The sequence below is a fragment of the Carica papaya genome, chromosome 1, assembly GCF_054855325.1.
Source record: "Carica papaya isolate Zhongbai chromosome 1, ASM5485532v1, whole genome shotgun sequence".
NCBI lineage: Eukaryota > Viridiplantae > Streptophyta > Magnoliopsida > Brassicales > Caricaceae > Carica > Carica papaya.
Genome location: NC_142309.1, coordinates 7,800,502 through 7,872,590, shown reverse-complemented (window position 1 = coordinate 7,872,590; position 72,089 = coordinate 7,800,502). Strand labels below are relative to the sequence as shown.

At 34.4% G+C, this 72,089-nt stretch overlaps 2 protein-coding genes across 5 annotated transcripts; one reads left to right on the top strand and one right to left on the bottom strand.

Moving 5' to 3' along the window:
• The first annotated feature begins 18,853 nt into the window (after positions 1 to 18,853).
• LOC110820300 (type I inositol polyphosphate 5-phosphatase 8-like) lies at positions 18,854 to 22,291 on the top strand. 3 transcript variants are annotated; one of them, XR_015818370.1, is made up of 7 exons: positions 18,854 to 19,620; positions 19,715 to 19,825; positions 19,918 to 20,526; positions 21,016 to 21,276; positions 21,527 to 21,588; positions 21,699 to 21,785; positions 21,917 to 22,291. XR_015818370.1 is itself a non-coding variant. In XM_022049749.2 (7 exons), exons 1-7 carry the CDS (start codon positions 19,336 to 19,338, stop codon positions 22,001 to 22,003), a joined length of 1,521 nt encoding a protein of 506 aa, XP_021905441.2. In that variant the 5' UTR covers positions 18,886 to 19,335; the 3' UTR covers positions 22,004 to 22,291. The 3 variants fall into 3 exon arrangements, 2 of the variants coding, with proteins under 2 accessions (XP_088073787.1, XP_021905441.2); XM_022049749.2 differs by having other exon boundaries at positions 18,886 to 19,435; positions 19,527 to 19,620; positions 21,527 to 21,785; XM_088217661.1 differs by having other exon boundaries at positions 18,879 to 19,620; positions 21,527 to 21,785.
• A 110-nt stretch (positions 22,292 to 22,401) lies between these two features.
• Positions 22,402 to 26,321, bottom strand: LOC110820260 (spindle assembly checkpoint component). Of its 2 annotated transcripts, none has more exons than XM_022049690.2 (9): positions 26,202 to 26,321; positions 25,720 to 25,889; positions 25,543 to 25,605; positions 25,308 to 25,327; positions 25,173 to 25,217; positions 24,599 to 24,660; positions 23,446 to 23,582; positions 23,214 to 23,302; positions 22,402 to 22,629 (listed from the first exon to the last, which is right to left on the bottom strand). In XM_022049690.2, the coding sequence occupies exons 1-9, from the start codon at positions 26,272 to 26,274 to the stop codon at positions 22,497 to 22,499; spliced, it is 792 nt and encodes a 263-aa protein (XP_021905382.2). In that variant the 5' UTR covers positions 26,275 to 26,321; the 3' UTR covers positions 22,402 to 22,496. The 2 variants fall into 2 exon arrangements, with proteins under 2 accessions (XP_021905382.2, XP_088073807.1); XM_088217681.1 differs by having other exon boundaries at positions 23,446 to 23,579.
• Between the last annotated feature and the right edge of the window lie 45,768 nt (positions 26,322 to 72,089).

Below are 72,089 nucleotides of genomic sequence, written 5' to 3'. Positions count from 1 at the left end.
AAGATATGGGAACGACCCGTTTTACCCTCATATTAGACGGGGTATTGAGGGATGACATTTTTAGCGCTTATACTGGATGGAGTATGGGGATAGCTGGTTAGTTGACAATGTTGAATAAAGGTTCACGCGTAGTGGAGACATTCCTATGGACCCCTATGGATACTAATAGGTAGGTAAAAAGAAAAAGTTGTTGTTCTGGTTAATTGAATATGAGATTATGATATTGTTTGTGTTATTACCTCTATAAGCTAGTTTTGGAAATCTCGCTATGATAAGTGTACAATAATGATTTTATTTATGATAAATAAATTTATTTAAATTAAGAGCTTCGTTAGTTGTTTTTATGATTTTTACCAACCTTCATTTCTGTATCGGTGAGTAGTGTGACATTTTTACTGGGTTAGTATAGCTCACTCTTTCATTAACAATTTCATATCAGGATGACCAAGATTCAGATCCCGATCCATAAGAGGGTTGCGAATAGGATGTCCAGTTGTTTACTTTTTATTTATTTCTTTGATTTTTCGTTTTTCTTTTAGAATGGTCATTCCCGTAACCCTATTGGGTATTCTAAATTATTGTGTAAGGAATGTAAATCCTAACTTTATTATTTCGCTTCCGCATTCAATTTATAATTTATTTCCTTTCAAGTTTTGAGCCGTTAAATTTAAATTTTGTTTTTGTAATTTCTCTATTAAGATTTTTGGAATCAAAATGAATATATATTGATGAATTTTATTGCACATGGTGATGTAAGATGTTGAAAGAGTTTAAAATCTAAAAACAAAAGGATAAAAAGTGGGCATATATGCAAGAATATTGCATATACGTAGAACTTTAATTTCATTTATTAATCACTAAATAAATCTCATGTATCTTACTTATTTTAATTGTAATAGAAAGAGTAGTTGTTATAAGCATAGAGAAGACATGGGGTATTTGTAACCTTTTACTTTATTTGTTAACTTTATTTTATTTATTTAAATTCTTTTTAAAATTTTAAAAATAAAAGATGATTAGTTTGAGTCATGATAATCATAAATCCATATAATAATTAGATATATTAATCATACTTGTTACTTTCTATTTTTGTCTTAACTTTATTTTATATTTTATGTTTTAAAAAATTTTAAAATTTAAAATATAAACACTCTTTGAGTCATAATAACTATAGATTAGTATAATTAAATTTATTTGTTGCTCCAAAAGAACAAACTCAACAATCTCAAAGAAAAATGTCATTAAGAGGATCAAGTGCAAAAAGGAGAAATGCGAGTTTGGATTATTGCATCATATTTATCCAAAAACATAAGTTTCACACTAGAATGATGGAAGATGATTTAATGAACTTTCATCAAACCATGCAAAGTTCTAACCCTTGTAAGTGGATTAATGTCATGAGTAAAGATATAAAGTACATGAAAAATAATGACATTTAGAGTCTTGTCTTATTGCTTGAAGGTGCAAAATCTATTTATTGCAAATTGATATCTAAAACCAAGAAGGATTAAAAGGGAAATATGAAAGATATAAAGCTCATCTTCTTGCAAAGCGCTTTATGTAAATGGAAAATATCGACTATAAAAAAATTTTCTCTCCAATTTTATCAAAAGATTTTTTTAAAGATGATAATAGTATTTCTGGTACATTTTGACCGTAAACAATATCTAACAAATAGTATCTTATTTAAAATTTCTGTCATTAAAAATACTATTTTATTTATAACTTAGACTTCCACAACTAAGATATACAATAACATATTTTAAGATTTCTAAAGGAACAGAGAGAGAATTTTTTTTATAGCTTTCAAGATATGTTTACTACCGATTAATGTAGTTGACATCCTACCAACTTGAGTGGAATTAGTTTTCCCATTTCCCAACATCATTAAGTTAGTTTAAATCAAAGTATTACAGTATGCATGATAAGTGCCGCATAATCAGGTTGTATTTGAGAATCAACTCCCCGTTCCTAATGAGGCACTATTATTGAATCATATTTTTATTAGTTAACTAAGTCTTATTAAAGCGACATTATTAAGCTTGAACATATAGGGAGTATATAACAAACCTGCGAACTAGTGTTGAGATTTGGAGGCGTCACTTTGCAGATAAAATTTCAAAAGCATTGAAATTACATAATTTTATACCTTTCGCAACTTATTCAACCAAATATCTCAATGACAAATTTAGAAATTCAATAGGTATAGAGAAAATGTCAGTCTTGACAAAACTACTGGTTTTATTATTAGTTTTACGCTATAATAAAAACTAAATTATATTAATAATTTAATTTTATTATAATTGTCTAAAGAATAAATTTATAAATTAAAAAGCACTTGATATTTTATTAATAGAAAAATCATAAATTTTATAACACTCATAAGATAAAATTTCATACCTCAAATTCGTTATGTATTAGCTTGTTTAAGCTAATAAATCTCATTTATTTATTTTTACCTCACGTCCCAAATGTTTTTCTTTTCCACACACTTATCTTTTCTCTTTTGCCTAAATCTATTTATATAAGTAGAAAGGTTGTCGTCTTGCCTTCACCTTCTTTATTGTTGTCATTCATTTCCTTTCTTTATTGTTACCGCTCTTTATTCTTGTCGGTTCATCTTTGCTTCTCTTTATTGTAAATTAATTGAAGTTTTAATTTTCAACATTAATTAAATCAAATTTAATTATCCAACATCCTCCCTTAAACTTAATTTAACTAATCCCAACATCTTCTTTAACTTGAAAAATATATCTACTTTAAGTGGCTTTATGAAAATATTTACAATTTAATCTTCATATGCACAGTACTCGACCACGCCCTCTTTATTTTTCATTAAGTCATGGATGTAATGATGTCGATGTGTTTACTACAACCATGAAACACTAGATTCTTAATTAAGGCAATAGCTGATTGATTATCATAATAGATTATCATTAGAACATCTTGTCTATGTTCTAACTCATTAAGCATTCTTAAACTGCTTGAACAGCGTAACTTGCAGCTACCATATACTCTATTTCTGCTGTTGAAAACACTACTACCTGTTATTTTTTAAAGGATTAAGAAAATGCATATGAACTAAGATTAAACACATAACCTGAAGTGCTTTTACTTTCTTCAGTATCACCTGCCCAATCACTGTCTGTGTACCCAATTAATTCTATCTTGTTAGTCGTTGAATAGAGAATGTCATCATCAAGCATTCCTTTAATATATCTCAATATTCTCTTTGCAGCTTACTAATGAGATTGTCTTGGTGATTTCATAAATCTGTTTACAATAGGTCTAGTTGTTGTTAAGTACCTCAAACTTCCAATACGTCTCCTAAAATTTGTTGTATCAACTAAATCACCACTTTCGTCTTTTATAAGCTTTAACCTTTCTTCCACTGGTGTTAATATTGTTTTACAAGCTTCCATATTAAGTTTCTTTAAGATATATCCTGTATATTTTTTTTGAGAAATGAATATTCTTTTATATGTTTGATTAACCTCAATACCAAGAAAGTAAGTCATTAACCCCATATCTGTCATCTCAAAGTGAAAAATCATATCCTCCCTAAATTTTGACATAAGTCTTGAATTATTGGTGGTGAAGATCAAATCATCCACATAAAGGCAAACAACAACAATATCTTCATCCTTATTTGTCTTGATATATAGAGTATATTCATAGGGACACTTTTGGAAACCGTGATCAAGAAAATAGGTGTCAATACGAGTGCAAAGTCTTTTTCAACTAATAAACTTTATCTTCTTCACATTTCTTTTCATAACTAGGTGGTTGTTCAACATGCACTTCTTCTTTGAGTACACCATTTAGAAATGCTAATTTCACATCCATTTGATATATTTTCCAATAAGTTTGGGCAGCAACTGAAATAATCATACGCACAGTATCTAATCTAGCAACAAGCGCAAACACTTCAAAGTAATCAATACTTGACTTTTGTTTATATCCTTTTGCAATTAGTCTCGCTTTAAATCGTTTTACTTCTCCGTTATGCTTGTACTTTATTTTGTAAACCCATTTGACTCCAATTGAATTCTTCCCTTTCGGCAGAGTAGTTAACTCCCATGTATTATTCTTTTCAATGACAAAACTTTCTTCATCCATGACATTAATCCACCAATCATCATTAAACGCTTCTTCAAACACTATTTGTAATGGCCCGAAACTTAAAAGGTAATAAATTATAAATTGAATGCGAAGCGAAATAATAAAGTTAGGGTTTACATTTCTTACACAATAATTTAGAATACTCAATAGGGCTACGAGAATGTCCCTTCTAAAAGAACAAACGAAAATCAAAGAAATAAACGAAAGGTAAACAACTGAGTAACATAAGATGACCTTCACTTAGCTTTTAAAAGGAGTCCACGTGGTGAATTATTCATAACCCCCTTATTGATCGAGATCGAGATCTTGGTCTTTTTAATATAAAATAGTTAATGAATGGTGAGCTACACTAGCCCAGTAAGAATATCACACTACTCACCGATACAGAAAATGAAAGTTGGTAAAAATTATAAAAACAACCAATGGAGCTCTTAATTTAAGTAAATTCATTTATCATAAGTAAAATCCTTTATTACATATTTACCGTTGCGAGATTTCAAAACCGACCTATAGAGACAATAACTCAATAACATTATAATCTCATATTCAAGTAAGTAAGAATAACAACTTTTCCTTTTTTATTTGCCTACTGGTATCCATGGGAGTCCATAGTGATGTCCCACTACGCGTGAACCAATATCCAACTTTGCCAACTAACCGGCGTTTCTATACCCCGTCTAGTATGAGCGTCAAAAATACCATCCCTCAATACCCCGTCCGGTATGAGGGTGAAACGGGGCGTCCCCATACCCCGTTTAATATGAACGCCAAAAATACCAATCATCAATACCTCATTCGATATGAGGGTGAAATGGACCATCCCTATGCCCCATCCGATATGAGCGCCAAAAATACCAATTCTCGATACCCCATCCAGAAGGGTTCCCTATGTACCTAGTCTGTCCATCATCTCCCAAGATATCCAGTAAAGTTACCATTCATTCATTTACTTAACCAATCAATTTTCTATTTACATTTAATTTTCAGTTTCACATTTTAACCGTAAATCAACACAAGACAAACAATACATGTATCAAGAAAACACAACTGAATTATTTTACCAATTCCAGTATATTATCATGCATTTAAAGCTGTAAAATCAAACAATCGGTTAAACAAGACAACAATAATAAATAATCGATTCTGCCTCCATTAGTAACCTGTAATTAATTTTTGAATCTTTCTAAATTACACAAAATATCGTATTATTGATAATTAGACTTTAATTCCATAACAGGGAATAAAGTGAGAGATTTTTATTCGAATTGGTGTCTGAAATATTGAATTTTCTACTGCGCCTACTAGCAGTTCTCCGGTTTCCTGAATTTTTCTGCGTAGGTAAAAACACGCTTCACATACCTAAAAATATCCCAAAAATTTTGAATTTTTCCCGTCATGCCCCAGCGACGACACTGCTGTCCGTTTGCCTTGAACTGACTGTTTTAAGCCAGTTTTGCCCAGTTTCAGCCAGTTTTATACCCATCCCTGCGAGCAAACACATTAAGCGGCCTTGGTTAGCCGAAAAAGCTAAAAAAATAAAAACTTACCGCGGGCAGAATTTTTCAGTGCGGCAGCTCTGTCGGCTCACTTTCGTGGTTGTGTATTTTTCTTCGGTCAACCTGTATAAAATAGAATGATGAACACAATGATGGAAAAATCGCACGAAACGGGAAACGGGAAGGGGCTCATCGAAGGCGATTTTTTATTTTTTCTTGCGGCGGCGTCGCCGAGCTTTACCTGCGATTTTTTGACTCATATGTCGTTACTTTTGCTCTGATTTGGCCATGGGGATGTTCAAAATCAAATTATGAGTGAATAGGAAATTTTTTAACTTTTTTGGTTGTCAGAGGTGGCTCCGGCGTTGCAGCGGGCAGCGGTCAGCTCCCTTATCCAACGACTCATTCTTCTTCTCCGGCAGGGGGCTGGCGGCTAAGGTTTGGGTTCGATGTGAAGTGTAATATTTATACCCATCTCCCTTAAAGCTGAGCCGTTCATCACGTTTGATCTCAATCGTCCGATCGCATTTAAAGAAGAAGTGAATCTAGACCGTTCATCATGATTTGATCTCGATCATACAATCGCATTTAGAGAGAGAACGAATCTGAACCGTTTATCACGTTTAATCGCGACTGTCCGATCGCGCCTGAGGAGGCAATAGATCCGAACTGTCTACATGCGCGGGAATGCATCCGAGCCGTCTGATTGGGGGTATGTGGATTGCCAATATGGCCTCCCATGTGGCACCGAGTCAGCGTGTCTTGTCACGCAGCGCACTCCGGTTCGTCGGGACTACTGATTGGGTGGTCCCACGTGATATATTTTTTCTTAATTGCATTTTGACCTACAGTTTCTGATTTTTTTTTTCAAAAATGCCCTCCGAACCAAAATTTTCACTCTTTTTCTCAAAATTATTTTCAATTTCATCATCAATCTATTTTTTTTCCTAAATTTGCATAAAATAAAAATTTTAAAATTTTATTTATATATATATATTTTTAATTTTAAAATTAATTCAAAGCCAAATTCTGGGTCCGGGTATTACAACTCTCCCCATCTTAGAAGAAATTTGGTCCCTCAAATTTGTCTCTCTCTCGCTCAATCAAATAGTTGGGGATACTAGACTCTGAAGTCTGGTTCTAACTCCCATGTGGCCTCTATCTATGTGTGATTATGTTATAAGATCTTAACGAATAAAATTTTTCAGTTGCAGAATACTCTGCTCTTTCGGTCCACATTACCCACTGGTGCCTCCACATAAGACAGATTCTCTTGGAGTAAAAGGGGCTCGTGGGCCAAGATGTGAGAGGGGTCCGGGTTGTACTTGCATAACATGAACACATAAAACACATTATAAACTCTGAATAGTTCTGAAGGTAGTGCTAGTTTATAGACGGCCATACCAATTTTGTTTAAAATTTCGAATGGCCCAATAAACTATGGATTTAGTTTTCCCCTCTTGCCAAACCTACTGATTCCCTTGAAATGAGTGACCTTAAAGAACACTCGATCGCCTTTATCAAATTTCAAATCCCTCTTCCGGGTGTCCGCATAACTCTTCTGCCTGCTTTGGACCGTCTGGATGTTCTTCTTGATCTTAACTATTTTGGCTGTAGTCTCCTCTATAAGATCTAGGCCAAACAATTTTCTATCACCCACCTCTTCCCAATAAATTTGTGATCTGCATGGGTGGCCATATAATGCCTCGTACGGAGCTATGCCAATACTTGCTTGGTAACTGTTATTATAGACGAACTCTATTAAGGATAAATGATCATCTCAATGGCCCCCAAAGTCAAGAACATAAGCTCTGAGCATATCCTCTAGTGTGCGAGTTGTCCTTTTTGATTGTCGGTCGGTCTGAGAGTGGAATCCAGTATTAAAAGACAGTTTCGTTTCCATGACTAGCTGAAAACTATACTAGAACCGAGAAGTGAACTTGAGGTCCCTGTCGGATACTACTGTCACTAGCACTCTATGTAACCTAAATATCTCTCGGATATACATTCTTGCTAACTTGTCCAAGGGGTCGGTCATCTTGATGGCTAAGAAGTGGGAAGACTTGGTGAGCCAGTCAACAATTACTTAAATCACATCATGTCCTGAGCGTGCCCTAGACAATCTTGTCATGAAATCCATTGTGATGTATTCCCACTTCTACTCCAGAATTGGTAATTGCTAAAATAGCCCGCCTGGGCATTGATGCTCTATCTTGACTTTCTGACAAAGCAGACACTTGCAAACAAAGTCGGTCACCTCTCTTTTCATCCCGTTCCACCAAAATCAAGTTCGCATACTTTAATAAATCTTAGTACTTCTGGGATGCGTGGCAAACTTTGCTCTGTTATGATGTCCATTTTCAGCTCACTATCACATGGAACACACACTCTGTCCTAAAATTTGAGCAACCCATCGGCAGAGACTCAAAATTCTGAATTTACTCATTGTTCTGCATCTTTCCTAAGAGCTGCTAGGGTAGAATCGGTGGATTCGACTTCCTTTATTCTCTATATCAAATCAGGTTGAACAGTTAGGTGGGCCAACATGTAACTCTCTTCAGGTCCTGAAGTCGTACCTGTTGTGCGACCCCTATTACCCTGCATTCTGAAAATATTAGGTTACCTGCATTTTTTTTACTGAGTGCGTCGGCTACCACGTTGCCCTTGTCTGGATGATATAAGATGTTGCAATCGTAGTTCTTGAAGAGTTTTATCTATCTTCTCTTACGTATGTTAAGATCCTTTTGAGTGAATATGTGTTTCAAGTTCTTATGATCGGTATAGATATAAAAAAGTCTCCTTATACAAGTACTAGCACTAAGTCTTCAAGGTGTGGATAATCGCCGCAAGTTCTAAGTCATGGGCGGTGTAGTTTTTTCTTATAACTCTTCAACTGTCTGGACCTATAGGCTATGATATTTCCATTCTGCATCAAAACACAACCCAACCCCAGGTAAGAGACATTACTCTAAACTGTATATTCTCTTGTCACGCTTGGCAAGGCCAATACAAGTGCAGTAGTCAACCATTTTTTTAGTTCTGAAAAGCTCATTTCACAGTCCTCATTCCACTTAAACTTGACGTTCTTCTTTGTGAACCAAGTCAAAGGAGCACCTAAGTTAGAAATTCTTTCCACAAACCTGCGGTAATAACCTGTCATCCCAAAAAAGCTACGAATCTCCCTAACTGATGTCAATTTCTCCCAACCAAGCACTGTCTCAACTTTTTTGATGTTCACTAACACTCCATCCCTTAATATGATGTGCTATAGGAAGGTAGTCTTCTCAAGTCAGAACCCACACTTACTCAACTTTGCATACAACTTTCTTTTTCTGAGAATCTGCAAAATCTAAGCCAGATGGTGAGCATGTTCCTCTCTACTTTTTGAATAGACCAGGACATCATCGATAAATACAATGACGAACTGATCCAGGAATTATCTGAAAATCTTGTTCATCAAATCCATAAAGATGGTTTGTGCGTTAGTTAGTCTGAATGGCATGATCAGGAATTCATAGTGTCCGTACCGAATTCAAAAAGCTGTTTTGTGAATATCTTCTACCTTAATCTTTACCTAATGGTAACCTGAGCGCAGGTCAATTCTTAAGAAGACTTGGGCACCCTGCAATTAATCAAAAAGGTCATCGATCCTGGGGTGGGGGTACTTATTCTTGATCGTGATCCTATTAAGTCCCTTGTAGTCAATACATAACCTTAACGTCCCATTCTCCTTCCTTACAAATGTGACTCCAGCACCCCAAGAGGACACACTATGTTGGATGAACCCACTATTCTGCAATTCATTGATATGTTTTCTCAACTCTTTCATCTCGACACAACTCATATAGTAAGTGGCAACCGAGATAAGCTAGGAACCTGACTGAAGATCTATGGTAAATTCAACTTCTCTATCCACTTGTAACTTGGGTAATTCATCAGAAAATACATCCGGGAAGTCTTGGACTACCAAAATCTCTAGAGTACAAATTTTTTTCTTAGGCTTGCCTATTTAGAGAAAACAATCGAGTTAAATCGCTATATAGTAAGAAAATTGCTATGAGTGAATAATATTCAAAGCTTTTTATTAACTTGTAAATGACTTATTATTAGGATGCTTAATTACAAGTTTCTTGTGGGAACAATTCACAGTGGTGTGATACGCCGCTAACCAGTTCATTCATAGGGTTATATCAAAGTCCCCTATGTCAACCTCTATCAAGTCCATCATGGGTAAAATCGAGTCCCGTGGAAGATGATTTTTACGCATAAATTATGTTTTAAAAATTTTATTTTGATTCATGGAATTTTAAATAATAAAAAAATTTAAAAAAATGAGGGAAATGCTTGTGGGAACCTATAGGATTGCCTCGCGGGCAAAAAAGCTTCACCCGCCCCATAGGCTAGCATGCTTATGCATGGGGAAATAATATCAGATAAGATTGCATAACATTCAGCCTAACACTTGGCAGTCGGGCAGAGACTGCCCACCCAGTTGGTTGGCCACAAATCCGATCAACAACTAGGAATGATTGCTTGTCATCCAATGGATCACACATGTTCCCTTTTGGCTATAAAAGGGCAATCAATTTCATCTCTCTCATTTTCTTCTTCTTCCTTCATCTTCTTCATTCAGCAGACAGAGAGAGAGTAATACAGGATGGAAATCACCAATGGGTCGTGCACTCTGTTCATTCTCACAACGCGAAATCGATCAAGTTTGATCGACAGTGAGTTTTCTTCTCTTTTTCAAGCTTCGTTCTTCCTTTCAGAGTGTTAAACCACTCACCCAAGACTTCTTCTTCTTTTCTTCCTCCGCCTCCATCATATGTAAATTTTTTCTACAAACTAAGAGCACTTCTGTAACCCATTGCTGCAGCAAGCTCTCCTCTTCGCACCACTACGTGTAGCTTTCTTTCTCTAAGCCTCAATGACTCTACACTGATGGTAAGGGACCTAATATTTCTCTACATGCTTCAGTTGATTATTTTTATAATTTTAAAACTATGAAAAAGATTGAAACATGCTTACATGTTGATGGTTTGAAATACATGATAAATTATTTGATGATTGTTTCTGTTATGATGCAAATAGAACCAGATGTTACTGGGGAAGGACCGAGTCACCCTGTGGTGGCAACTGGTTGTATTGTGGGGCACCAGATTGTACTATAGCAGTGCTAGATGATAATGTAGAGAGATAGGATTGTATCGAGATGACATTAAATCCTTTTGTTGTAGGGGTGGCTCGTATTGTGGCAGTGGTAGAGGGTCAGACAGCTCCTTCCTCCCTTCCCCGGCCTCGAAACGACCTGTCTTGGGTTGCCCTGTTCAGTAGGAGCCCTCATCTCCTCATGTCCTTGTACCTTTTTTTTTTCATAAAGAAGGGTTGGGTGATAGTTTGTATTGGATATTTTTTAAGTCTTTGTGTAAGGAATGGTTCCAAGGAACGTGACTCTGAAACCAACTGTAACGGTCCGGAACTTAAAAGAAAATAAATTATAAATTGAATGCAGAAGTGAAATAATAAAGTTTAGGGTTTACATTCCTTACATAATAATTTAGAATACCCAATAGGGTTACGAGAATGTTCCTTCTAACAGAACAAGTGAAAATTAAAGAAATAAACGAAAGGTAAACAATTGAGCATCTTAAGACGACCTTCACTAGCTTTTGAAAGGAGTTTCGAGTAGTGAACTATTAACAACTCCCTTGTTGATCGAGATCCGGATCTTGATCCTTTTGATATGAAATAGTTAATGAAGGGATGGGCTACACTAGCCCAATAAAAATATCACAGTATTTACCGATACAGAAAATGAAGGTTGGTAAAATCATAAAAACAACCAATTGAGCTCTTAATTTAAGTAAATTCATTTATCATAAGTAAAATCATTTATTGCATACTTACCGTTGCGAGATTTTTAAAACTGACTTATAGAGACAATAGCTCAACAACATCATAATCTCACATTCAAATAAGTAAGAATAATAACTTTTCCTTTTTTATTTGTCTACTGGTTTCCATGGGGGTCCATAGGGATGCCCCACTACGCGTGAACCAACATCCAACCTTGTTAACTAACCGACCGTCTCCATACCCCGTCCGGTATGAGGTGACGTTCACGATAGGTTTCCCTATGTACCCGGTTCGTCCACCATCTCCCAGAATATCCAATAAGGCTACCATTTATTTATTCACTTAACCAATCAATTTTTTGTTTATATTTAATTTTCAGTTTCACAATTTAATCGTAAATCAACGTAAGACAAACAATACATGCATCAAGAAAACACAACTGAATCATTTTACAAATTTCAGTATATTATCATGCATTTAAAGCTGTAAAATCAAACAATCGATTAAACAGAACAACAATAATAAATAACCGGTTCTGACTCCATTAGTAACCTATAATTAATTCTTGAAGCTTTCTAAATTACGCAAAAATAGCATATTATTGATAATTAGACTTCAATTCTATAACATAGAATAAAGTGAGAGATTCTTACTCGAATCGGTGTCCAAAACACTGAACTTTCTAGTGCGCCTACTGGCGGTCCTCAGATTTTCTAAATTTTCCTACGAAGGTAAAAACACGCTTCACATTCCTAAAAATACCTCAAAAACCCCAAAATCATTGTTAAAACTATTTTTTAGCTAATTTCGAAATTCCGGCACGACAACACCATCGTGCTCCGGCGACAGCACCGCATCCCGCGGCGCCAATTTGCCTCAGAATGACATTTTCAGCCAGTTTTGGCTGGTTTCGACCGGTTTTATAGCCATCATTGCGAGAAAATACGTTAGAGGGCCTCGATTGGCCGAAAAAAGTCAAAAAATAAAAACTTACCTGTAGCAGGATTTTTCTGTGCGGTGGCTCCGCCGACTCACCTTCACGGCTAGGCATTTTTCTTCGGTCAACCTGTAGAAAAAAGAATAGTAAACACAATGATAGAAAAATTGCACGAAACCAGAAACAAGAAGGGGTTCATCTTAAGCAATTTTTGGTTTTTTTCTGCGGCGATGCTGCCGAGCTTTGCCTGTGGTTTTCGGCTTATCCGTCTTTCCTTTTCCTCCTATTTTGCCATGGAGATGTTCAAAATCAAATTCTGAGCGAATAAATTTTTTTTACCTTTTTTGGCGGTCGAATGTGGTTCCAGCGCGGCAGGGGGTGGCAGTTGGCTCCATTCTCCAGCGACTGGTTCTTCTTCTTTGACGGGGGGTTGGCGGCTAGGGTTTGGATTCAGTGTGAAGTGAGATATTTATACCCGTCTCCCTTAAATCTGGATCGTTCATTGCGTTTGATCTTGATCGTCCGATCGCGTTAAAAAAATAAATCTGCACCGTTCATCGAGATTTGATCTCGACTGTATGATCATGTTTAAAGAAAAAATGAATTTGGACTATTCATTGTATTTAATCACGATCATCCAATCACGCCAGAGGAGGAAACGGATCCGTACCGTCCACACGCGTGGGAATGCATCTGAATCGTCCGATCGCGGGCACGCAGGTTGCCAGCGTGGCCTTCCGTGTAGCACCAAGTCAGCGTACCTTGCCACGTGGCGCGCTCCGGTTTGTCAGGGTTGCTGACTGGGCAGTCCTACGTGGTGTATTTTTTCTTAATTGCATTTTGACCTCCCAATTTCATATTTTTCTTTCAAAAATATCCTCCGAATCCAAATTTTTACCCCTTTTTCCCAAAATATTTTCAATTTCATCCTCAACCTATTTTTTTTCTAATTTTACATGAAATAAAAATTTATAAATTTCTAAATTATATTTTTATATATATATTTTTAATTTTAAAATTAATACCGAGTCAAATTTCAGATCCCGGTATTACACTATTGGATGACAATCTGTTAAAAAAACATAATGAACAACATCTTCATCATCACCTAGATCATTACTAACTTCATAATCCTTTAAATAAGTAGGTAGGTTATGATCTCATTGTGAATGGCTTAGTACATGAGGAGATGAAGCTTCTGGAGCAACACTAGATGATTCTTCGAAAATTGGAGGAAAAGACTGCTCACCAGTGCGATTACTTGTTTCTATTCCATTGTTTATGAATATCGGAACTTATAGTGATCTCTTTTCTTCTTCAGACCATTCCCATTCTCTATCTTCTTCAAAAGTAACATCATGGCTAATGATTACCTTTTAGGTCTTTGGGTTGTACAACTTATAGCCCTTTGTTTCCATGTTATAACCAATAAAGATGCATTTGTCCATTTTATCATCAAGTTTCTTCCTTAACTCATCTGGTACATGTGAATAAGCGATACAACCACACACCCTTATATGACTTAAATTAGGCTTTTGTCCGCTCTATACTTTTTGTGGTGTTGTAGCACGAACACTTTTAAGAGGACATCTATTTAAAATATAAACTGCACAAGTAACCGCTTCTGCCCAAAAACTCTTAGGTAACTTCTTATAATGCATCATGCTTCTCACCATATCCATAATAGTTCTATTTTTTCGTTCAGCCACTCCATTTTCTTAAGGAGTATATCAAGATGTTAACTGATGTTTAATTCCATATTTTTTTAAGAAATCATCACAAACAATATATTTCGTATCTCTATCAGTTCTTAAAGTTTTGAGAGAGTAACCACTTTGTCTCTCAATATATGCCACAAAATTTTTAATTATTCCATATGCATCCGATTTATACTTCAAAAAATATACCAATTTCTTTCTACTAAAATCATTAATGAAATTAATGAAGTATGTGTTATCTCTATTAGGAGTGTCCATGTAGCATAAGTCTTAATGCATAAGCTCAAGTGGGCTTTTGGCTCTCTATGTTTACTTTGTAGGGAATGGATCTTTGTGCTTCTTCCTTAAGACATAATGCTCACAAAATTGGTCAGGAACTTGAATAGTTGGTAAGCCTAAAATCCACTCTTTATTTGCAAGAAATTTAATGCTCCCAAAATTTCAATGCCCGAGCTGTATATGCCATAGCCAATTATCATCGACAATAACAAAATTACAATTAGAAGCATTACCATAATTGATCTACATTGGAAATAAGTGATTAGATGACATCTTTATCTTCAGGATCATTTCTTTCTTTGTGTTACTTACGGTGCACTCGTGTTTGTTGAAAGACAAATCATAACCCTTTTCTACTAGTTGTCCTACACTTAACAGGTTTTGACAAATAATAGGAGCATAGTAAACTTTAAAAATATAATCTGCAAACCCATTGTTTAATTTAATGGCAATTCTTCCTTTTCCTAAAATTGGGACTTCATGGTTGTCGTCTAGTTTCACCGAAGAACAAAATAATTCATCTAACTCAGAGAATACTTCCTTATTTTCACTCACGTGATTGCTACAACCTAAGTATAATAACCATTGACTATTGTTACTTCTATTACTATCATGAGCTACCATCAATAAAGTCTCTACACTATCATTTTGGGCTACCTTAACCTAATTTTCTCTATGTTATGATCTCTTTGCACGACACTCTCTACTATAATGACCATATCTTTTGCAATTATGACACTGAATATGTGATTTAAAATCTGATTGATAGTTACCATATTTTTTGTATTTATGACATTGAATGCAAGACTTACCTTGAGAAGATTCATTTTCTGTTGCACTTTATCTTAAAGTCATTCTAAAATTTCCTCATTCTCTACCTCTGAGATTTGAGTCTTTTTTACTATGTTGTGATCTAGATATTTTATCCTTTAGATTTAATTTAGCCTTTAAAGCTTGTTTTATTATATTTGGAGACTTTTCATTTGTCCACATCTCCCGTGACTCTAATGAAGCTTGTAAATCATTAAGGGTCGTGGTGTCCAAGTTTTTAGACTCTTCAATGGCTATCACCACATAGTCAAATAGACTTGACAACATACATAAGATCTTCTCCATGACATCTCTCTCATTTATTTGATCTCTATGAGTTTTCATCTCATTTATTAACTTCTCCATTCATAAAAAATAATCAAGAATACTTTCGTCTTTACATTGCCCCATTTGCTCGAATTGTTTTTTCAATCCTTGCAGTCGAGTTCGTTTAACTGGATCTGCACCTTCATATGTTTTGAGTAAAATATTCCAAATTTTTTTTGTTATTTTGGCATGAAATATTTTTTATAGCACCAACAATTTCACAAATTGACAAATTAAAAATAAAGCATTCTCATTTAACAAATGATCATGAACCAAGTCTTGTAAACTTGCTGCTAATGACTTTTTCTTTTATTTAAAATTTCGCCATAATCATTGATCCTCAAACACAACTCCATTAAGTGCTTCCATACCGCAAAATCATTTTTGCTATCAAACTTAAAAATTAATGATTGCACTTGTTGAGTTTAGACTCTTGACGTTGAACTAGACGCCATATTAATTAAATCTTATACTCTGATACCATATGTTGGCAATTTAATTTTTTTATAACTGTCTTAAAAATAAATTTATAAATTAAAAAACGCTCAATATTTATTAATAGAAAGAACATAAATTTTACAACACTCATAAGATAAAAATTCTTATCTCAGTTCTAAACCAATTAACACCCTAGTCTAATAAATCGTTTGCTTGAAATTTTTTTAGAAGAAAAAAGAAAATGAATGTGTATCACTAAAAGAACAAGTCACACAACGAAAATTCAATTCAATCCAATCTTGGGTTGAGATTTCCACGTTTTGGTGACCCACTGAAAACTGGCAAGACAATAGATTTTTCATCTTCTCAAAGTACCAAAAAAAAAAAAAAAAGAAAAAAAGTGGGGTTCACATAGACTTTTGCGAGCACAGGATACTAACTATAATCATCGTACTGTAGTTATTTAAGAACCAGAAATTTGAACGAATCTAGATCTAATGGTTAAACTGGTGCACATATTATTTGCTTGTAAGCACGAGCTTTTAATACTATTATTATTATTATTATTATTATTATTATTATTATTATTATCTTCTTGAACGGCACTATCAAATGATTAATTATCTTCATAAGCGAGAGGGAAATTGAGATATTCGGTGGCACAAAATTAATGCTTCATGCAAAGATTTAAACAAATTTGACACTTTGGGATGGTAGGTTTGTTCGTCGGCTTAATTGAACCATGGTCCATATAGGAGGTGGGTCTGGGTTACATATATGTATATAATTATTATTGACGTTAACATATATCTGCAACTGCAAATACCAAATCCTATATGCTTTTCCCACTTACACAGTCTCACGATCTCTACACATCATCTTTTTGTTGTGTACAGCATAAATGTTCCACCCAACATATACACATATATAGAGTAGATATATATATTCACACCTTCAATTCGTATGGCTCTGCCCTTTCCGAACATGCAAGAACATGGTTTCAGTGGCAGGTAGATAAAGACTTCGAGAGGAGTCTTGAAGTCATTAACAAAATTAAACAAAAAAAAAAAAAAAAAGAGTAATTTCGGAGTTTTGAGTAAAAGAAATTTTGAAACCGATAATTAGAGATTTGTAATAATCATGAAACTTAGAGCAGGTTTGGCTCAAAATATTGATACAACAGAATATGATTGGAAATAAAATGAAAAAATGGAATAAAATATGATATTATTATTCTTAAATAATATAATAAACTGATCATCTAAAAAATTGAAATTTATAGTAAACAATATACTTTATTGTCTATTTTTTAAAATTATATTTTAAGTTTAAATTAGACAGCCTTGGATAATACGAATAATATTTGTCATTGAAATTCAAAATATGAAATAGATATTAGTTACATTTTAATCTATATATTTATACACATAAAATAATTAATATATAGAACAATAATAATGGAAAAGAGCAAACTTAGCCATAGTCAGTAGTGTCATTAATAAGAATCATCTAAACAAATAATAAAATAAATGGGATAGAGAGAAAACTCCGAATGAAAGCAGCCAAAGAAAGTTAGACACTTTTCGGCTGACAAACTTCTAGAGCTAAAATAGAAGTCAGTCCTATGGATACACAGAAGAAAGTTAAGAGTCTTTTGCTGGGCGTTATTATTATTATTTTTTTTAAAGTAAAAATTTATTAATTCATTAATTAAATAATATATAAATATTAATAATAATATAATCTTTAAATAAAAAAAAAAGAAAAATCATAATTAGACTTGAATTCATAACATTTTACAAAAGAATAAACATAACATGTTTAATCTTTCAACTAATTAGTTAATAACATTTGCTTAATCCCATTTTAAGTAATATTTCAGGCATATTAAATTTATAAGGCAACAATCATATCCCAAGGCAAAAACAGCAAGATATCAGAAATTAAAAAAAAAAAAAAACAATAATTAATTTAAAAAAAATTTAAAAAAAAAAAAAAAAAACTCTGAGAAAATTATCTTGTCCGGCTTCTGATGTTTACATAAAGGAAAACAATTTGATACGGCCCCACAAAAACATTAATACGGGCAGTGAAATCAAGAGAGTACTAATGCTCCGATTAATAACACATGATTATTTCTTAAAACAAAACGAGGCAGAAGAATCATGATAGCTAATACTTCATCCATAAATTTGGGTCGTACAGGGTGATGAGAGCATTAAATAGTGAATCATTCAAGGAATGTCCAAATCCACGACACACAAGTAGGAGGTGTCATTAGTGACATGGGCCATATGAACTTATTTCTTGCCTCATGGGCTGACACCCAGAGTCTGGTTTCTGATAGCAACTTCTCATATTCAATTATCAATAATGATCAAACAGAAGATGTAAATTTGTTCCTAAAGTGTACACTCTACAGGGTATTTCATACCCAATATATATGGTGCAAGTTCTTAATCTAAGCCAACACAACAGTAAAATTCTGGTGCACGACATAATTATAGCACTTAGAACATATATGCATATCTATATCTAGAGCGGGTTTACGTATTTAGAAATCTCTTGTATTAAGAGAATGCTAATTTGGTTGATAGTTACACAAGTACTACAAAAAACAAAAGTGAGAGAGTTGAATTTGGACATAGTGGGTGTTCAATGATCAAGGTGAGATCAATAGGATAGCAGATGCAGATGTCCTATAGTAAAGTAAGTCGATTTCTATGGGTTGAACGTTAATTTTATGGGACCCCATAGAGGGCGTACCCTGTGGCATATGCCAAAATGGATATGTTTGACTTGGACATGTAAGGATCTTGTCACGTAAAAATCCGCGGGACATACGTGACCAGCACCACCACCAACTAACTCTAATAATCAACCAAATGATAGAACCTTGTGAGGCTGATATCTTTTTTGGCTTCCCCTCACTCAAAAGTATAAAATAATTACGCCATGATGTATGGGGAGAAGCTTCTTTATAGCCAAGCCTTGACCTTTCATTGCTCAGCCAAAACACCTCCCAACCTAAGAAATAAATAAATAAATAAGAGACTTGACTTTACGTTGTTTGTTTGCAATCCAATCCTTCTGCTTTTTGGCTCCCTCAATTGGGATTATCGTTTAAACTATACTACTATAATCTAGGTGTTCTAAGATACAAAGTGTTGTCTTTTCTTGAGTTTGGTTTATTCTTCCTACGGCGATTAACACAACGATTCTTCAATAGCAGTTTTGAGATTGATGAATCCAGTATCACTGAGATAAAACTGGAGGTAGATACGAGAAGTTGCACAAAGCGCATAAAATCCATCTTCTAACTGTGGCATGGACTGGACAAAGACTATCAGTCATGGATAAGCAGAGTCAAATATCACGGTCTAGGACATTTCGTGCATGGTTTAAGAGGAAGGTCAAGAGAGCCGATCATGCCTATTTGGGCGAATTTTCAGGTTGAACTTGTTGGATCTTATCATTTTCTCGACTGTCTTCTCTGGGTTCTGTGTTGGGCTTTGTTTCTAAGTGATGTTAGTTCTATTGCAGAAGAGGGTGAAGATGAAGGTCATGACTGTAGTATGGATGATGTTCACGTTAAGTCCATGGAGATGGAACCATGCACTTCAACTAATGAGTTAAGGTGAGGCTTCGAGCTCTTTGTTATTGGAAATGAGAAATGAGTAATCTATCATTTGCTCGTTTCTGTTTTAACTAATCTTATGAATATATATCAGAATTTTTGTGGGCACCTGGAATGTTGCAGGAAGATCTCCTGTAGGAAGCTTGGCTGTAGATTTGGATGAGTGGCTGAATCTTAAGGATGCTGCGGACTTGTATGTTCTGGGGTAGGTAACTGTTCAAGGTCATCTATTTTAAATGTGTAACAGCCAGAGATGATTTAAGATATCATTCAGAAGCAAAACTTTTCTGGTTGTAGATTTCAAGAGATCGTACCGTTGAAGACCAGAACAGTTATAGGAGCAGAGGACCCAACCGAAGCAACAAACTGGAACCTGCTAATAGGAAAAGCTCTCAATCACAAATACGGGTGCCCTTGGCTGACGCCAGTAGTGAATCCAGTCTCTAGTGACCACTACCACTGTGTTAGTATTCTCAATTCCGATAAGAGAGCAAGTTCTAGCAACTATTTAGGTACCACCACAAGAGAGTGGCTGAGAACTCAAACAGATAAACCATTTGGAGACAGTAAATTCAAGCTGATGGCAAGCAAGAAGATGGTCGGTGTGTTTATAAGCGTGTGGATGAGGAAGGAATTACTGTGGAAATACTGCATTTCAAATGTAAAAGTTTGCTCAGTGGCTTGTGGTATCATGGGGTATTTGGGAAACAAAGGTTCAGTTTCAGTTAGTTTGTCAATAGAAGGCACCAGTTTCTGCTTTATTGTTGCCCACTTGGCTTCTGGTGAGAAGAGAGGTGATGAAGGCCGAAGAAATCACCAAGTTTCAGAAATTTTCAAGCGAACTTCCTTCCCTAGATCTTCAAAGGATGATGATAATCCTCATCCTCTCACCATCTTAGGCCATGAGTAAGTACTGTTCATTTCTACTTAACAAGAGATATGCTAGTAATTCAGTCCTACCAATCTAAATTTTAGTCAACAAATTAACGGAGGGACATCAAAACAAAATGTTAATTTTGGAAGAGATATAATTAAGGTTTTGCCTCAAAAATAACAGCAATAACTCGTTATTAATAAAGAAGGCAACAATACAATTTCTTTCTAATTACTTGATGAGTCAACTACTAATCTATGGCAACAATGCAGTTCAATACCCAGAAAGTTTACCAAATTTCCCGCAAGATCTCAAGTCACACCATGTTATCAAAAATTTGGCCGAAACATTCTTTACACTTTCAATAAAAGACTTCAATGTCACATTCTATTCAAAAGAAAACCAAGTTACTGCCGGGGAAAAGTGAAGGAAAGAAACAAATGCATGTTATAAATCAAATTATGAAGTTAAAAAATCTGAATTGAATGCTAAACCCATCTTCAAATTGTGTTGTGGAACAGTCGAATATTCTGGTTTGGGGATCTGAACTATAGGCTATGCTTGGAAGATAATTTAGCCAGGCAACTGATAAATAAGCAAGACTGGAAAGCATTGCAACAGTTCGATGAGCTTCGACGAGAACAAGATGGAGGTGTATTTCAAGGATGGAAAGAAGGAAGCATTGTATTTGCACCAACATACAAGTATTCTTCATCAAATTGCAACCGGTATTCAGGGGGCCTTCCAAGCAAATCAGGAGAAAAGCAAAGAACTCCAGCATGGTATGTATAGGTAAACATGGTTGGCTACAGATTCTTGTTACAATTGTAGGAGTGATCACCATAGAGGCAAATTTATAGTAACAAAGGCTTTTTCAGATTTCTCCTCTTTCTTAGTCTCTGAATAAACCTTCCATGGTCCAGGTGGAAAGATTAGCATTAACTAAATTTTTTTCTTTTTTAGGGCTGAAGCATGAAACAAAAGTTTTTGTTACTTTTCATATAAGCCTAATAATCCATTACTTGGTGGCAGGTGCGACAGAATCCTATGGTACGGAAAAGGAGTGAAACAACTCTCTTATTTTCGAAGTGAAAGTAAGTTTTCTGATCATCGGCCAGTATCTGCTCTCTTCTCTACACAGATAGAAGTTACAAAGTCTAGCTCAAGTAATCATCGGCCAGTATCTGCTCTCTTCTCTACACAGATAGAAGTTACAAAGTCTAGCTCAAGTAATCCAAGAGTTACTACGATGCAGAACATTCTTCCCAACATAATGGCTTCCAAGGAAACAGTAAGACCTACACTCTTGATTACATTAGTGTTTCTCAGATGTTGACGTTACTGAATTGATCAACTAGATCCAGCAAAACATGGTGATTTTCTTTGTTTTGATAACAAAGAAGAATCTAATTATCATTTCAGGTGAAAAGCAACATAGCTGAAGAGGATAAAACTACATTGCTATCACTTCTCGTAAGGGATACAGAAGCATCGTCAACCAATACATAGGAACTGATCATAGTGAATTTTCTTGCTTGTCTTTATCTAGTTATGTCATTGTGGCAAGTGTCAAGGAAATAATCCTCTTCTTTTCCGTTTTAATTCCTTTGGTTTAGGAGCTAGTATGATGACTTCATGATATAAATTTGATTAACTGATAGATAGATAGTTAATAGTATATGCAAGTAAACTTTAAAAGATATATGCTGCTTCCTATGAGACAATTTATAGAAGTAAATGTATATTGCAGCTTAATATAACTGCCAAAATTATCAATGGAGAGAGTGGTGCAATCTACACATGTTCTCTCGTCTTCTAATTAACTTCCAGTCTTTCCAATTATTAAGCCTGCTTTTATGACTTGTTAGATCAATGATTGAATGTACAATGTTAACAGAAAAGCTATGAAAGTTTAACCCCTCATGTTCCCATTTTGGTGATTATTAAGTAACCTTAAGACTTTGAGATACATCAGGAAAATATAGGACACTAACAAAAAAAATCAACTTGCCTCATTTGCCTGAAAAAATCGACCCAAAGCATCGACATTTTCAAAGTGACAACTTGGACATGCACACTGCTTTTGCAGCTCGTCACCAAGGGAAGCACATGTCTGTTCCAACTCAGAAGTCTTTTTGTTTCCAGTCAAAGAAAAATATTAAGAGTAGATGTTATCATCAGTAACTAAGAAAAGATTTTGGTTGACAGTATCCGAACCAGGAAATAGCCACTGCATTCTGTATTCTCATCCTCAATTTAAAACAAAGTGAGAACAAAGCTGCAACTATGTTTGCTCTTCCTTGTTGCTGTTATAGCCAAAAAAAAAATAACTTCATATAATTGAAAACTTAAGTTGTTTCGAGCATTATGGACCTCTTTTCTCCATCTTTTACCCATTTCAATATGCACACACACAATCAAGCTCTCCAGAGGAAAACTGAGGGTTGAAAAAAGTTTCTCGTAAATGGCTTGCAAAAACAATCCATGAAGATAAGTTCTTGAAAGAAAATGTGTCTTTAAAAATTAAAATGTTGTTCTTCAATATTGACATGGATTCTTGGTTTGTATAAATAACCAAAAATCACTTGTGAACCATTCGCTTTACTTTTTTTCTTGCTTATTTTCCATCTTGTGCTTCCTTTGTTATTCCAAAAAATCTATGCACAAGTCATGAATTAACAGTTATCATTTAGTATACTGAAAAAAATTATAAGGATATCTTGTTAGATCTTGCAATTCCCTTGTTTCTTTCATTATCACTTCCATCATCGACACATTCCTTTCATACTCGGTCAACTCCAGCTGGACCTGCAGGTGGTCAGACCAATTCAACACTTTCATGATCTCTATGCAGGATCAAAACTGAAAAAGAATAGCTAAATGCAGAAGGTCTAGAAAATAGAGACTAAATATTTTCTATAGCTTTAAATTAGAAAGACCCAAGTCGTTACCTGCTTTTGAGTATCTTGTCCTACCAGATACTCTTCTTCCGCCTTAGCTATTTGAGAAAGTACTTGCGCAAGCATATCCTCAAGGTTTCTTGAAGTAATTTCAGTCTCATTTATCGTAGAAATTTTTTTCCTTTCTTCTGAAACAATGGAGATAAATTCCTCATTTATTAATAAAAGATATTATCATGGCAGATGAATTAAAAATTGAGTAAAAAGACGGGAAGAACCAAAAGAAAGTTTGGTTCGTGTGAGTTGCAACTGCATAAAAATCTTCAATGAAAATATAACTTGAGAACTAAAGGTTAGAAAGACTGAAATTCATCCAAATAATTTTCTTTCAAATTTCACCGTTTCTTTTATAACAGTGTTTTGAAATTCGTTGTCTAGTTCGAGCTTCAGTGTCTTGAAAAAAGAGCTCTACCTCTCAAAAACTACTTCAAGCACATATTATTGAATTAAAATCTATTTACAAAGGTTTGAGAAATATTTTAGTTTAAGGGCCGAGCTGGATGGATAGGTATCCATGAAGATCCAACCCAACTCCTGGCCAATCGACCCTTAATCAAAATTACCTGTAAGTACCCCAATTACCCAGTAAGGATGATTATATGGAAGTTTTCTTCAACTCAGTATAAAAGGGCGAATGTGGCGACAGTTAAGAGAGGTTACGGAAAGAGACAAAAGAGGTGTTGTCTGAGAGGGTCATAGTGGTTCTTTTTTGCTATTCTCGAGGAAGAAAGAGATCTAAGAATCTTTCTACAAATTCCCACGAACAATATTTTCTAAATTAATTGCATTTAATAGCGTGAAAGGCCTTCCTATTTAACTGATTAAGGGAATTAGTGATTCACTAAGCAAATCTAAAAGATTCATAATACTTGGAGGAGAATCTACTGCCAGGATTATCGAAAAATCTGTGCGCGGTTTCTGAGGTTATTGGTTGGGAATTCTCGAACACTCTGCATAAGGTACATTGTATGGGAAGGATTGGAGTACGAAATCAGAGACTTATATTTCAGTAGATAAGTCTTTGCGGGAAAGTTTGATAGAAGTAAAAAATAAAAGGATTTGAATTATGACCTGTAGTCGTTACAATACTGGAACAAGTAGAATTTGTATTGGGGAGGAAGGAGAGTGGAACCCTAGGCATTACCTGCTGCAGTCCCAGTGCCGTTCTCTTTCTGAAAACTACAACCTATTGTTTCTCGGAATTTCCTTCATTAACATAAGCAATTAACTGATTAGTTGTATTCTAACTACAAGTACTACAAATGTAGCATGCATATTGCAAAAGTAGTACCTCATAGCAGTCATCTAAAAATGCATAGTTTGACATAAATCAAGCAGTTTTTTGTCAATGACAAAAAGGTGATACAGAGTCCGAGATGTTGTGGAAGATTTTAAACTGGGTTAAATGTGGTGCACAATGAAGAGACTTTGCACTGGGTGCATGCAGTATTTCAGAATTCCACCGGAACAAAAAATATATATAAACCAAGATACAGACTCCAAGCACAAGGTGGAGGAAGCATAAAATACGATGAGAGTATGTAACAAAATCTCATATATGCATGAAAATCAATTAGATGATATGGCAAAGCATCCTGTTCTGCCACTACAGAAGATATCCATTATATGTTGCAAGTCTACCCCGAAAAGACTCTGCGATAACAATCACCTGATGTTACTGTATGAAAAAGTAACTGTATATAAAATTTGGTAGGTACCTTATCTTGGCATTCAATTCAAACATTTGTCCAATAAATCGATCGCTGCATAAAAGGATAAATAACACATAATATGAACGATACTAATATCTTTTGGGCTAGTAACAAAAAGGCTTGTGGGATACGGTTTTTTACCTCAATGTTTGCTCTTCATTCTTCACATTTCCATAACAAATTTTTGGTATGATATGTAGTTAGACAGAAGAGTTAATAAGAGAAGGGAAATATCTCAAAAAAAAAAAAAAATCAATAGCAAGTACTCATCATACCTTTCTCGGCTTTTTGGCTATGAGCAAAACACTCATCATTATCAATTTAGTTCACCGATTTAGACAAGAAGAAAAATAAAAAAGCAAGGACTGATTAACACCTTAAGAGCCTCAACTTTATCTCCAACTGTGGAAATCTGACTTCGAATAAGGGAAATCCTAGCCTGCAAGCGGTTTGAACAAAGACCTAAACAAACCGTTCAAACAGAAAGGCATTCAAACTGAAATAAGAAGCTCATTTCACCGCGAGGAACAAAAATATAAATTGAAATCTAAACCTCTAGAGCTTGAGTTGAAGCTTCATTCAGAGCCAGCTCAACTTCATAGCCTTTAAGCTTCTGCTCAGTTGCTTCTTTCAAGTGCTTGGAATCTTCAAGCTGTCCATTCGCTACATCTACCTCAGATTGGAGTTCCTCAATTCGCTTCTTTAAACCAATCAATCTTCTTTCTAGAAACTCTCGAGCATTCACAGATTCGTTTCGATGTCACACAGGCCAACAAATTACCCCCCTCCGTTTAGTTCCCGACAAAATATGGTAAATGAATGGAAAATCAAAACGTAGATAATCTATAACTATCATTGGTTACCTCATAGAAGAAATAATCAATACTTTTGGACTACTCCAAAAATATGATTTGCTTATAATAACAAAGAGATTGAAGCCATGATTCTCTTCTTTTCTTTAACAGTTTTCCTAAATCTTTTTCCAGAAAACAAAAATAAAAAATAAAAAGGAGATCGTATGGATGAGAGCTTTACCTCCCCGAGACTTTTCAGAGACAAAGTCACGGATCAGAGACAGGAGTTGCTTCTGTGTATCAGTTCCCCCCATTAACCGTTCCCTACTCAAATCTCCCTTTTCGCGCTTCTTTTTCGAAATGAAGGTTTAAAATTGAACAATCACCGGCCTTGATATTGGGCTTTATATAGGTGGCAGATTAAAGCCTACGAAGGTGAAGTCCATTCATTTGGGCCTCTTTGCAGACCCATGTTTTTTTTTTGAAAAAAAAAAAAGATGGGTAACAAAACTTCCAGTGATCCGGGTTCGAGCTTTATATTGAATAATATGCTATGGGAATTAACTAAAAATAAAAAGCTTAAGTTTAACAGACATATTTTGAGACAAAAAAACATAAAAAAATGTTTTCTTGTTCCAGCTCAATTAAATATATTATTATTTATAAAAAAAATTGTTTGTATTTATATTATAAAATTTGTTTTTAAATTCTTTTATTTTTTTAAATTCATAAATAAGTTTAATTAATGATGTTTCATGTAATTGTAAACAATTTTAACAACAACAAAAAAAAATTATAGAAATTCTTTCTTATTCTATCCATATTGACTTTAATCAATTTAATAAAAAATATTTACTTATTTTTTTAATACATATGATAGTAACAAACATTAGGAAGAAAAAGACAACTGCAATAACTATTTTAAAAAAAAATTGTTTAAATTCCAAATTGTAATTCATGTTAAATAAAAGCACCATTTTTTCAAATAATAATTATACCACTTAAGTGAGGCCTAGAAATTAAAAAAAAAAAAAACAATCATGTCTTTTGAAATAATCTAATAAGTTTATAGATCAAATTATCAAAAAATAATTATTTAAAAACTTAATAATTAACATTCTAATTGTTGATAAAATAATTAAAAGATAGATAATAGAGTATCATTCATGTTGTTTTAGGAAAATATCAACCTCAAAAATTTCCTAGTAAGCATACAATCAAAAATAGGAAAGAAGATAATCCTCTCTGTTATATTCTCATACCTTCTGGTATTCCATGGACCTCAAACAATGAAACTGTCTAATCTAATTTCCCAATAACAAAACGATCCTAGCAGCTTAACTATTATGACATGGACTACTCATTTTCCCACTTAATCTATCTAATCAACTGTCACATTACCCATTTGCTTTATATATAATATATGATTTGAATATTTTTTTTATTCAATTTACATTATATGTAATATATAACTTTTTTGGATCATATACTATTTTATTTTATTTTATTTGGTTCATACATTTTTTTTTAATTTTTTAGTTCTTCACTTACATTAACTTTTATTAGCATCATTAGTATTTTTTTTTTTTTGGTATAAGGAGTGGTAAAAGCTAAAGGAAAATTAAGAGATCGTTATGCATATCATGAACAAAGAGACACTCATGACATCATCAACGAGGAGCTATTGGAGATCATTTGGTACTTGAACATGAGAGTGAATGCCTACCGGTAAAGAGAAGTCAGCATTCGCCAACCAATAAATACATTTATTTCCTTTACGATAGACGTGTTGGATTCGGACCTGCCAATCTTGTAACACCCGGATTCGAAATTTAGCATCGGGATAATTAAATTATAATAATAAATAATTTAAAGAAATTTAAAAAATTTAATTTGTAATTTTTAACTGAAATTTTAAAGAAAATTATGTTTTGAGTGTATTTGAAAATAATTTTTAAAAGTTTGGGCCAAACTAAAAATAAGAAATGATTTATTTTGAAAAAAAAAATTGAAAACTGAGGCAAAAGTGCAAATAATAAAAAACAGACCACGTAGGACCGTCACGTCAACAGTGCGACCAATCACCATATACCACGTGGCAGACACATGGACACGCATCCACATGGGAAGCCACGTGGGCAATCTGTGTGCCAACGGATCTGACGGTTCAAATCTACTCCTGCATACACGAACGGTCCAGATCTATTTCCTCTTCAAATATGATCGAACTGCCCTGATTGCATCCGATCGTGCGTTTCAGATTTATTCCCCATATAAGATCGATCCAACGGTTGGGAATAGGCAACGTCTCCTTGAACCGACGATTCAGATTTAATGAAGAGAAGTATTTAAACTCCTCTTCCTAGAAAACCCTAACCCTAGCCGCAACTCACCCCGCCGGAAAAGAAGCAAAAAGGCAGTTGGAAGGAAAGTTGACCATCATCACCACCGCACCAGAGTCACTGCCGATATCGGGGAGGTGATGTTTTTTCGCCTTTCATTTCGAAATTTGATTCTAAGCCTTCCCACACCTATATCGGCACCAAAAACTAAAAAAAAGCCAGAAACCGAGGGTAGAGTTCAGCTGAGTCGCCACACCTGTGACCCAAAGCGCCTCCGGTGAACCCGATCCTCCTTTCCGTTTCCTTTCATTTTTCGACCATTGAATTCCTAACCCTTTTTTGGTGCAGGATGACCGAAGGAAACCCCCGGCCGCGAGGGAGGAATGACGGAGCTACCATATCGAAAAATCACATCGCTGGTAAGCTTCGATTTTTTCTTTTTTCCGACCAATAGAGACCACCTAATCTCAAAATTTGTAGGTTTTCGTACAGGACCGGCCGAAACCAACTAGACCAAAAGGAGACACCGCCATAGGTAGCGAAGCCGGCGCCAGAGCACGGCAAAGTCGCTGTGTCGAAACCCTAAACTGGTTGAAAAATTCTAAAACTCTTATTTTTTTTCCATTTTTTTAGTATTTCAGGATATGTGACGCGTGTTTTTAGTTTTCGCAAGTAAAACTCAAGAAATCTGGGAACCATCAGGAAGTGTAGTGAAAAAGGCGATATTTCGAACACCTACCCAGGGTAAGAATCTCACACCTTTTCTCCCGTTACGGTTAAATTAAAGTTTAAAAAATAATTTACAGTGAAATTTGTGAATATTGTAAACCTTTTATTAATGAAGTATAGGTTGCCGATAAACTGGTAGTTGGTCATTGTATAGTTTATTTGTGTTGCCCATTTGTTTCTATGTTGCACAAATTGCTTACTGTTATATCGTATGCTTTAATTTATTGATTTTAATTATCTTTTTGTTCCTTAGCTTGCTTAATCATTTTATCCATATCTGTTGATTGGTTTCAAATAAATGCTCTGACAACGTTTTCTTAGTGATTAAAATACCAAATTATATTGTCGTTTAATTGTCGTTATAATGTCCTGAAATTATAAAACAAGATTTTTATATGTAATTAATGATTAGTTAATAATGAGGATATATATATGTGGAAGGTTTACCAGGTGTCATGAGAAAGGGTGTAAAGGCCCAGCACATAAGGCAAACCCTACCATGAATATTATCTCAGTCGAACGGAGCTGAGAAGTCTCATATCAGAAGGGGTTGGAAAGTATTTGTTCACCTTCATACCAGACGGGGTGTTGAGGCAGTGGTTCATTTGGTGCCCCTTACCGGATGAGATACAGGGATGGTCGGTTATTTAATAGATTGGATATTGAGTCTGCATGGATATTGAGTCTCCATAAATACCGATAAGTAAGTAAAAATGTAAAGTTTGATTATTGTTGTTTCTTATAATGCATAATAAATTGCTATCTTGATCATTATCTTCACAAGTCGTATTTGAAAACCTAAAAGGTGAGTATGAACTACGTCTTTTAAATTAGATAAATTTACCAAAAAAGAAAAAATGACTCTATTGGTTGTTTTGTGATTTTTACCAACCTTTGACTTTCCGTATTAGTTGTTAATTGTTGATATTCTTACTGAAGTAGTATAACTAATTCACCTTATTTAATCATTTCAAATCAAGACGACCATGATTCGGATCCGAAAAAATAAGAAAGTTATGAACTAAAGGTTACCTCCCATTTCCATCAGAATTGCACTACGGAGGCTGACCCTATAGTTTTCTAGTTGTATTTCTATTTGTGTTATTTTAATCATCTTTAAGAGGCATTCCCGTAACCATATTGGGAATTCTGATTTAACTGTGTAAGGAATGTAACTCTAACATTCTCAATTGTTTTTACTTATATTTTATTAATTCAATATTTCATTCAATTAAATTTTGAGCATTTACAAATCTTGCAGTAGCAAGTGCTTGGTCACACAAACGAGGGTGGCATGCGCATTAGTTCCATAATCCTCCTTAGTGAGTAATTGAACTGCCAGAGTGTCATCCATTTTTAGAATGATACTACAGAATTTGGCATTCTAAGCGAGTTGAAGACTATTGAAAGCACCTCAAAGCTCAGCTTGGAGAATAGAAAATCTACCAATTTTTCTGTTGAAGCTTTTTAGGCAAGCACCATCTTCATATCTAGTAAGTTCGCCACAGTAGGCGAGATTGATTATAGCACAATAAACACCATCAATGTTCACCTTCAACCAACATTTAGGTGGTTTGTGCCAAGCAATAAGTTCTTTCGATCTGTACGTCATACCTAAAAGAAAATAAAAATTTATATTATTAGTCATAAAAGTAAAATCAGTAATGAGAGATACATCCTTAGTAAGCTCCTCGATACTGCTATCACTCTCTTAGAAAATAAATTTATTTCTATAGTTCCACAAGCTCCTGCAAGCAATACCAAATGTCATTTTCCAATCCTAAAATATCTTGCACTAAGGCCAATTGTTTTTGAGATTGAGCACTAACCACTCATCTACAGCACCACTGAAGAAAGTTGATTGGGCTTCGGCGGGTGTGATCTTCAACCACAATAGCTTGGCCACGCTACAATTGCAAAGAACATGATCCACATCCTCAATAGGGCCGCAACATCTACTGCATTCCGCAGTAGAGGATATGTGACATCGTTATCTCTCCCAATTTGTCAAAAGTTTCCCCTTAGCAACCAACCAGAGGAATGCACGCACTCGTTAAGCACTTGGCCAACACCAAATGTCTCTCTAGTTCCTACCCTCTAAGTGCCAATGATCGCTCTTGTAATGGCCCCGGAAATTTAAATGGAATATATGTATTAAAAATCTCAAATGCGGAAGTGTAATAAAAATTTTAATTAACATCCCTTACACAATAACCAAAACGTACTCAAAACATGAAGGAACAAACTAAATAAAAGAGATACTCGAAATAAAAACTATAAATATAACTATAAAGTCTTTAGGCGTCCCCTTCGCCGTCTTCCTGCAGAACGGGCTCGGGAACAACGTCTTCCTGATCTGAAATGATTAAATAAGGGATGAGCTACACCAGCCCAGTAAAGACATCACACTATCTCAGCGCCACAGAAGTAAAGGTGGGTAGAAAATAAAAATGACCAATGGAGCATGATTTATAACGAACTCATTTATTAACATAAAAACCTTTACTGTCCACTTATCTCGGTGAGATCCATGAAAATAACATATGAAAACAATAACCTTATAATATCATGAAATCATATAAACTTTATGGCATAACACTTATCATGCCCTTGCATTTCAATCATTAAACAACATGTTTTTCCTCTTGTACCAGCCTACTAGTATCCATGGGGATCGATAGGGGGTCCCCACTACACGTAAACCATTGACATTAATAACCTGATTCCAGGGCCGTCCCCATACCCCGTCCGGTATGGGCGCCAAAACCATAAACCTCACAACCCCGTCTGGTATGAGGGTGAAACAGCCGTCCCCATACCCCGTCCAGTATAGGTGCCAAAACACATAGGGTCTCCATACCCCGTCTGGTATGAGAGACCACATTTCCGGTAGGGTTCCTTATAGACCCGGTCCGTCCACCATCTCCCAGAATATCTAGTTAGGCTGTCAACATTGTCCATTTATCAATTCACATAACATTTTTCCCCTTTTTCTTAGTCTCAATCATTAAATCACACACAAACATGCAAACCAGTAATTGATACCAAATAAGATAACACAACATCGGGTTCTCAGTCATTCAATCCATAATCAATGAAACAATGATACATGCACACGAAACCATAAAATGAAAACATCAGATATCATACTACATTTCAAACTGTAAAATAGAACAACCAACGACTGATTGACAAATACACCAGACTCGGGCTCCATTAGCTACCTTAAGCAATTTCACATATCTATTAATTCATGAATTACCGTTTTATCATTTATTGAACTTTAATACTGTGATAGGAAATAGGGTGAGAAATTCTTACCTGTTTCGGGGTCTGAATTCGACTTTACAGTGTGCCTACAGGCTATCCCTAATTTTCCTGAATTTTTTCTCGGAAAACTGAAACGCACTACAGGTACCTGCACGTGTCCCAAAAAATCTCAAATCAGACCTAGGGCCCCTTTCGGCAAATATCGGAATTCCGGCACAGCGGCTCCGCCGTGCTCCGACGACGCGACGGCGATTCGCCTCGGGTTGGCCGTTTTCGGTCGTTTTCAGCCGAATTCAGCCACACTTGCATCGGTCCCTGCGATAAAACAACCCTAGGGCCCTCGGTGGGCCAAAAAATCACGAAAAATTGAAACTTACCGGCGACAGTGCTCTCGGGTGCGGCGGCTCCTCCGGCGTGAGTCGCGTTTTGATGTTTGGTTCTGATCAACCTGTAGAGAAAAGAACAGTGATTACAGTGGTATAAAATTTGCATCGAACGGAGGCCGGGAAGGGCCTCATCGGAGGCAAAAACAGAGGGGGGTGCGGCGGCGCCGCTGGGCTTCGGCTGGGTTTTTCAGCCGTTTGGCCGATCGTTTGGCTCCGGTTTGGCGATAGGCGGACTCAGCATCGAAAAACGAGCTAGGAGGAGAAAATTTACCTCGATCGGCGGTCGAAAACTTCCCCAGTGCAGCGGCGGGCGGCTCCTCCGGCGTCTGGTTCTTCTTCTCCGGCGAGGCACTGGCGGCTAGGTTTTGTGGTCAGGTGTGGGTGGGGTTATTTATACCCTTTGCCTTTTAATCTCAACCGTCCATCAAGATTAAATCTGGTCGTCCGTGCCTGATTGAATCTGGGCCGTCCGTACGCGTGAATCTGGGCCATCCGTGCGCACGTTTGATCTGGGCCATCCGTGCGCGCGGGATCGGATCTGGGCTGTCCGATCGCGCGCACGCGGATCGCCCACGTGGCCCGTCCCGTGTCAGCGCTTTCTTGCCATACAGCGTGTCCTGGTTGGTTGGGGCTGCTGACCGGGCCGTTGACGTGGGTGCTGACGTGGCACAACTTTTTTAAATTGCGTTTTGACTCCCGGTTTCTAATTTTCTTTTGAAAAATACCACTAGAATCCAAATTTTCACCCCTTTTTTTCAAAATCAATTTTAATTAAATCCAAATAATATTTTTATCCAATTTTATCATTATTATTATTTTTATTTTTATTAAATTAAATTAAATTAAAATTCAAAAAATTCAAATACAAAAAAAAAGAAAAATAAAAATAATAAGAAAAAAATTAGAATCACTTGAGTGTTACAGCTCTCCTGGAGGACGTAAGCCAAGCTAACCAAGAAGTACTCAGAGCTCGTCATACCCCAAAAGCAGGAGTTTAAAATATTTTTTATATGTCATTAAATATGACACGTGACATCAATTTAAATAGTTCTTTTGAAATTTATATTATTTTATTTATTTAATTTCATCCATATAAATTCTCTTTTTTTTTTCTTAGTCTTTTTATTTTTTAAAAATTTATATATTAACTTTTTCTCATTAGTTTCTATTAACAATATTAATATATTTGTATTTATCACCAAACTTAACTCGTAATATTGTTTTATTATATATTTTTATATTAAATGTTATATAATATTTAATATATAAAAAATAAAAGCCTAAGATAATTAGAATAAAATATTTTCTCAACTTCCACTCTCTCCAATATCTCCATCTTTGACCTATCTCCCTCTCAAGCTCCTATGGCTCATGTTTTCCCAATCCTAGTCTCAAAAATCCAAGCGTCAGATGTTTTTTTTTTTTTTTTTTTTTCAAAATTATAATGTATCAATCCTGCCGAATTCGTATGTTGTATATATAAAATCAAACAATTATGTCTTCTATTTCATGTTATTTTTTAATTTTTCAATTCTTTCTTTTTATTATAAATAATTAAAAAATTAAACTATTTTTTATACGTTAAATACACATACTATCTTATATAAAAGAGTACCTATTAGTTGATTTGTATATTAAGTATGAAAATATGAGATAAATATATTAATGACATTAGTAGAAACTAACAAAGATGAAGTAACATGCACAACTTTTAAAAGTGTAAGGAGCAAAGAATTTTTTTTTTTAAAAAAAAATACATGGATCAAATCCAATAAAATAAAAAATAGAGGGACAAAAAATCTATTTAAACCGATATTATGCATTAAATTTGATGACATATGAGAAATATGTTAAAGTACATTAGCAAAAAATGATAGAGATGAATTAATGCCTACAATTTTAGAAGTATGGAAACAAAAAAATAGTATAGACATCAAATCAACTAAAATAAAATTGTACTAAAACCAACCAAGTATCTAAACCTATGAAATAATATATAATATAATATAAAGCTAGTGATTATTTTTTCTAGGTTGAACCACATCAAAATATTGAGTTTAGTAACTTTTTAATTATGTAATATTTGTATGCAAAAATATTTATTTATAATTATGGATAATGATGTAAAAATTGTTATATTATTCAGTTATACTTATATTTTTAATAATGTGTATATATATATATATAACTGGTTAAAATTGTTGGCAAGATTTTATTAATAGTCTTACATTTATGGCATATTTTCGTTTCTTTATAAAGTATAACGGACATTCAAATTTTAGTGTACATAATTTTTAAAAATACAAAGACCACAAAATGGAACAATAATATGAAAATTAAATCCATCAAAATAAAATAATACAAAATCCAAACGATGAAATAATATATAATATAATATAAAACTAGTGATTGTTGTTACTATGTTGTACTGCATCAAGGTATTGACTTTAATAACTTTTTAACTACGTACTATTTGTATGTGAAATTTTTATATTACATTTATGGATATATAATATTCGGTTATAATTATATTTTTAATAATCAATATATAACTGGTTAATGTTGTTGGCACATGAAGTGTGCATCTATTTATAAAGTATAACATGAATTCGAATATCTAATGTTTACATTGTGTATGTTATAAATAATTAATTATAGTATATTTAGCAATATTTGTAGTGTCTCAGAATTTAAATGAAAATAAAATCAATAATTGAATGTGGAAGCGATATAATAAAGTTTAAATTTTATATTTTTTATACAATAATTTAGAATGTCCAATAGGATTACGAGAATGTCCCTTCTAAAAGAACAAACGAAATCAAAAAAATAAACAGAATACAATATACTGAGCATTATAGGACGACCTTCGCTATCTTTTAAAGGGAGTTCGGGTGGTGAACTATTTATAACCCTCTTGTTGATCAGGATCTGGATTTTAGTTCTATTGATTTGAAATAGTTAATGAAATGGTAAGCTACATTAGTCCAGTAAGAATATCACACTACTCACTGATATAAAAATTGAAGGTTGGTAAAAATCATAAAAATAACCAATAGAGCTCTTGATTCAAGTAAATTCATTTATCATAAGAAAAATCATTTATTGCATATATTTACCGTTGCGAGATTTTCAAAATCGACCTATAGAGACAACAACTCAAATAACATTAAATCACTTTATAATCGAAAAATTGCTATGAGAAAATAATATTTAAAAATTTTATTAATTTATAAATGACTATTCATTAAGAGGGTTGAATACAAATTTCTTGTGAAAACAATATACGGTGGTGTGATACACCGTTAGCTAGTTCATTTCTAGAATTACATCAAAGTCCCCTATGTCAATCCCTATTAGATTCACACTCAATTTTCTATATGTTATATCTATAATACAAGCTCTGTATATAATCTCCCTAGTAGTGTTCTACTCTCAAGAGTAGACACAAACAACATAGAATCAAATCCTTCAGGTAATACATTCAAGTTTGGTGCAAAAGCATGTGAGACAAATGAATGTGAGGCACCAATATCAATTAAAATATATGTAAGATTATTACAGATAGTATACGTACCCTGTATCACATCTGGATTGGCTTCTACAACTTGTTGAGTGAGGTTGTAAGCTCTACATTGGATAGGAGGTCTTGCCTGATTCTGATTCATCGGGCACTCTCTCGCATAGTACTGGGCACTCCCACATATACAACAAGTATTGTTGAGGTGATAGCAGGGTCGGTCCCCATGATTCTTACCACAATGTTGGCAAGTCCTACCGTGTCATGTTACCAGAACATGAGGAGAAGCCTGAGTCACTAGCATAGGTCTCTTGTTCTGCTGAACAGGTAACAGGTACAATAGGTGCTGGCATGCGGTGTGAAACCGGAGGCCTGAGGTTCCCCATTGCTAGGGAAAAAATGCAAAGGTTCCTCTCCACTACCTGTGTCTTGCCCAAAACAGTTGAGTAAGTACTAAGCTTGAACACATACAATTGTTGTCTAATATCAGGACGGAAGCCCCACTCAAACTTTTTTGCCTTTTTGCCTTCATCCATCATGCTCCCAGAGAAATACTAGCCAAACTATGGGAACTTTTAAGTATACTCTGAAATAATTATATCACCCTAGACTAGGTGTGCAAACTCTATTTTCTTCAAATATCAGAGATGCTCTAGGAGGTACTCTACATTAAATGCCATTAGGAACTGTTCCCAAGTGACTGGAACGGACAGAGTGGCCTGTTTGAGCTGCCACCAGCGACTTGTATCTCCCATCAGCATGTAGGTGGCAAGTATAACTCTTTATTCGGGAACCACTTCAAGAGTCGTGAAAGCCTTCTATGTCTTAACTAACTTGTACTCAGTCTCTTCAAAGGAGGATGCTCTTGCAAAAGTAGATGAGTTTAGTCTTTTATATCTCTCAATGTAGCTTGCGTCCATCATTGGTGAAACTGAATCCCGTGGAAAAGGGACTGGATTGTACTCGAGAGGGACCGGATGGCCTTGTGGTGGTACTAAATGATACGATGGAGGAACCGAATCATACTGTGGTGGTCCCAGATGGTACTGTGGAGGAGTAAAGTTGCACCGGGGTGGCTCAAGATCCTCCCGCTGCAGGGGTGGCTCAAACTGTGGCAGCGAATGAGGGTCAGGTAGCTCCCTCCTTTTCTCTTGGGCCTGCTAGGCAGCGATGAGTCTCTCCAGCATTTCAAAGAGTCAATCAACATCCTCTCGAAGCGAACCATCCTAGTCTGCTCGGTTTAGTGGGGATTTTCCTCTCCTCATCTATATGTACCAGCATTTCACAAGGAATGATTGAGCAATAATTCATTTTTTTGGTATTTCCTTAAGTTTTTTATGTAAGAAATGGTTCTGAAGAACGTGACTCTGATACCAACTGTAGTGGCCCAGAACTTAAATGGAAATAAAATCATAAATTGAATGCGCAAGCAAAATAATAGAGTTCAAGATTTACATTTCTTACACAATAATTTAGAATGTATAATAGAATTACAGGAATGTTCCTTCTAAAAGAACGAATGAAATCAAAGAAATAAATAGAATGCAATATACTAAGTATTCTAAAATGACTTTCACTAGCTTTCGAATGGAGTCTGGGTGGTGAACTATTCACAACCCTCTTGTTGATTGGGATGTGGGTCTTGATCCTCTCGATCTGAAATAGTTAATGAAAGGGTGAGTTACACTAACTCAAAAAGAATATCACACTACTCACCAATATAGAAACTAAAAGTTAGTAAAAATCATAAAAACAATCGATTGAGCTCTTGATTCAAGTAAATTCATTTATCATAAGGAAAATTATTTATTGCATATATTTACCGCTGCGAGATTTTCAAAATCAACCTATAGAGACAATAACTCAAATAGTATCTCAATCTTATTTTCAAGTGAGCAATAACAACCACTTTTCCTTTTTATTTATCTACTGATATCTCTAGGGCCCCATAAGAATGTCCCACTACGGGTGAACCAATATTCAACATCGTTAACTAACCGGTCATCCCCAGATCCCGTCTGGTATGAACACTAAAAATATCAAATATCAATACCCCATCCGACATGAGGGTGAATCGGGCCGTCCCCATACCCCATCCGGTATGAGCGCTAAAAATACTATTCTTTGATGCCCCGTCCGATATGAGGCAACGTTAACGGTAGGGTTCCCTATGTATCCGGTTCGTCCACTATCTTCTAAATATCCAGTAAGACTGTCATTTATTAGTTCACATGACTAAATAATTTTCTATTTGCATATTAATTTTTAATTTCACAAATCAATCGTAAACCACATAAGACAAGTAATATATATATCAACGAAATACAACTAGATCGCTTGACCATTTCAGTACATCATCATGTATTTAAAGTTGTAAATTCAATAATTAGTTATACAGGACAACAAATAAATGACTAACTGCTTCTGCCTCTATTAGTAACCTGTAATTATTTTCAAAAATTTTTAAATTACACAAAATACTATATTATCAATTATTAATCTTCAATTTCATAACAGAGAATAAGGTGAGAGATTCTTACTCGAGTCGGTTCCCGAAATACCGAACATTCTACTGCACCTACTGGCAGTTACTGGATTTTCTGAATTTTTCTATGGAGATTAAAACACGCTTCACGTACCTAAAAATATCCCAAAACTAAAAATCGGAGTTAAAATCCTTTTTTAGCTAATTTTAGGGTTTTGGCATGGCGGCATCGCCGTACTCCGGTGATGGCACCGCCACTTGTGGCGGTAATTTACCTCGGTCTTGCTATTTTCGGCCGATTTTGGCTAGTTTTGACCTCTTTTATACACATTCTTGTGAGAAAATAAGTCAGGGGGTCTCAGTTGGCTCATAAAAATAAATAAATAAAAACCTATCAATGGTGAAATTTTTCGATGCGGCGGCTCTGCTGACTTATCTTTGCGACTGGGCATTTTTCTTCGGTCAACCTGTAGAAAACATAACGGTGAATATAATAGTAGAAAAATAGCATAAAATGGGAATTAGGAAGGGGCTCATTGGAGACGATTGTGGTTTTGCCCGCGACGGCTCCGCCGGTCTTTGCCCGCGTCTTCCGGCTAACCTGTCGTTTGTTTTGCTTTGATATGGCTATAAGGGTTCCTAAAATCGAATTTTGAGCAGGTGAAAGAATTTTTACCGTTATTGACGGTCGGAAGTGGCCCCGATGCGGCGGTGGACAGCTCCATTCTCTAGCGGTTGGTTCTTCTTCTCCGACGGGGGGCTGGCGGCTAGAGTTTGAATTTTTTGTGATGCAAAATATTTATACCTATCTCGCGTTAATCTGGATCGTTCATCGCGTTTAATCTCGACTGTCCGATCACACTTAAGTATGAAAGAATATGAACAGTTGATCGCATTTGATCGCAATCGTCCAATCGTGCATGAGGAGGGAATGGATCCGGGTCGTCCACGTGCGCGGGAATACTTCTGGGTCGTCCGATCGTGGGGTACGCATATTGCCAGCGTAGCCTCTCACGTGGTACCGAGTCAGCGTGCCTCACCATGCGGCGCGCTCCGATTCGTTGAGACTGTTGATTGGGTAGTCTTACGTGGTGTAATTTTTTAAAATTGTATTATAATCTCCAGTTTCTGATTTTTTTTTCAAAAATACCATCTGAACCTAATTTTTTACCCTTTTTTATCAAAAGCATTTTCAATCTCATCCCTAATTTATTTTTTTTAAAATAAAACCAAAATTTTATTAAATTAATTTATAAAATATATTTTATTTTATTTTTTATACATCTCTAAATTAACGAAATTTATCCCGGGCCAATTCTCCGAGCCCAGGTATTATAATATTTATAATAAATTTTTAAAATTAGTAATAAAAATATTTATGTGATATATTTCATTTATTTTTATTGAATAATATATCTATTCACATTTGCAATGATTAATATATACTATGTTGACTATATAATTGCAAAATTTTTTATAGTTATAAAGATGATTGATTTAATGTCATATTGTTAATTATTATTTCAATGTATATATACACACACATATATATATATAAGAGGTTGAAGCTCTCTACCAGCATACCAATTTTTTGAAAGTTATTTGAATTTACTCTAATCAAACAATATAGAAACTGTTGAAATGTTTTTATATATAAATTGTGAATTGTTTTGATAATATATGTATCTATTAGCCTACAACAGTTATATTTTTTAATTATTTCTTTAATGATTGCTAAGATTCTATTTTTCTTATGTATGAATATGTACATGTATATTTTTTTAATTTCTAAATAACTATAACTGTAATTTTAAAATAATTCTGAGTATATTTTTTTAATTTCGGCATGAATTTTTTTGAGAATATAGTTTAGTGACTTTTGGTAGAACAATTATGACAACCGGAAAAAAGAAGTAAATGAAAAAAAGGGAATAAAATAAAAGGAATAAAAAAAAATAAAATTAAATTAAAAAAATAAAGAAACCCTAAGTGGAGGAACAGAGGAGCAAGAAAAGAAACGACGAGGAGGAAGAAGAAGAAGAAGAGGAAAGAGAAAAAGGCACAACAAGAAGCCGATCCGCGCAATGCAGAGAAGCGGTAGCTAAAGGAGGAGACTCGCGCGCAATTGTCGTACAACGACTGAAAAGAAGGAATCGTGCTGCAAGGGCATAGGGAGATCTACTCTTGGTGTGTGGTGCGACAACGGGAAGACATACCTGCACCTAGGAACATGAATTCACTATTGGCACGCAATGTGATGACGGAGAAGAAAACCAGAAGGTGCTGCATGCGATGGGGCATGGGATTCCGACATCTTTTCAAATCAAATTTTAGGTAATAGTCGAGTTAGTTTTCATTTGGGAATCTTATAATTTTTTCTAAAATAGTTTGTTGAATTAAAATAATTGTTGAAATCTAAAAAAAAAATTAATTTTCAAGTGTTATTTTAATAAATAATTTCATAAACCAATATATGCATGTAGAATAGAATGTATGTGATTTTATGAATATGTGCAGGCTAACAAAAGTATGAAAAATTATATGTATATGATTTGTTGTTGTGTGCGTTTGCGTAGTATACTTATATATATATATATATATATATATATGAAAGAAGCTTGGTGTGCGTCCGTTCAATATGTATTAATGCCCTCTATGTACATGTGTGTGTATATATATATATATATAAATTTATAGGTATATAGATACAGAAAGGATTGTATGTGTTCCTCTACTATGTGTATATAGATATTCGAGGGTCTTTGTGTTATATTATTTTGTTAGGTAAAATTAAAAACATATATATACATATATGTAAGTTACTAATATATATTAAATAAATTTTATGTGTTTGTCTATGTATCTAAATATGTATAAAGCCGTGCGAAAATGTAAATAGATGTATATGTTAAATTATATGAAGGTAAATATGCTTATGATCTGTGTGTGTGCACCTATAAATTAAGGTATGTATTTATGCAAGTGTAGAAGCTGCATTTATGCAGATTTAAAATATGAATATATATCTACGTACTTTATATGGATATAAGCCGTGTGTGTTTAATATACATAAGTATTTCAAGAAATCATATGTTTGTAGTTATACATGTGATTATGTGCTTGCATTTGATATAATTATAGCTACAATGGAATTATGATTAATTACAACTGAAGTAGTTTATGTATAAGTAATAAATATGTATTGCAAGAAAGTATGCATATGCATCATTAGTATAAGTTTATTGCTGGATATAGTTGTGTTAATATAAATATATGTACGTAATATGTGTAGGTATGGGTTGTGGTTGCATATTGTTTACATCATATGTTGGGCGTATGCTTAATATGATATGAACCGTGTATGTTGGACATATATGTATGTATGAGGTTGTCTGCTTAATATATTGTGTGTGTGTGTATATGTGAAGTTGGATGTAAAGTTTTCTTTTAAAAAATAAAATTTTAAGAATGATTGAGTTTTTGAAGTTAGTGTATGAGATAGAGATAATCTTTGAAGATGAGAAAAAAAAACTTACCGAATATCATGAGAGAGAGTGTACAGACTTGGTACATAGGGTGTATTCTACTGTGGATATGTCCTCAGTCGTACAGGACTGAGAAATCTTATACCGGACAGATTGGGAGTTGATTTAATCATATTCATACTTGACAGAGTATTGAAACGGTTTGTAATTGTAACGCACATGACTAGATGAGGGATGAAGACGACCAATGAATGGTAAAAGAATTATTTTGTATATCCGCGTATAGTGAAGATTCCTATGGGCCTCCAATGATACCGATAATGAAAATGAAAATGATCTGGATATGTATCTGGTGTGATTGATGATATTTGTGAATGAACAAAATTATCTGAATATAAGTTCAATACGATATGATGATATTTATGAATGAGAATGATATGTACGGTATCTAGGTATAAATATGCTGGAATGGATAATAAAAATTATGAGGTTCTTGATTGTCTTTTTTAGTTATACTTTGCAATAAGGATGATGAGTATGAATGTCCTTCAAATTAGATTTTTATATATATAAAATCTGCATTTATTTTATAAAAATATGTATGGCTGTTTGTTTGATATCCCTATCTGGACACTGCCATATTCTTACTAAGCTTGTAAAGCTCATCTCAATTCACACCCCCCTTCCAGCGTAGATTAGTTCCGATCAAGAGTAAATTCAAGATAAAAAGAAAACTCTGAAGGAACTTTTAACGATTTTATAAGTTTTGTTGTAAAGTTGATTTAAATATATTATAGTGATGCGATTTAAATATTTTTATGAGCCTTATGAATAGTAATTCTATACAATAAATCTGATGTTGACAAAAAAAATTTTAGCATAATTTTACACAAATATTTAGATTTTATGTGTATGGTAGCGCTCTCCCCTTAGAAGAGAAGGCATGACGTTACACAATATTTGAAAGTTTTTCCAATTCTTTTTAAATCCTTGATAAAACTATAATTGAACCATATGAATTAATAATCACAACATAAATATACATTATTGACTTATATGAAGATTATACTTAATAAAACAAATTCTGTTTATCTTTATCTTAAATTTTCACTAATATTTTTTCCAAAATTTAAAACATATTATATTAAATATATTTTATTTTTAATATATAACAATTAATATTTAAAAATTACGAATTTAAAAATTACTAAAAATTTATGATATATATATTATAAGCTGAAAACAATAAATTTATAATATTTATTTTAGTAAAATTAAATATTTAATTTATTAATGTACTGATAGAATTACGGTAATAAATTAAATTAAAATTTGAAGAATTTATTAAGTCTATGACAAGAAAAATATCAATTTTTTTCAGTTGGGTAGCTAACTTTTTTACCATAAAAAAAATATCGCGCGTGCATGTAGTATGTGTAGAAAGACTAAGAATAGTAATTATACAAAAATGGGTCGTGGAGATAAAGGGTATTTACTGATAGAAGCCTAATCAGGTGGCCCACAATAGATGATATGCAGCTTTCCAAATAGGCTTAGTAAACCCAACGCATGCTCCAAAAGAATAACCTCTCAACTTGTGTTGTCCTCCTTATCACACTCCTTAACTGGCAAAACATTTCAGCGCCAATCTCATTATGCATTTGGAAACCAAATCATGCGTGTCCATTGTTGTGGCTTCTTGGTTTTCTAATCAAAGCTTTAATCTCCCTTCTACATATATGTATATATATATATATATATATATTTATATATATGAGGACATGATATAATGATGATGAGGGATGGGCAGGTGGGTTAATGGTGGGCGGTGAATTAGGGTTTCCGGGTCTGGTGAGGTGACAAATCTATGAATGCATAAACCCTGAAAACCCGACAAAGAGCCATCTGGGTAGTGTTGATTTGGCTTTTGCACTCTCTCAGATCCCTTTTTCTTTTGTGGAGAATGAAATGGAGCACTAGGATGGTTGAAGCTGTATGAGCGTGACGTTTCCTTGTTGATCAAGAACCTTTTTCTTTTTTCTTATTCTTTTTGCTGCAATTCTTCTTTTTTCTGGAAAAAAAAAAGCTTTTCGTGTAACCTCTAGTTCAACCATCATTTATGGAACGCCATGTTCAAAGAGTTAGTGCGCTTTTATGGGTGTGTGTTTTCATGTCATTTGCTTGATCTCAGAGATTGCAAAATGATTATATAACTAGACTCTAGTTGTGATTACATATATCATATAATGAGTGTGCCTGTTCTAATGTGAGCTTTTGAAATTTTAACAATAAGTCGTGCCCCATAGGATTTGGAAGGCTAATCCTAACAAAGATTGTAATAAATAAATAAATAATAAGTTTTGAGAGTTTAGATAAGTAAATAAAAATTTTGAGTAAAGAAGTCAAGCATGGACTTACTTTACCATCTGCTGAAACTACTTAATATAAATGGTAGTAGTCATAATTTCAACAATAGGCTATTGACTTTTCTATTATGTTAAGTAATTGTTGCACCAATTATTTTAAAAACTTAAACTAATTAACAGAAAATGGTAGAGAATCTATTATTTACACAATAATACTTATAATTTAGAGCTTAAATGTGTGCTAAAATGGATGTGAGAGAGAAGTTTTTTTTGTTTTTTTTCATCGTACTAATATTATTATTGAAATATATTGAATATCTGAATAGATATATAGGTTAAAAGTAGACTAAACTATATTATTTTGTAGTATTCACCCTTTTTTATTTTATTTTTTAATTTAAGGAGTGTCAACATATATCAGTACCTCAATGTTATTAATTGGTCTTATTGAATTATTTACTATAATATTTCAATGATGATTTTTTTATTGATTATACAACAAGAGAATATTATTCTTCAAGTTCATGTGTTTCACACGCTTGAAAGGCATAAATAATCTTGAGAATTTCATTAGACTTTTTTCATGAAATAAAAAAGACAAAAATCATATATTTGTAAGTCAACTTTGGCTTTATTTTATTTAATGTATGAAACATTTCAATGTAAGTTCTATAAATGACAATAAAATTTAGTTTTTTTATGTTATTTGTTTAAATATAAATTTTTGAATCATTCATCGAAAGTACAAAACTAATTCATTCTTTCTCAAAATATTTAAACTATTATTAGTTTGGCTTTCAAGTTTCTCAATCAAAAATTCTTCTCATCATATCCTTTATTGTTGCCTAAGCAACCTTTTAAAATTTTTTATCCAGCAAGTTTATTCTATCTATTAAATTATTTTTTTTTAAGAAACTAATTTTGGGTTTTCTGTTTAATGGGATTTCTTTTCCTTTTAATTTTTTTTTCTTTTTTCTCTTTATTTTTTTGGTTTAGGTTACTAGGTTATGTGAATTCATTGCACTTAAGCTTTGAGGTTGTCATAGTTCTCCTTAATAATATCTATTCATTAAGTATAAACCTTCTAAATTTGAATAAACATTTTCTCTATGATTGAAAGTAGTGGTCTTGACTATTTTAACATGAGCACTCTTATTTATATCTTTTCTAGATTGATTCTCTTGTTAAATGCTCTTTTGTATTTCTCTTATAATACAATTGTGTATGGTACATGTCCTTAGCTCTTTCTCATTTAGTAATAAAAACTATATATTAATCATTGATGCATCAGATATTTAAAATATCTATTTCAATTACTAATTACAATGCAAACTTCTATCTTAATAAGAGACTTTTATCTCAAAATGGTGAATAAATTCATTTTTTTATACTAATGAATAGGTTGCAATCCCTTAGTTATATAGTTTGTGGTACATCCAAAAGGTAATGACAATTTTTACATTTAATATTTTTATATTTTTATCGTTTTGACAAGACCTTAATATTTTTGTTTGCAACTTTTACTAGACCCTTTTATTTCTAGTTAGAGCTATAATTTATTCCTTAGTTATATATACCAACGAATAGGGTATAGTCCTTATTTATGTTTTGCCATTATTCCGAATTGTAATAGATTTTTTACCCAATCTATATATGTCTTCATAATTTTTTACTAGACATTTTAATGTGTTTATTTACAACTTCAACTGCAAAATTTTCTTCAAGTTTTTGAGGAGGAAACTTATGATACTTTATTTATTTCCTTAGCGTATATTTAATTTTTTATGATCAAGTGGTGTTGGACCTTATATCTACAAATTAGGTGTATTTCAATAAACGTCACCATCTACTTTTCTCCAAAGTTATTAAAAGACTATGTACACATGAAGAACTAATATATCAATACCAATAAGTATTTTTTTCTCCTTTGATGCAATTTTTTATAGCTCACCTAAAATATCAATCTCCATGCACTAAAATGCCAAAGGACACTAGTACTTTTTGTCCCTAAAAATTTCAGTTACGTTAAGTATTTGATTCCAATAGCACTTTTCATTACGATTGTGGCCATGTTGGTAAGAATTTATGGAGGTTATTTAGTCTATAGTAGCTTATATGCTTACTTGGATTGTAAGCATATGATGAAACTACTTGAGCTATAAGAATCTATGGGCATTGTCAAAGCTTTAGCAGCAAAGAACGAATAAGAGTTATATTCAAATCAAGAAGTATGTTTTAAGGAAGATTAAATTTTTTTTTTCTCACTTTCTATAATTTTTTGTTCCGACTTTATAATGTTGAAATAAGACATGTCACGCTATTTCTCTTATAATTCCTTAATATTATTAATTTGGAAAGCTAAGTCAAGTTTGTGAATGTCCTTTTGATATTTGGTGCATTGATTCATTGAGTTATAGTGTGAGAGTATCACTTAGGTGCATGTCAGTAAATTGACTTTGCCCAATGTGGTTAATAAATTTTACTTAATTCTATTTTTAAAAAGTTTATGTGTTAATGTTTTTGCCTACAATATTTTATTCAAAAAAATGGATAATGATTATTTTCTTTTTGTATGTTAAAAGTTGTTTGGTCTTGGCATTTGCAATATTTTGGGTTCATTCTTTTGAATATAACCTTTTTCTTTTCTTTTTCATGTCTTTCATATTTACTTTAATTGTTTGTATTACATTTAATTTTTTTCCTATTATCTATCAATATTAATTTTTATTTTTTTTGGATTTCTTCAAGATTTGGAAGTAATATAAAGGTTACTAATTATGGATCTCAAGTTGTAAATTTTAAGTTGAATTACAACTTTTTGTATAAATACAATGATAATTTTAGATGTTAGTTAAAAAATGTACTTGATATTTTTAATAATATAAGAATATATAAATCTTATAAAATTTATATATCTTAGTTATATTTACAATCATATATTGATAATTATTTGTTTTAATAGTTAAAAAATATATTTATGGTTTAATTAATAGTATAAATAATATATTTAAAATTTATGTAGGTGGTAAAAAAACAAAGAAGTACTTTTATCAATAGTTCAACTGATGGTATAATATTAAATCTATACAAACCGAAAAATTATTAGCATAAGTGAAAAATTATTACCAGTAAATTTTGCCATTTGTATAAATCTAAATACTTATTTGTGATGATTTATATTGTCGTTTGTTTAAATTTCCGAAAAGAAACATAAGTAACTTCTGTTGGTATAGCTCTTAGGTTACAATACCAATGGGAACATAACTTTTAGTGATGATTTCTGCCCATTACTATAGGTCATTTTCCTTATGGTGTGAGTATAATATATTTATTCTAATGTTTAAATATCATAATCAAATTATAAGTAAATATAATCAGTTACTTGTGTAGAACTATAATAATATATATGTCTATATGGAATAAGTAATGTGTGTGTATACTTGTGTTGGACTATAATAATATATATGTCTCTATGGAATAAGTAATGTGTGTGCATACATGTGTAGAGTATAGCACATCCCACATAAAAGGGAAACAAAAAGAGTAAAATGAAGGGGATTTGTTGCTTCCTGATATATAGACATTTATAGGGTGTCTTTTTCTTTCTTGGTTAACTTGCAAGTGATCTACTGGTAGACAAGCAACAAATTATTGTCTCCTAATGTGCATTAAGTTGGTTGATATGCATTAACTCTCAAAAGCCAAAGTGAATGGAAAATTCAAGATACACTTTTTGGAGATAATAATCGGTGCTGATATGACCCTCATGGGGAAAAATGATCCCAAGAAAGTTTCCACACGTTACTACCAATCTAAAATGCATGTGTTTTAGTCTTTATAAAGAAAGATATATACACCATAGTCACACGTCTATATATAAAAAGCAAAATGTTCTTAGTCTTTATGTGTTTACTTTGGTTACCACTATCACTTTTACCACATCCATGTATACATGTCATTACAGTAACAGCATTAGCCCAATTAATTATTTGGTGGGTTTCAGTTCTTAAAAAGTAAGGTCGTTTTGTGTATGTATATACATGAATTATGTATTTTTTGCCTTTAAGACGGGTAGCCCCCATTAAGTTTTCGGTGGGTTTCAAATGTTAAAAAATTAGGTCAAGTTATTTGTGTCTCTATATACATAAATATATATACATATAAATGTCTTCAGAGGTGCGTCCACGTTATTATATTACTACGCCGTGAGATTTAAACACATTTTTTCCTTTAGAAAACATCTTCCATTAAGTTGATTAAGCATGAAAGAACAGAGATTAAAGACTGGGAGAACTAACATTCATTAAAACAAGAGTTAAAAGTGCAAAAAACAATGTATTTTCCTCCCATAAGAAGATGTATTTGTCGAGTTAGTTTATTTTTATGCATTTACGTAGAAGTTTTATGTGTATTGACGAATTTTCGAAATGCATTCGTGAAAAGAACCATCAAGTTATTTATTTATTTATCTTTCCAACATGGAAAGTGCTGGTGGGTTAGTGGCGTAGATGATGGTGGGTAATATATGATGGTCTAAATGAGGAGGAAGAGTCTTGTTAAAAATAAATATTACTGTAAAAAGCTTTAACCCAGATCTCAAAAGAAAAGGCAAATGCACGACTGGAGTTACACAGAGAGAGAGAGAGAGAGAGAGAGAGAGTATCGTGGAGGTTGATACATTGTCATGATCAAATGTCTACGTCTAGTCTTGTCCCTTTCTCTGGATAACGCGAAACGACATCTCTTCCAGCACTTTAACTGAACTACATTCATCAACCACTACCCCCTTCCTTTCCTTCAGTTTTACTCTGCTCTAAATTATCAAACACCTCTTATACAATTAATTATTATTTTTTATTTCAACTTTTATCTTATACTTTAATTTTATTTTTTAAAAAATCTTTCTAAATTTACCCTTAACTTTAATGCCGTTGAAAATCCGTTAAAGCTCACTAATGACATGGCTCAAGCGATTTTTTTATGTATGTCCACGTGGACGCCACGTAGACAGTAAACGGTTTTGGATTGAGAAAAGGAACTGAAAGAGGATGAGAAGGGGAACGCAGAGGACGGTGAGGTCGAACAGATCCGCATCAATGCCCAGCGCACGGAGGCCGAAAGGAGGGAAGCAAATTGAAAGTGTAAAAGGTCTCAGCCTGTTCACCACTATGGTGGTTGGGCTCATGGTTGGACGAAGTTGAGTTAGATCAGAAGGAGCCGGGAGAAGAGAAATGGTTGCTGTTATTCTGGATATGTATATCAGAAGTTGGTACAGGGACGGAGGAGGTCCAGGCTGCGCCGCCACCACAGCCACACTCTTCTTGGTGCCCAAGACGTCGTCCAACGTCAATCCAGCCAGTAAGCTGCGCGGGAGAGAGAGGATGGGAAGAAGGGGAAGAAGAACAAGAAAATAAGATTTAATATTTAATATTTAATTTAAAAATAAAATATTTATGACGCATGTAGACCACACGTCATTTAGGTGGTAGCCAGGGGCTTTCACGGACTTTTAATAGTGTTAATGTTAAGACCAAAATCTATAAAAATATAATATAAAAACTCAAATAGAAAAATAATAATAGTATTAAAACCATTTGATTATTTAAGCCCTTTTATTTTTTCACACCAAATCCTTTGAATTAAAATGCTTATTTCGACTATATAAATGTATACTATTATTGTTTTTCAATTTATACTCCTAATCAGTTACAATTTTGAGGCCTTTGGAAACTTTTTGGGTTATAATGCAACATATATGTGTATATAAATATATATATATATATATGTTACCATAATTTTCTTTTTACACCTACAAAATCACTCGTTAGCCGAAAGTAACTTCTTTGATAACTTAATGAAACTTTTTTGCTTTATTTTCAAACAAATAGGAATTGTTAGAAGATGTAAAATAAGTTGCTCATTCCAAAATCAAATCCAATTGCCTTTGTTGGCTTTTTAGATTACATTAATTTTAAAGTATCATTTTATTTCAATTAGTTTATAATATATATATATATATGCATTGTAACTAAATTGTAGAATTTTACACGATAAACATGTAGATTAAATGGTTGAACAATATAATTATGAAAGTCGTTGATATATAATCTCTTCCTCTTCTCTAATATTTATCCTTCAATGTTATTTTATCATGTCCTTATCCAATGAGGTATTTCCATATGTAGTTAGGGTTATTAATTATCTTTCAAGCTTGAAAAATTTTTTATAATGACTTCGGAGCTGTATCGCGCACTCGATGACTCCAACTTTGTAAGAATCTTCAAAATCTTTATAAGAATGATGAGTAAGTGACAGTAAAGGAGACTAAACTATATCGTAAATGAATTGTCAACAACTGGACGATCCTTATTTTTTCAAAATTTAGTGCGATAATTTTCACAAAATTAGCTTTAATTATCATCTCTTAGTTATTGTTTTATATATTCATCTCATTTCAATTACATTTTATAAGCATATGAACACTATTTAGCTTATGAAAAAATGTAAATCAAGTTCCTTTAGAAGCCATTTATAGCCAAAGTTGCACAAAAATTAATGCAAAATTCTAACAATTCAAATAGCTCTGGATCCAAAGAAAACTAATTATGTTCACAAACAATCTCACGTAGTAGATCCAAAATCATTTAGTTGTATACTTAAACAACCTTATAATTATCATAATCAGCCTATGCTCCAAAAAATATGGCTCAAGCATCATCTTTATACATCAATTCTCACAATAAGATACTAAAATTTGCACCATATACGTTATCTTCTCTAAAATCCTAATTTCTAGACATAATAGTTAATTATCACATTACTTTTAACTTCAAGTATTTTTTTAATTTAAGAGTACTATTAACTTTTTATAGGCAATAAATATGTTTGGATATTAATTACACTAACAAAATAACTATTCCACTAACTTTAGACCTTTATTCCACAATAATGTTTTGCAATATGTCTCCATCACAAAGAGACTTACTCCCATCCAATTTTTTTACCAAAGACATCAATTGTGTTTTGAATTTAATTATAATTTTTTCTTACTCTACAACCAAGCTACTTAGAAAGTCTTCTTACAAAGAGTGACTGATGATGAACTTTACATGTTTTTCCCACTGGGACACCGCACAAAGTCCTTGTTACACATGTTTAATTAAAAGCTCTTCTTGAAGATATTCTTTTAAAGAAACTTGGGATTATATTATGGGAAGATTTTTTATAATTATAAATGTCATTTATTCACTTAATTTTGAGGAACACTATTTGAAAAATCAAAATATCTAAACTTTTTTCTTGAGCCAACTTTGAAATATTTTTTATGTTTTATCTTGTAAATCATTCGTTAAAAGTAGTTGTTGTGTTTTATATTGAGACATCGTTTACTGAGGGAGACACTCGAAATTTCAACTAGCATTTTTCTTATGCTTATAAAAAGAGAATATTTGCTATTTAAATGTGACGTGTTCAAGAAATACATGTAAAGAGTGAGCTTGATATCAATAATAACAAGTACTATAAGAGGTGAAGGTTGACACCTTGATAAATAAACACTAACAACGGAGTTCTCAAATGGAGGATCGAGGAAAGGATATAAACATGGTTGGTCAAACCTTTATAAATTGTATTTCTTCTTTCTTTCTCTCTGCTTATTTTATTTTAAAAGCATTCATTACATTAGAATTGAATCAATTTGGTTGAAGTTATAAAATTTTTGAATTGTTAATTATAACTGGTGATTGAAGTAACTTATGAAATTGTTTGAAACTTTATCAATATAAAGTGCTGAAATTTAAATGGAGTGAATTTAAAATTTAAATGTGGAAGTGAATAATAATGTTATAGTTTACATTTTTCATCCAATAAATTGAATTGTCCAATATGACTACAAGAATGTCCCTACTACAGTTACTCGTAAAAAGAAATAAATAAATAATTTAAAACAAAAAGATAAATGTCCTAGGGGTTAACCTCCACTAACTCTTGAAGGAGTCCGGAAAATAAATTACTCACAACGTTCTTACTGATTGGGATTTAGATCTTGTTCCTCTTGATTTGAAATGATTAGTAGAATGATAAATTATACTAACCTAATAAGAATATCACACTAATCACTGATACAAAAAAATAAATGTTGGTAAAAATCACAAAGTAACTAATGGAGCCTTTAATTTAAGTAAATTCATTTATCATGAAGAAATTTATTTATTCCATATTTACCATTACGAGTTTTCCAAAAATCAATTTATGAAGACCAATATTCATGCAATTTTTTAATTTCACGTACAAGTGAATAAGAAAAAACAATTTTTCTTTTTTATCTGTTTATTGGTACCCCTAGGATTCATAGGAATATCCCCCTACGCGTGAACTAAATATCCAAATTTATCAATTAACCGGTCGTTCTCATACCTCGTCCGGTAATAGATGTCAAATATTCTATCGTCTCGATACCCTATCTGTTATGAAGATGAACCATATCTCTCAAACCCTTTCAGTATGAAATTTTTCAACTCCGTTCGACTAAGGTAACATTTACAGTAGTGTTTCCTATGTATCAGGCCCGTCCGCCCTTTTTCACGATACTTAGTAATCCTTTCACATAAAGATCCCCATTAACAAAACAAACACGAAGCATATACCAACCTCTCATATCATATTCACAGATTAATTAAATGGCAGTTATGCAAACAATACAACTTCATACCTTAATAACCAAGAAACGTATTCAGAACCTTTATTTTCAACTCAGTCAATCAAATAAGAATTTCAATCAAGCAATCAATAACGAAAAAATAATTAAATGTGATAATTTAAATTATACGACAAAATAATAAATAATTTAAGCAGTACAGAAAAATAAATAGTCATATAAACAAGCTTAGAGCAATCGTACACTGACAAATTTTTCGGCTCCACTAGTAGCATGTAATTATTATTATGATTTTTTTAGTTTTTACAAAACACACAATTATCATTTATTAGTTCTAAATTTACTCTAATAGGGAATAGGGTGAGGGATCCTTACCTACATCAGTATTTTAAGACGTCGTGCTATCTATTATGTCTCCTAACGGGTTTTGAATTTTCTAAATATTCTTGCGAAAATACAAAATACTCGTTACGCAACTAAAAACTAAAAATTCTAAATTAATGTTGAAAATATTTTTTCGACCAATTTTAGGGTTCCGGCACGGCAGCGCAACCGTGCTCCAGTGCCAGCTCCGCCACATAACTGTGGTTCACCTTAGCCTAGCCGATTTTTGTCGGCTTTGGAATTTTGGCTTGTTTTACACATAACCCTGCGAAAAAATATATTAGGGGCCCTGGGTTAGCCGAAAATCACAAAACAAAAATCGAACCTACCAGCAGAAAAGGGGAGGTCTCCGGGTGTGGTGGCTCCACCAGTTCTCTTTCGCGGCTGAGGTTTCTTCTTCTGCTAACCTGCATATAAAAGAATGGTGAACAAAATGATTGAAAAATTGCGTGAAACGAAAAATGAAAAGGGGCTCATCAGAGGGGTTTTTGGATTTCAGCTGCGGCAGCTCAACCGAATTTTGCCCACAATTTTTGGCTCACCTGCAGCCCCTTTTGCTCCAATATGGCCATGTGGAGATTTGAAATCGAATTTCAAGCTGGTATGAGAGAATTTTAACTTTTTTAGCAGTCGACGGTGGCTTTATATGGTGGCAGCCGGGGGTCGGTCTCCTTCTCCAGCGGCTGGTCTTTCTTCTCCGACGAGGGTAGGGTGGCTAGGATTAGGGTTTTCCTATGATGTGATGTTTATATAATCATCCCACATCGATCTGAGCCGTCCATTAGCATCGATGTGGAGTGAGGAGAGTCGTCCGATCTTTGCTATTTAGATCAATTGTGTGGACAAATTTGGGTCATTTATCGTGATTGATCTTGTCCATCTGATCTCGCCTAAGGAGGGAACAAATCTGAGTTATTCACACATGCGAGATCAAACCTGGGACGTCGGATCGCTGGGCATGCAGATCGCCAACATGGCCTCCTACGTGGCGCCGACATCAGCATGTTTTGACACATGACGTGCTCTAGTTCATCAGGTCTATTGACTGAGCCGTTCCACGTGGCCAAATATTCTCGTTTTGCACTTTGATCTCCTATTTTTAATTTTTCTTTCAAAAATACATCTGAATTCAAATTTTCACATATTTTTTTTCTAAAATTGCTTTTAATTACGTCCCCAACCTATTTTTTTCAAATAATTTAATAAAATTAAATTAAAATAATATTATTAATTATTTTTATCGCACGAAAATTAATCTCAGACCAAATTTCGAACCCGGGTATTACAATTAAATCATATAAATATAATAAGGTATATTAATATAATTTGGATTGACTTTCATTCACTATATTCCATCAGTAAACAAATTGAAAATCATGAACTGAAAAATATATATATTATTAGATAGTTGGGAGAATTCATAAATTGACAAAAATCTAGAAACTCAATTCATCATCCTCTTGGATTACATCATGTATTTGGGATAAGAATTGGTATCAAAAGCCGGTATTTAAACCTTTGAGTTAATGGTCTAAAAAGGATAATCATGTTTGATGAAGTAAAAAATTCCTTCTAATAGCAACTTTATAAAAATAAAATTATATATGTAGCGATCCCAAAAATCCAAAAGGAAATATATAATAACTTAAGTGCGAAAGCGAAATAAGAAGTTAAGGTTTACATCCCTTACACAATAACTTAAAAGTACTAAACAAACATCACAGAATGAAATCTCTGAAAGAAATACGAGAACTGAGAAAAATAAAGAGAAACATAAGGTATCTAGCATCTACTCGCAGTTTTCTTGCGGATCGAGCTCGGGAACCAGGTCGTCTTGATCTGAAGTGCTTAAATAAGGAATGAATTACACTAACCCAGTAAGGACATCACACTATATCACCGGCACAGAAGTAAAGATTGGTAGAAAATCAAAACAACTAATAGAGCAGTAGATTTAAACTAATACATTTATTAACAATAAAACCATTTACCCTTTTACTTACCATTGGAGAATTTATGAAAGCAACCTATAAAGACAATAACATCATACAGATCATAACTTCACGCACAATCAATAACATAAAACATATTATAAATTTATATTCATTAACAATAACTAAATCATAATCATTTCTCGTTTCACCAATCTACTAGTATCTATGGGGATCCATAGGGGTGTCCCCACTACACATGAACTCTTTCCCTTAACAATCTTAATTACATAACTGTTCCCGTTCCCCGTCCGATATGAGTACTAAGACATTAAACCTCAATACCCTATCCGGTATAAGGATGACGCGGGTAATCTCCATACTCCATCCGGTATGAGTGCCAAATTAACAAGTTTTCATACTCCGTCTGGTATGAGACAACGTTCACAGTAGGGTTTCCTATGAATCCGGTCCGTCCACCATCTCACAAGATATTTAGTGAGACTGTCATCTTATTTACTTATTAAATCACAACCCTTTCCTGTTTTCTCTTAATCTCCGTTACCAAACCAAACACAATCACATAAATAATGAACATGCACCCGGTAATACAATCATATTTTAAATCTCAAAATCACACAGTGGTCAAGTAAGCAGTGATACATGTATTTAAAACTATAAAATAGATAAACCAGATGTCATAATGCATTTAAACTATAAAATAAATCAAACAGGAATCGACAGAGAATAATGTCCAGTCCGGACTCCATTAGCAATCCGTAATTAATTATGCATATCTATTTAATTTGTACAAAATACAGTATTATCATTTATTCAAACTTCAATTTCATGATTGGAAATAGGGTGAGGGGTCCTTACTTGATTCACGCCGAAAGCTAAGTGGTTACTGCGCCTACGAGCAGTCCTTGGATTCACTGAATTTTCTTCGGGAACTGAAACGCGCTTACGGTACCTACAAATGTCCCAAATAAACCCAAAAATCAGTCTCGGAGCCTACTCGACTAATTTCAAAAGTCCAGCACGGCGGATCCACCGTGCTCCGGCGACGGCGCTGCCGCTTGCAGCGGTGATCCGCATCGGGTTGGCTGTTTTCAGCCGTTTTCGGCAGAATTCAACCAAACTTGCATCGGTTCCTGTGAGAAAACATACTTAGGGCCCTCGGTTAGTTGAAAAAACATAAAAAATTGAAACTCACCGACAGCGGGGCTCTCCGGTGTAACGGCTCCTCCGGCTCACATTGTTGTTGGGTGTTTTGCTATGGTCAACCTGTAGAGAAGGAAACGGTGATCACAACGGTGGAAAAATCACATCAAACAGGAATCGGGAAGTGCCTCATCGGAGATATTTTTTGAAACACCCCGCGGCGGCACCGCCGAGCTTCGACGGTTTTTTCAGCCAATTGGCCGGTTTTTTCACTCTGATTTGGCTATGGGTGGGTTTGAAATTGAATTTCGTGCAATAGGAAAAAATTTTACCTCATTTGGCGGTCGAAAATTGCTCCGGTGCGCCGGTGAGTGGCGGTAGTCGGCTCCCCAGCGGCTGGGCTGTCTTTTCTAGCGAGGTGCTCTGGCGGCTAGGGTTTCGATTTGGGTGCGGATGGGGTTATTTATACCCATCCGCTTTTGATCTGGGCCGTCCATCACTTTTGATATGGACCGTCCGATTGCGATTAAATAGGGAGTGAATTTTGACCGTTCATCGCGATTCAATCTGGGTCGTCCATGCGTGATGCAATCTGGGCCGTCCGTGCACGTTGTTAATCAGGGTTGTCCGTGCGCGCGGGAACGGATCTCAGTCATTCGATCGCGCGCACGTAGATCGCCCCCATGGCTCTTCCTGCGTGGTCTCCCGCGTCAGCGCCTCTGTTACTTGGCACATCCTGGTTGATCGGGCTGCTGACCGGGCATCTGTCGTGGAGTAACTTTTATAAATTATATTTTGACCACCGTTTTTCGATTTTTCTTTTAAAAATACATCTATAATCTAAATTTTCACTCTTTCCAAATTAATCTTTAATAAATTTTACCCCTTTTTTTCATTAAATTAAAACAAATTAAAGAAATAATTAAATATATTAAAAAAAACAAAATTAAAATTGAAAAATTTTATTGGGTGTTACAATATATCTCCCAATATTCCATTTTTCTCTTGTATTTTTTCTTTTTTCGAATTCCGATCTTGAAAAAAGAATTTAACTTGCAACCTATACAACTGTAAGTTAACTTTCTAGTTTTATGCGTGCACACATCCTAGTGTTTATAATCAATTAAATAACTAATGTGTTGCTTTAAATTAATATTTATATGTCATTTAATTAATGCATTGCACGTATAAATTTTTATTTTAAGAAAATATGTATTTTGGTAATAAAAAATTCAATTAGTCTTAATCAATGGAATGGGAAACCACACATAAATTTTATATTATTTTTCAATGCAAAACAGGAAAACTATGGATCACTAATCACTTTACAATAATTTCTTCTCTGAAATTTATAAACTATATAAGATCATGCCAAATAATATGGTCATGATATCATAATTGAACAACGGTTTTTCATATCTTATATATATTTATATAGAGAGTACACGTGCCCTCAACAAGACTAGGCAATTAGCTAATAGAATATTTTTTTGTCCAAAGATAATATTTCAAAAAATATTTAATAGAATATATTTGAATTTTTAAGTCTATTATGAAAGAATTTTTTTTTTTTTTTTAAAAAAAAAAAATTTAGAAACTCTGGAGAAGAAAAGCAAGAAAGTTTTCTTTTTATGATTTAATTAGAAGTTGGAAAGGTTAATCAATCTATTATTATTCCCTATATCTTGACCATGAGGTATAAGATCTTTCTTGAGAGTGCCCTTATGCCAATTTGGGCATAACAATGTGGCCTACCAACTGTTTTGTGAATATTTGCACAGTTCTTAACTTCCAAGTCCAAAAGAAAATCAAGTAATCTCTGGAAAATTTGACATTATAATAATATCATACTCTAATAATTTGTTCGTATATAATATCTATATATATATATATTTGATAATAATGCCGTAGTTGCTTAGTTTTTCAGAATCAAATTATAATAATCACTTCATATATGTTTATATACACAAAATGAGTAGACAACCACATTTTGTGAGTCATTGTGCACTCTTGTTTATGTTTTGGAATTGTATTCTCACCATTAATGATGGCTTGCTATGTGTACAAATCCAACGGCTACTTGCTTTGCTTTAGTATTGCAATCTGTTTAACTTTGTGGTATGGAAAATTTTAATTGTTATTTCTAATTATTACTGTACATTCTCATTGTGTTATTTTTTTATTCATACACAAAATTATAAAATTTATAAGTAACATATATTATTATTATTTTTTAAAAAATCTAACTAAAGAGTACACTGAACATATTTTAAAGCAATTTATTTGTATTAATTATATATAAAAGCACACAAGAACTAAAGACAACTAAGCTATATATACAAGGAAGGACAAGGACAACAGCCAAGGAGTCTTGGATTGGTGTTATATGTATGATTCGTGAGTTGAGGAGCACTTTGTAAAGATTTAAACGAGCATCTAAGATTATGAGTATTCTTCTGTAAATAGTGATAAAGATAGTAGATAGGTTTTAAAGGGGGCATAAGAGAGAGAAGAGTGAAAAAAAAAATACTAGATTTTGTAAGAGACCAAAATCAGGAGAGAGAGAGAGAGAGAGAGAGAGAGAGAGGTTTTTATTTGGAATTTATTGGAAGAGGTCTAGGGATTAGATTTTTAGAAAGAGAAGAGTTGAGAGCTTTAAAGGAGAGCTAAAATCTAGAATAAAGAGATGATAAATTTGTGAAAGATGGAGATTTAGTAAAAGAGCCAACAAGGAATAAGTGAAGTTAAAGACAAAATTGGTTGAAAAAGAGAAACATGAACTTTCCTTGATACATAATAGTGATGAGATTAAGTGCCAATAAGTGCTGAGAAATCCATGATTCTTGATCTTAATACAATTATTTTTTTTAATATAAATTATCATAATTAAATGTATACTCATATTTGATATGCTTTAATGAATGAATTTCAAAATTTTAGAATAATTTTTTATGAGATTGTAAGGCTATATTTAGATTTTTGGTTTATGGAAAGATTTTATAAAGAAGGAAAGCTCACGTGAATGAGGGAGGTCACGTGCATTTAATAACAGTAAACCTTGGCGATAATATATCTATTTTAGTTGTTTCTTCAGCTACTCGACTGCTCTATAAAATTTTTTTTGGGTTTATGGGGCAAGAGGAATAAGGAAGGACTCATCAGTTGTGACAATAAAGTTGAGGAGACCTTAAGATGGAGAGTAAAAACAAGAAAAAATGTTATGAACAACGAAAAAGAGACGCAAAAAGGGATCAAAAAATCTAATATAAAGTCCACATAGATGGGTGTAGGACTAATTTAAACACACACAAAAAATTATGAGAGCTTATTTGAAGATTTTCAAATAGCAAAAGAAGAAATTATATATTTTGACCTACAATAAATAATCCAATTCAACTTAATTTATATAAAAGTAACGATATGTATATTGTTGTTAGATTTACTAGTTTAAAAGTAATAATAGATATATTGTATTGTATCTTTAAAATTATATAAAAAATAATAATTTTTATCGTATTTTAAGAATTAATCTTAAAAACCAAATTTATCCCACTTTTTAGGTTGGATAGGATTATTTCATCCCTTGATTGGACTTCAGCTCTATTTAATGCAAATAATTTAATAGTTTACAAAACCTAAGTTCAATCTTAACTTATAAAAAATAGTCAAATTACATCTCGATACTAACATCAAGGAAGTGACTTGCATATTTTTAAAATTTTGAAGATAAAATTAAGTATATAAACCTAAACAAAGGTAGGGGTAATGGCCGGAACATATAAACTCTCAATAATTTAGCACTCCACGTGTACTCTTCTTCTTTTTCACTTCACCTCACCTCACATCATCACTAACGGGTGCATGTTTTCATGTGTCGCCTCTTACTTTTTGTGTTAAAATAGACGTATGTATATGTATATGTGTGTGTGCTTATAGAGATAAAAAGAGAGAGGGTAAAAAAAGTTATTGGTTTTGTTTCTTATGATAGAAAGGAAATTGCCAATTCAAAAAGGTAGTGCTTGAAATGAAGCATTATCACACGCATATATTGGCAATCGTGTTAAAGAGATTTTTTCCTACTTTGTGACAGAAGAAAAAATATCATTAAGATAGAAACAAAAATTTAGTGTTAAATTTATGAATAAATGTATATCTATTTCAATTACAAAATAATTAAATTTATGTGGAATTAGAACAAACAATTTTATTTTCTAAAATTTGATGAAATTGAGAATGAATTATTTTTTTATTAAATTCTCTCTTTACTCAATTTTCTTGTTTTCTTAACAAAATTCAAAAAAAAAATTCTTAATTAAATTGAGTTTAATTTCATAAAATTAATTTGATGTACTCTATAATTTTTTTTTTTAATCAAAAATTTAAAATAAATTAATTGTTTTCATATAAATCATTTATATATATACATATAGATTATATTTTGAACACTTATCTTAAGTTTACTTCACATTTCAATTGCATGGAATATGCTTTTATCATTGTTACGTAATCCAATATATAAACAAAATCAATTTCATTATGCATCAAAATTAAGTATAATTTAAAAATAATTTTTATAAATAATAAAAATAAAATATATTTAAACAACATTGATGATTAGTCATAACTGTAGAATTCCATTTCCACATGGGAAGAAAAAGATGTGAATATATATATATATATATATATATATATATTGTAAAGATGGAAAAATATGTGACGCACTTGCATACGGTATGGCACCACTGATTGTCTTGACAAAATGAGTGAGGCCATACACATGCAGTTAATTATGTATTTAAATCACGTATATATAGTATTAAACTATATAATTATTATTATTCTTTTTACATTCTTTTATTTTAAAAATTTTATAATTTATTTTTAATATCATTTTCATCAGTTGGTACTCTCTTATAATTTTATTAGAATATTTATCTCCTAACCCCCAATCATTAGAATTAATCATTAATATTGATTACGTGGAAATTGAAATTCATTGGTACAACCTGCGTTGGCAATGGGAACTGATGAAATTTAAAAAAAAAAAAAAATGGATTAGTGATTAATTATTTCACTAATTGAATATTGAAAGGAACAGGCTCTTACCCAATTAGCAAAGATTTGACAGCCAGACAAATTATTATTTTTAAAATTAAAAAAAAAAAAAAAAAAAAAGCATAGATACCAAATTTCATAAAACAATCTTTTAATTATACGCAGGATTCTCTAACTAGTTCGGGCATATAATACTACTACACGTCTACACATCTTCTCTTTCCTTATGCACGTCTGTATCTCTTTTATATAATATATATATATATATATATATATACACATACACAAACACATATGTGTACTATAGTATTCCTATAGAAAATGTGTTGGGTACGCATGAACTCAAGGCTTGAATTGGTTTAATTTAGCGATTTAAAATTAATCACGAACTTAAAAAGGGAATAAGATGATGCTTTTTACATATGAGATCCCGAATATATATGTTTGTCATGTTTCAATAATTAATAAATCAATATTTGCCTTGCGGTTTACAAGGGGGGGAAAAATGATTATACATACACGTGTATATATATATATATATATATTAGAATAAATAAGTAAATAACAATAAGTTTTTGAGAATAATTAATCATTTAATTTCATTAATTATTTAAGATTTATTTGTACAGTTCAGTTTTGTCAAACTTTGAGTTGGAGACTTATCAAATGATGGAAAAATAAATTAGTCGTTCCATTATTTTTTATGGGAAAAATATCTAAAGTTTTCAAAAAAGTTTATTGAATTTTGAATGTATAGATTCTTTTAGTTATTTGAAAGATTTATTAATTTTTATAATTAAAAAATTAAAATTATCAAATCAATATTATATAATCATATGATTAATTGAAAGAATTATAATTCTGGCCAAGAGCATAACCAACATCTACTAATAATTTTCTGGAAAAAAAAAAAACATTATTAATTGTCATATTAATGTTACTTTTAAATTTTAATTTCTATTTTCAGGAATAAAACATTAAAAACAAATAAATAAAATATAAAAATAATTTAATACTTTATGAACATAAAGCATTTGATGAAAAGAAAAAGCAAAAAATTTTTGATACCTTTTTCTTTGAAAAGTAAAAAAAAAAAATCATTGATTAAAAGATGAATTTATCTTTAATTAACCATTTCTTAATTTATAGAATTTTTAATTTAAGTACTAATTATTTTTAGATTTAAATATATTTAATTATGTTATGGTTTCATATCAACCACCCAACTTTTGGTTCCCGTATTTAAAAGAAGATATTCTGTTCCAAGTTTGCTTGATGAAATATTGCATGTATATTTACAAAGTTGACAGTAAAATTGTACTCACAATAATTGCAGTATTGTTTTACCTAATTTTTCACTGAACTTGAAAGCGAAGCAAAGAATAATTTGTAATAACTTACACCATGTATTTATAGGTATAAGAGTATTGGTATTGGGAATTCTTATTTGAATTTGGAGATAAATAAAACAGTAAAAAGTAAAACTATATTAGAGTAAATAACATAACATAAGATAAAAGCAAAATTGAGCATGAAAATATTAGTGCACCAATTGACAGTTTTTTGGTGAACTTGTAACACCCCAAAAACTTTTATTTTTATTTTTATTAGAATTTTATTTGATTTTATTTTATTTATTAATTAATTTATAAGGTTGTAATTTAATTTAATTTAATTTAATAGAAATAAAAATAATAATAATGATAAAAATGAATAAAATTATTTTTGCGAATTAATTGAAAATGATTTTGGAAAAAATAGGTAAAAATTTGGATTCTGAAAGTGTTTTTAAAAAGAAATCGAAAACCAGGGGTCAAAACGTAATTTAGAAAAATAGCGCCACATCAGCACCCCCGGCCAACCAGGACATGTCGCGTGGCAGGGACGCTGACATGGGAAGCCACGTGGGACGGAGACACGTGGGTGATCAGCGTGCGCGTGATCGGATGGCCCAGATCCATTCTCGCGCGCACGGACAGCCCAGATCAAAGGCGCGCGTGGACGACCCAGATCGCAACGCGATGGACGATGTAGATTTATTTCTAATTTAATCGCGATCAGACGGCCCAGATTAAATCATGATGGACGGCTCAGATTAAAAGGAGATGGTTATAAATAATCGCATCCACACCCACCCCCAAACCCTAGCCGCCAGAACCCTCGCCGGAGAAGACAACCCAGCCACAGGAGGAACCAGCCGTCGCCACCTGCCCCCGCACCGGAGGACTTTTCGGCTGCCAAACAAGAAAAAATTTCTCTTCTTGGCTAGTTTTTCGATGTTGAACCTCCCTGTGGCCAAATCGGAGCCAAACCACCAGCCAATTGGCCGAAAAACACCGCTGAAATCCAGCGGCACCCCCGCGGGTCTTCTCGATTTTTGCCTCCGATGAGGCCCTTCTCGTTTCTCGTTCGATGTAATTTTTATACCACTGTGACCACCGTCCTTTTCTCTACAGGTTGACAGGAGCAAAACACCGAATCGCAACTCGCGCCGGAGGAGCCACCGTACCCAAGAGCTTTGCCGCCAGTAAGTCTCAGTTTTCTTAAATTTTTTGGCCCACCGAGGGCCCTAGGGGTGTTTTATCACAGGAACCAATGCAAGTTTGGCCGAATTCGGCAGAAAACGACCAACCCGAGATCGTTTCCATGAGTGGTGGCGCCATCGCCGGAGCACGGCAGAGCCACTGTAACGGCCCCGGAAAATATTAAAAAGAAATGAGTATTTAAATATATCGAATGCGGAAGCGAGATCAAAATTTCAGTTAACATCCCTTACACGAAAAACCAAAAACGTACTTAAAATATAAAAGGTTAAACTAACTAAGAAAGAAAACTCGAAAATAAACTATGCGTATGACTACAGAGTCTCTAGGCATCCCCTTCGTCGTCCTCCTGCGGAACGGGCTCGGGAACCATGTCTTCCTGATCTGAAATGGTTAATTAAGGAGTGAGCTACACTAGCCCAGTAAGAACATCACGATATCTCACCGTCACGGAGATAAAGGTGGGTAGAAAAACACAAAAAAGACCAATGGAGCATAATTTACAACAAACTCGTTTATTAACATGAAAACCTTTACCATCCACTTACCTTGGTGGAATTTATGAAAACAATATGAGAAAAACAATAACATTATCATAATCATTGAATAATCTAAGCTGTAAAACATAACACTTATCACGCCTCTTGTAATTCAATCATTGTACAACATATCTTTTTCTCATTTACCAGCCTACTAGTATCCGTGGGGGTCCATAGGGGTTCCGCTACCCGTTAACCTTTAACATTCATAATCAGTTTCCAGGACCGTCCCCATACCCCGTCCGGTATGGGCGCCAAAACCATAAACCTCAATACCCCGTCCGGTATGAGGGTGAAACGGGCCGTCCCCATACCCCGTCCGGTATGGGCGCCAAAACCATAAACCTCAATACCCCGTCCGGTATGAGGGTGAAACGGGCCGTCCCCATACCCCGTCCGGTATGGGCGCCAAAACCATAAACCTCAATACCCCGTCCGGTATGAGGGTGAAACGGGCCGTCCCCATACCCCGTCCGGTATGGGCGCCAAAACCATAAGATCTCCATACCCCGTCCGGCATGTGAGACCACAATCCCGGTAGGGTTCCCTACGGACCCGGTCCGTCCACCATCTCCCAGGATATCTAGTCAGGCTGACCCCATCATACAATTATCAGTCTACACAATCTTTCATTTTCCTTTTCCTCAATAAGCATCATCAATTCACATTTAAACAAGCAAATCGTAATTCATGCCGAACAGACAACATACAGTATCAGTTCTTCAGTCATTCAACCCATAATTAATAAAACAGTAATATATGCATTCGAAATTATAAAATGAACACATCAAACCCCATAATGCATTTAAAGCTGTAAAACAGTGTAAAACATGCCAAACAACAGTAAATCATTAATCACACTAGACTCGGGCTCCATTAGCAACTTTAAGCAATTTCACACATGCGTTAATTCAAGAAATACCGTTTTATCATTTTGAACTTTAATACCGTGATAGGAAATAGGGTGAGGGGTCCTTACTTGTTTTCGGGATCCGAATACGATTCACAGTGCGCCTGCAGGCTGTCCCTAATTTTCCCTGAATTTTTCCTGGGAAACTGAAACACGCTAACAGTACCTGCACGTGTTCCAAAAAAAATCCAAATTAGGCCCAGGGCCTCTTTCGGCCCAAATCGCAACTCCGGCACGGCGGCTCCGCCGTGCTCCGGCGACGGCGCCGCCGCTGGCGGCGGCGAGTCGCCTCGGGTTGGCTGTTTTCGGCCGTTTTCGGCCGAATTCGGCCACACTCGCATCGGTCCTTGTCAGAAAACAACCCTAGGGCCCTCGGGGGGCCAAAAAATCACGGAAAAGCGGAGCTTACCGGCGGCGGCGCTCTCGGGTACGGCGACCCTCCGGCGAGGTTCGTGTTTTGGTGATTTGGCTTCGGTCAACCTGTAGAGAAAAGAATGGTGATCACGGTGATATAAAAATTGCATCGAACGGAGGCCGGGAAGGGCCTCGTCGGAGGCAAAAACCGAGAGGGGGCGCGGCGGCGCCGCTGGGCTTCGGCCGCGTATTCCGGCCGTTTGGCCGGGATTTCGGCTTCGATTTGGCCATAGGAGGAATCAGTGGGAAAAAACGAGTCGGGGGTATCAAATTTACCTCGATCGGCGGTCGGAAATTTCCCCGGTGCGGCGGCGAGTGGCGGCGGGTGGCGGCGGTCGGCCTCTGGTTCGTCTTCTCCGGCGAGCGGCTGGCGGCTAGGGTTTGTGGTCTGGTGTGGGGGTTCTATTTATAACCCCTTGCCTTTTGATCACAGCCGTTCATTTCATTTTAATCTGGGCCGTTCGTTTTTGATTGAATCTGGGCCGTCCGTGCGTTTGAATCTGGGCCGTCCGATCGCGCGATTGATCTGGGCCGTCGGATCGCACCCACGCGGATCGCCAACGTGGCTCCTTTTGGAGTGACGCGATCTTGCCACGTGGCAGGCCCCGGTTGGCCGGGACTGCTGACCGGGCCTGCTGACGTGGCTGCTGACGTGGCCCCCCCCCCCCCCCTTTTTTTTTTTTTTTTTTTTTTTCCTCCTCCTTTCCGGGTGCTACAGCCACCGTGCCGGGATTCCAAAATTGGCCGAAAGGGCCCTGGGTCTGATTTGGGATTTTTTGGGGACATGTACAGGTACCGAAAGTGTGTTTCAGTTTCCGGAAAAAAATTCAATGAATCTAGGGACTACTCGTAGGCGCAGTGAGAACCCGATTTCAGACTCCAAAACAAGTAAGGATCCCTCACTCTATTTTCGATCACAGTATTAAAGCTTAATAAATGATAAAACGGTATTTTATGAATTAATAGATATGTATAATTAATTAAGATTGCTAATGGAGCCCGAAACTGATGTATTTTTCGGTCAGGTGTTGTTTGATTTATTTTACAGTTTTGAATGCAGTATGGTGCTTGATGTGTTTATTCTATGGTTTTGTATGCATGAATCACAGTTTCATTTATTATGCTTTGAATTATTGTGAACCCGATGTTATGTTGCCTTGTTTGGTGTCCATTACTGGTTTATGTGTTTGTGTTTGATTGGATAATTGAGATTAAAAAAAATAAAAAAATGTATGTAAATTGATAATGGATAATGTCGACAGCTTGACTAGATATCCTGGGAGATGGCGGACAGACCGGGTCCATAGGGAACCCTACCGGGAATGTGGTCTCTAATATCGGACGGGGTATGGAGACTTTATGTGTTTTGATGTCCATACCGGACGGGGTATGAGGACGGCCCGTTTTACCCTCATACCGTACGGGGTATTGAGGTTTATGGTTTTGGCGCCATATCGGACGGGGCATGGGGACGACCGGGGAATTAAGTTATTATTGTGAATAGTTCACGTGTAGCGGGGACCCCCTATGAATCCCCATGGATACTAGTAGGCTGATAAAAGAGGAAATTTGTTGCCTGATGACTGAAATACAAAAGCATGATATGTGTTATGTTACAGAGTGTGCATGATCTTATGATGTTTATGATGTTATTGTCTCTCATAAGTTGTTTTCATGAATCTCACTGAGGTAAATGGACAGTAAAGGTTTTCATTATTGATAAATGAGTTTGTTATAAATTATGCTCCATTGGTCGTTTTTTTTATTTTCTACCAATCTTTACTTCTGTGATAGTGAGATAGTGTGATATCTTTATTAGGCGAGTGTAGCTCATTCTTTACTTAACCATTTCAGATCAGGAGGACTAGGTTCCCGAACCCGTTCTGCAGGAGGACGGCGAGTAGAAGCCAAAGAATTTATTAGTTTTCCTTATAGCATTCATTCATAGTATTTCCTTTAAGTTAGTTTATTCTTTCATACGTTTAATTCGTTTTGGTTATTGTGTAAGGGATGTTAATCATAATCTATTTTATTTCGCTTTCGCACTTAGAATAAATATTTACATTTTTTTAATTTCCGGGGCTGTTATAGTTTGTATCAGAGCCGCGTTCCTCGGACCTGTCCCTTACACAAAACCCTTAGGAAACACCGAAAATAATAAATTATCACTCAACCATTCTTTGTGAAACATAATGTACGGAGACACGAGATGATGAGGCCCCTTATGGAATAGGGTAGCCCGAGACGGGTCATTTCGAAAGGATCTAATACTACATCGATGCAACCCTGCGTCTCCGATGTATCATCCGACATCTCACAATATGGTCCAGTACCCCAACCGCATCACCCAGCACCACCTTAGTATAATTCGGTGCCTCTCCCGTGTCATCCATTACCACCACAGGGCCATCTGATCCAACCCTAGCACAATCTAGCCCCTCTTCCACGAGACTTAGTTTCGCCCATGATGGGCCTGATAGAGGTTGGAATGGGGGACCTCGTTGTATTTCCAAGGATAAACTAGTTAGTGACATATCATGCCACCGTGGATTATTCCCGCAGAAAAATTGTATTTAAGCCTCCTAACGAAAAGTCATTTGCAAGTCAATAAAAGTTTTGAATATTATCCCCTCATTGTAATTTCCTTACTACATAATCCTTTTTCTCGATTGTTTCCTATAACTAGGCAAATATAATAGAGAAATTTATATCCAAGAGACCCCAGTAGTCCAAGACCTCCCAGATGTGTTTTCGGATGAATTTTTCATATTACCAGTGGATAAGGAAGTCAAATTCACCATAGACTTTCAGTCTGACACGCAGTCTATCTCAGTTTTCCTTACTGAAGGTGTTATGTAGAAATAGAAGAGTTGAGGAGATAGATCAAGAAACAGCTGGACAATGGGTCCATTCGACACCGTGCCTCTCCTTGGAGTACTGTAGTCACATTTGCAAGAAAAGGGATGTGGAACTTCGAGGTTATGTATCGACTATAGAAGTCTGAACAGAGTCACAATCAAGAACAAATATCCCCTTCCCAGAATTGACGACCTCTTCGATCAGCTGCAGGGTGCGCAGGTCTTCTCCAAAATAGACCTGCAATTAGGTTACCATCAGGTGAAAATAAAAACAGAAAACATCTCCAAAACGGCCTTTCGAATCAAGTACAGACACTATGAGTTCCTGGTCATGCAATTTGGGCTAACCAACGTCCCAGCCATCTTTATGGATCTGATGAACAGGGTCTTCAGAGAATTATTGGATCAATTTATTATTGTGTTCATCAATGACATCCTGGTATACTTAAAAAGCAGAGAAGAGCATACTCACTATCTTGCCCAAGTTTTGCAAGTCCTCAGAAAGAAGAAGCTATATGAAAAGTTGAGTAAGTGTGGATTCTGACTGAAGCAGACCGCCTTCCTAGGACACATCATATCGAAGGAATGAGTATCAGTGAATCCCGAAAAGGTTGAAGCAGTACTTGGCTGAGAAAAGTTGACATCAGTTAAGGAGATCCGTAGCTTCCTGAGAATGGCAGGTTATTACCGCAGGTTCGTCGAATGATTATCTAGTCTAGCAGCTCCCATAACCCGGTTCACAAAGAAAAATGCCAAGTTTGAATGGAATGAGGACTATGAGAGAAGTTTTTCAGAATTAAAGGAGCGGCTGACCACTGCGCCCGTACTGGCTTTACCGAGTGGATCGGAGGGATATACAGTTTATAGTGATGCCTCCTATCTAGGCCAAGGTTGTGTTCTGATGCAGCATGGGAAGGTCATAGCCTATGGGTCCAGACAGTTAAAGAATCATGAGAAGAATTACCCCACTCATGACTTGGAACTTACCGCAATCATACATGCCTTGAAAACCTGGTGCCATTATTTATACGGAGAGACCTTTCAGATCTATACCGATCATAAGAATTTGAAACACATATTCACCCAAAAGAATCTCAATATGCGTCAGAGAAGATGGATGGAACTCCTTAAAGACTATGATTGTGATATCTTGTATCATTTGGGTAAGGGCAACGTGGTGGCAGATACCCTCAGCAAAAAAAGTGGAGGTATTTTAGCCCATTTAATGGTTTCAGAACGCAGGCAAATTGGGGCCACACAACAGGTTGGCTTCAGGACCTGAAGAGAGTCGCATGTTTGGGTCGTCTGACCATCTAGCCCGAGTTAATACAGAGAATAAGGGAAGCCCAGTTAGTCGACCCCACCCTAGTAGCCCGCAAGAAAGATGCAAAACAGGGAGCGAGCTCAGAATTCCGAGTCTCTGTCAATGGGTTACTCTAGTTTCAGGACAGGGTGTGTGTCCCAGACGACAGTAAGTTAAAGAGAGACATCATGACAGAATCTCATAGCTCCAAGTTTGCCATGCATCCCGGAAGCAACAAAATGTACCAAAGCATGTGACCCCGGTTTTGGTGAAATGGGATGAAAAGGGACATAACTGACTTTGTATCTAAATGCTTGGTATGTCAGCAGGTCAAGGCAGAGCATCAACGCCCAGGCGGATTACTTCAGCCCTTACCGATCCCGGAGTGAAAGTGAGAACATATCGCCATGGACTTCGTAACGGGATTACCCAAGGCATGTTCAGGACATGACGCCATCTGGGTAATTGTTGACCGGCTTACCAAGTCTTCCCACTTCCTAGCCATCAGGATGACCGATCCCTTGGACAAGTTGGCAAGAATATATATCCGGGAAATAGTCAGATTACATGGAGTTCCAGTGACAGTGGTATCCGACAGGGACCCCAGGTTCACTTCTCGGTTTTGGAGTAGCTTTCAGCAGGCCATGAGAACAAAGCTGTCTCTCAGTACTGCTTTCTATCCTCAGACTGATGGACAGTCAGAAAGGACAATCCGTACACTTGAGGATATGCTTCGAGCTTGCGTCCTTGACTCTGGGGGCCATTGGGACGACCATCTACCCCTGATAGAATTTGCCTACAACAACAGCTACCAAGCGAGCATTGATATGGCTCCATATGAGGCGTTATATGGGTGCCTATGCAGATCATCGATTTGTTGGGAAGAAGTGGGCGATAGAAAATTGTTTGGCCTGGAGTTGGTAGAGGAGACCACGTCTAAAATAGTTAAAATCAGAAAGAATATTTTAACTGCTCAGAGCAGGCAGAAGAGTTATGGAGACATCTGGAGGAGAGATCTAGCGTTTGAGAAAGGCTATCGAGTGTTCCTTAAGGTCACTCCTTTCAAGAGAATTAGTAGGTTCGGTAGGAGGAAAAAACTGAACTCCTGATTTATTGGACCTTTTGAAATCTTAGACAGGATTGGTACTGTTGCCTACAGACTATGACTGCCTCCAGAGCTCTCCAAGGTCCACAATGTGTTCCATGTATCCATGCTACGTAAGTACAACCCAGACCCCTCTCATATCTTGGCTCATGAACCGCTTCCACTCCAAGAGGACTTATCTTATGAGGAAGTACCAGTCGGTATGACCAACCGAAAGAGCAGGATACTCCACAACCGAGAAATATCATTTGTAAAGGTCGTGTGGCAGAACCACACGCTAAGGGAGGCTACCTGGGAGCTAGAATCAGACTTTAGAGCTCAGTATCCCCATTTGTTCGACCAAGAGTAAGAGACAAATTTGGAGGACCAAATTTTTTTAAGGGGGGGAGAGTTGTAACACCCCAAAAACTTTTATTTTTATTTTTATTGGAATTTGATTTGATTTGATTTGATTTTATTAATTAATTTATACGGTTGTAATTTAATTTAATTTTATTTAATGGAAATAAAAATAATAATAATGATAAAAATGGGTAAAATTATTTTTGAGAATTAATTGAAAATGATTTTGGGAAAAATGGGTGAAAATTTAGATTTTAGGGTTGTTTTTAAAAAGAAAATTAAAAACTGAGGGTCAAAACGCCAATTTAGAAAAATAGTGCCACGTCAGCAGCTGCGTCAGCA

Coding starts and splice junctions, on each gene's coding strand:
- LOC110820300 (XM_088217661.1), top strand. CDS start 19,412: ATGCCTATTTGGGCGAATTTTCAGGTTGAACTTGTTGGATCTTATCAT. Junction 19,826..19,917: donor GCGGACTTGTATGTTCTGGG/GTAGGTAACTGT, acceptor TTCTGGTTGTAG/ATTTCAAGAGATCGTACCGT. Junction 21,786..21,916: donor TAATGGCTTCCAAGGAAACA/GTAAGACCTACA, acceptor TTATCATTTCAG/GTGAAAAGCAACATAGCTGA.
- LOC110820260 (XM_022049690.2), bottom strand. CDS start 26,274: ATGGGGGGAACTGATACACAGAAGCAACTCCTGTCTCTGATCCGTGAC. Junction 25,890..26,201: donor CTCTGAAAAGTCTCGGGGAG/GTAAAGCTCTCA, acceptor GAGAGTTTCTAG/AAAGAAGATTGATTGGTTTA. Junction 25,606..25,719: donor CTTCAACTCAAGCTCTAGAG/GTTTAGATTTCA, acceptor AACCGCTTGCAG/GCTAGGATTTCCCTTATTCG.